Raw genomic sequence first — 72,089 nt, forward strand, 5'->3', positions numbered from 1 at the left:
AAAAAATATAGCGGTCAATCAGAAATTCATTTTATTGTGAAAAACACCCGGGGTGCTTGATATCAACTATTGTAAATTTTTTAGTTAATTGCTAGATATTAGTACTAGTAATTACAAAAATATTTTAAAAAGCATCTCACGCTTTTTTTACAATGAAATGAATTTTGTGAGAAAAAAAACTTTGAACAAAAAATGATAAACTTTAGTGTAAATTAAAAAAATTAGAAATTTAGTTAAAAAATTGCGCAAGTTGAATTTGCGAACCAACTGAAAACTTCAAAAAGTAAATATACCTATATATGTTCAGACAACTTTTATATACACAAAATTTTTAACTTTTAACCTCCGCTGTGGATATTTTATTCAAAGTTTGTATAAATGAAAATATGAATTTAATAGATATAAAAAAATGAGGAAAATTTAGGAGCAATAAAGGAGATGTAAATAATTAAAAATACAATATATATGTATATTATGAATTAAAAATGAGAAAATAATGTATATAATCGTGAAAAAAGGGGGATACGTAAAGGTAGTTTGGTCAGTGAGCATTTTTTCAATAAAAAGTTGTTACAAGTGCGCTATGAATAATTTAACAAAATGTATATGCACGAAGAAAAGTATATGGTCATGTTAAAAACTCCAACCCACCTTCCATAGACAGGGAAGATACTAAACTCTATTGCATTGCATCAAAAGTGAGCCTTGGCACGCCAAATTGCAAGGTTATAGGAATTATGCGTATATACCGCAAAAAATTATCGTATAACAAACAAGAAATAGCAAGAAAGAAATAAACTTTCTCGTCGTAGTTCACCGGCGCCATGTCAACTTTGGGCTATCATTTTTTGCTTTCCCAGCACGAGCACATGCTGCAGTAAAAACGGGCGTGTATAAAAAAATTATAGACTTTTTTAAATATAATGCCGGAGGTTTTTGCAAAAAAAAAATACGTTCTCATGAAAAATAATTCTACGCTTGAAATATATCTGGCTTAAAAATAGAGAGAACGAGTCTCGAAAATTGTCTGTAGTTTATTATAATGCAGAGATAAAAATAAAACCAACTTCATGAAAGAAAAATAGTTGTGAGAATAAAAAATAATTATTATGGAGAAACCTAATACTATTTGCTTCAAGAATTCTTGGTTTAATTTCGAGGTTTGTTTAAGTTTGGTTGAAAAATATATGTTTTTCGATCAAAATAATTTATACTGCAATTATACGAATGTATAGGGGAGAAAGGGGTCAATTTGAACCACTGGACTTAAAAAAATCGAAAAAATGCTTCATCCTCTTAGAGTTAGATTCTAATATGTTAAACTCTGATATGATCAAAATTTGAAATCATTGCAATTAATAAATTTTTAAAAATTTAGATTTTTGTATTTTTAGGTATGTAATAGTATATAATTAGAATTTGATCAGCCTAGGGTCACAAATGACTAGTGAATCTAATTCAAGCCAACAGATGGACGGTCCATCTTCCCTCCTGTTTGAGAGTTTTATTCCCTCTTCCCGTTAGTTCGATGGAAATCCATCAAACTTGAATTCTAGTAAAGCTGGAAGCTTGTGGTATTGAATGAGAGCAAAGACAGACTTTGAAAAAATAAATGGGGTTGGTTGCCAAGCCAGGAATCGAACCTGGTAGAGCTCCTGACATGTTATCAGGGACATCCAGGTTCGATTCCTGGCTTGGCAACCAACCCCATTTATTTTTTCAAAGTCTGTCTTTGCACGGAAAAAAGAAAACTCGAAAAATTACAGTATAAAATGTAAAATAAGTCCCGTCGTAATCAAAACTAGAAAAATTACAGTTTGAAATAACATTTTTCTAAATTCGATTTTTTAATTTAATATTCAAAGCTTTCAATGTAAATATTACATTTTACAATGTAATTCTTATAAAATTTGTAATAATTACATTAGAAACTGTAATTTTTCCAGTTTTCATCACGAAGCGCCACGTTGCATTATATACTGTAATTTTTCGAGTTTTCTTTTTTCCGTGTGCTCTCATTCAATACCACAAGCTTCCAGCTTTACTAGAATTCAAGTTTGATGGATTTCCATCGAACTAACGGGAAGAGGGAATAAAACTCTCAAACAGGAGGGAAGATGGACCGTCCATCTGTTGGCTTGAATTAGATTCACTAGTCATTTGTGACCCTAGGCTGATCAAATTCTAATTATACATACAATCGGTCACTGAAAACAACTCTGTAATAGTATATTGCACATCTAGGGCAGTAAAGTAAGAAATGTCTCAGATCACATGTAATTGTTGTCCGAGGCGAAACCGAGGTCAATAAACATGTGATCTGAGACATTTCTTACTTTACTGCCCTAGATGTGTAATATGCTATTTCTCCTCGACGGAGGCGGAAAGTTCGGCAACTTCGTTTAGCGCAGCGGGACTTAGCCTCAGCCAACACATTGATAGAAGGATTTGTTTATAGTTAAAAATATTTGTTAATATTTAACAAATCATTTATTAGAGACCACTTTTTAGTATTAAACAAATATTTCTTTTAGTATTTAAAATCATTTGTTTGTATTTAATAAATCTGATATTCATTTATTAAATATTAATAAACCTTTTTAAATGCTAAGAAATATTTGTTAGGGACTAAAAAGTGGTTTCTAATAAATGATTTGTTAAATATTAACAAATATTTTTAATTACAAACAAATCCTTCTATCAGTGCAATTACATATGATCTGAGGCTTTTCTTATTTTCCTTCCTAAGAGGTGTAATGTACTATTTTCATTTGACAATTGAACCATTACCAGTTATAAATTTTGAAAATTACGAAAGTAACGAAATGCAAGTTGAAGGAATGTCATTTAGATAGTAATATGGATGATTGTGTAGCTGATAAAAGCGAGAGGAGAATACTGCTGTGCGGATATTACGATTTGAGCGACAGCAACTAGCTAAAGGGGTGGAAAAGTATCGTTCTGTGTATGTGTGTATGTAGAAATGATAAATAAATGTGTATATACATACACGCTATACACATATAAATATATGCAACCAAGTACACAGACAAGTTGCCGACACGATACTCGAGCGATGGAAGAGGTGAATTATACATGAAACAGCACACAATCACCCCCTATGGCCTACCCGACCCTCCCGAAAACCACTTTTCCTCTCTAACTTCTATCCCCTTTTATCAGCCTGTTCTCGCGCTTTTCTCTGTCTCGCTTTCGACATTATCCTCAACAACCAAATTCTATATACAGTACGCCGTATTCTCTTTCTACTGATAATCTTTCTCTCTTGTTCGTCTAATCTTCCAACCGCTTCCAACTTCTATTCGTCCGAGCAGAGCGACTACGAGTAGAGATAATCCAAAGTATCGTCGGAGGTAGCTGAGGGTGACATCATCCCCTTGTGGATAATTTTGCGGTTACAGACCGAAAGAAACAATGGATATTGCTGATAATTAGACAGGGTGTCGTAATAGGTTAGAATAAATATAGTCGGGGAGAAGGGGGTCAATTGAACCACTCGACTTAAAAAATCGAAAAAATTGAAAAAACGCTTCATGCTCTTAGAATTAGATTCTAATATGTTAAACTCGGATATGATCAAAATTTGAAATCATTGCGATTAATAAATTTTGAAAAATTGAGATTTTTTTATTTTTAGGCATGTAAACTTTGTTTTCGGATGGTGACAAATTGTTTAATTATATTTCAATTTTTGAATTAATTGATAAAGTTTGAATTGTAGTAGTTGTATATACTAATACTTTATAATCCTAAACTTTGTTCATAGTGATATAATAGTTTATTTATTTATTATTTAAAAATGATATGGGGTCAATTGAACCAGCAGTCCCGGGGACGATTGAACCACACGGAGAAGCATGGGACATGCGCGCGCATCTTGACTCTACGTGAAAAATACTCAGGGAAATAACCTAACAATTTGATGAACTGAATTTATAATGAAAATTATTTTTAAATTGATTTTTAATTTATTTAATATAATATCTGTGCATTAAAAATGTGCAACAGTAATATTAGCAAGTAACAATTAATATATTATTTATTAAAAGTTTGGGTTTGAGTTTTAAATATCATTGGTTCAATTGCCCCCCGAGCGGGGGTCATTTGAACCATTTGACGCGTTCGGATAAATTAATAATTTTAAAAAATTCACGTTTTTTATTGACTAATTTATGTATTGATAATGATAGCAGACTTAATAAACTACGATTCCAAGAAAAAAAAAATTATTATTTAGTTTTAATTCGAATAGTAAAAAATTACTAAACTTTTTTTGGTTCAATTGACCCCCTTCTCCCCTACTTATGTTATTTTTAGAATTAATAAAAAATTTTTGTCTCATGTGAATGTATTTCTACATTTTTTTATGATCTCTTTGGTTCACTGATAAAAAAATTTAGTAACAGTTTATGATAATATTTATTTGGAAACAATTTATTCATTAATGAGGAAGAGAGAAGCAAAACGGAGTATAGTTAAAGTTAATAAAACTTATTAAATATTAAAAAATCCTTCTATCAGTGTCATTTCAGCAAAAGCAATTTTTTACACGTAGTTCTGAAGAAACAACGTCTTCCAATTGTATCTTTTGTTAAGTGAATCATAAAAACAATAAAAACAGATTAAGTCGGAATGATGAATTTAATTATTAAAAGTCGTATGCAATAAAAAAATTTTAATGCTAGAGTTGTAACTGGGGTGATGGCTGATTAACTTTTTTTAAAGTTTTAACGCAGACATTACGGCGTAAATTTATATTTACTTCATAAACAACGATAGCAAGTAGCTTATTTTCTCTTTCTATAAAGCAGGTTCTTTTTCTTGCGGGATGTTTTACGGTCACATTAATGGCACTAGAAACACCCTCGGCACTCAAGAATTTTCTCTGCCCTCACGACTCAGTCTTAATTGAAAAAATATTAACTTTCTTTTCTCTTGTCGACCCAAGCTATACTCGCATTCTTGCTGCCACCGGAGAGTACTTTGCCTTGTGTCGACAATGGTGCCCGACTTATTTCTCTCCTTCATATTATACAGTACCAAATCGCCCAGATGCTATAAATCTTGTAATAAAAGCTATGAAAAAAAATTAGAAAAACGGTTGACCCTGAAGGCCATCCCTGCAATTTCCCGCTAATTCCATACTTAGGTTCTTAAAATTGCACTTATGACGTTTTTGAGCTCTTCGAGCTCAAAAATACAAGTTATGTGTTATTTTGAGCTCTCCGAGCTCAAAGAGATAGCTTTGCTATGCTTCTCGGCCTATCTTACCTTACCCCTCCCTAGTGCTCAGTAGCACGTCTGGGGATGTTGTAGGAGTATTTAGTAACATAACATTAAAAATTTTATTTTTGCTATTAATTTGTTGTATTTATCACAAATTTGAGTTATATATACATTAGAAATAAACTTTCTTTGTTTCTGTAAGATGGACAGCGGTGCTTCTCAGCCTATCTTACCTTACCCCTCCCTAGTGCTCAGTAGCACGACTGGGGATGTTGTAGGAGTATTTAGTAGCATAACATTAAAAATTTTATATTTGCTATTAATTTGTTGTATTTATCACAAATTTGAGTTATAATATACATTAGAATTTGAGTTATAATATACATTTGAGCTCAAAAGTCTTATCAAAATTCGATGAAACACGATTTTTCTAATTTTCAAACTGCTGTAACTTTTTAATAAATCAACCGATTTTCACGCGGTAGGCGGCGATCGATGTGGTTTTTTGAGCTATATAAATAATTCTTAACAAAAAAATTGATCTGATGAAAAATTTCGGAGTTATTACAAAAAAACACTTTTTTCGATTTTTTTCGACAACGATATCTCACGGACGCATCAACCGATTCTGACGCTCTATGTGGCGATCGATGCGGGTTTTCAAGGTTAAGAGCTGAATAGTTTTTGAAGTTGATCGGTTCAGCCAATTCGGAGATATTTAAAAAAAATGAAAAAAAAAAACAACTTTTTTTATCACTTTTTTTGCAATTTCTCGAAATCTACTGGTCCGAATCGGTTACAACTTACAGGAAATCTAAGTTTGGTGAAGCCCTTTCGAATGACACCAACCGCGATGAAATTGGTTCCACCGTTCAAAAGTTATAAGAGGTTTACATACACACACACACACACACACACACACACACACACACACACACACACACACACACACACACACACACACACACACACACACAGACGTACGGACATCATCGTGAAAATAGTCAGGAAAGCTTCCTAGGACCTCGAAACGTCGAGATCCGATGAAAACTCGATTTTCGAAAAACGGGGTAAAACCAATAACTTCCCGATTTTTGAAAATTTTCAATTTTCTTAGCGGGAAGTTAAAAATTATAAATCTACGACTTCAAAACGTAATTAGCAATATTTTTAATCTCAACCACTCTTCATACATTTTTCATTAATTTCAACTCAATTTTTCGATTAAAAATAATTGTTTTCAATTTTTTAATTCTCATCTTTGATAGTTTCATGGTAATAATTCTTGGACCACAGTTTGAGACATTTAAAACAGAAATTTTTACACAGTCGGCAACATAGGAGGATAATAAATACTTTAATTTAATAATTAAAAACTGCATATTCATAAGCACCTAATTACATTAGTTTCTAATAATTGCAAATTTTTAGTTAATATGTAGACTAAGAATTGGATATTATATTCAATAGATAGAGATTTTTTATCCAAACTTCACTGATAATAACAGAAAAAATGACAATTTAGGGTATTTCCCACTTTAACTCCAAAAAACTTTTGAAAAAGTACACGGAAAAATTGAAACTTAACTGGTTCGTGTTCTGCACCAGACTCAGTCGTATGCAAGAAAAAATGGAAGAAAAATTAGTTTACACCAGACTGAGTCGTGTGCGCACCTGAATGACTCTATATGTTGAAGTCGTTTACGAGATTCGACTGTCACTAAGAATTATTAAAAAATAATTCGACTCATCTATAGTGTATTTTAGTAATCGTGTAAGAATGTAGAGACAGATAGAGAAAGAGAGATAAGTTATTTTTCGATACAAGTGCGAGATCAGTTAACTAAACTATAGATTGCCAGAAATCGTATAGTTTGAACCCTCTGCATGTTGCTCGAAAATCCAACTTTCTAGGTTGATATGACAAAAATATTTTTTCTTACGTTATTCAAATGTAAAATGGAAAATTTTGATTTGTGATTTCTAAATATCAATATTAATAATTCTCATTTTGAGAAGGTATTTTAATAACCTGTCACGAAATTTAATGATTATTTGAAAAAATGAAATTTGTCGATTTTTTTTTGTCTTTTAATGGGCATAATGACATGCCGTCAAGCAATATTTGGATTTATCAGAAAAATTTTTCCCAGGTAGACGTTCTTAACTTCAGAGTAAATGGATCAGTATGAGTGCATAGCAACAAACTAATCATACTATTCCAAAAACTGAAAATAGAACATATATGGCACCAGTACACATAAAAAGAGCTCGAACAATTGCAGAACGACCACATTGTCGGAATTGTCGTTGCATTTCAACCACCTTATTCATATTCAACGAAGTACATGAGAAAAATAGATAAAGGCAACCATCAGCTATGCTACATTATGTGATACGCGCAACTTGAAATACTTCTCTACGAGCATTCCATTATCATTGTCCAGGATAGTAATGATTTTACCGAATTATTCTACCTCCAATTTATATAAAAATATTACTTCATATAAAATAAAGCTGAATAGTGTTAAGATTCTTATTGTCATAATTTTTATTACTTATACTTAATATTTAGTAAAATTACATGAATAAATTAGGTTGAGCAAAGTCCAAGGTAAAAAGATAAGTAAACAGTAGTTTGGTGACTCGAAAAACAAAAGCCTGTCTCCATTAATCAAGATGTTCTCTCCTTTAATCCCGGCTTAGCGGAGACTCAAATATTCCTTGTAAACTTCTAACCATCGTCAGAGGATTACTAAATGGGCGTGGAAATTTTCCGTCGTTTTCATTTCTCCTTTTCTCTCCATTTACATTTGTATTATTTGTTCGATCATTATTTTTATGAACTGTAAATATGTTTTCTTAATTATCATTTAAAAATTTTTTTTATGATTAAAATGAATAAAGTTTTTTTACCAACGATTTTCTTTACTTACAGATTTTATTTTTGTGGACTAGATGGATTATTCATGAAACTTTTCCACTATATTTTGATAATATTAAATTCATAATTCTTTCTATGAATTTGTATGTTGTGTTTTATTTATATACAACTAACAACTCGTTTCATTGTTGCATAAAATACGAAAGCAAAACTTATTCCCTTGTACTACAAGACTATAAATATGAGCTGTATAATGTACGCCTATTGTGAATAATAGAATAAGATAAAAATATCATATAGAAAACATGAAAACTATAATGAACCTACATTGCAAAAAGCTACTCTAGAAACTTTCAATAATATTTTACTGAAACTCACTCTAAACTACAACTTATAAGCAAAATAAATAAACAAATCTAACCCTGAAAGCCATACCTAAAACTTCCACCTACATTCGAGCTCATACACTGAAAAAAAAATTAGTTTGATTCGAGAGAAAAATTTATGAACCAATAAAATAATTTTGAAGAGGGAATTATCTTGAATCAAGACGAAAAATTCTTGAATCAAGAAAAATTTTCTTAAATCAAGAAAAATTTATTTAGTTCAAGAATTTTTCTACTCAAGTCAAGAAGATTAAGTTCTTCAAAATTATGTACTTGATTTAAGAGCATTTTTTTTCTGTGTATGCTCGAAATTTTAACAATTAGTTGATTTGACACTGAGCTCAAAAATCTGAGAATTATTTTAGAACATTTGTGTGAAATTTTTAAACACTCTGTTCGATTTTGTTTTTTTGATCTGATAACAAAAAACTCCATTTTCAAAAATGGGGACGAATCATTAACTTCCTATTTTCGAAATATACACGGAAAAAAAATATAGGAACTATTCCCATAATTTTATGGGAACTTCCCATAATTTTATGGGAACAGTTCCCAGGCAATTATAGGAACTATTCCCATAAATTATGGGAACTGTTCCCATAATTATAGGAAATTTTCCCAGAATTATGGGAACATTTCCCATAACGATGGGAATGGTTTCCATAATGGTATAGGAATGGTTTCAATAATTATAGGAACCATTCCCATAATATTATAAGAGATATTGCCATAATGATATAGTTATGGTTTCTATATCATTATGGGAACTATTCCCATAATGGTATAGGAAGGATTGCTAGAATATTATAGGAATCATTCCTATACCATTATAGGAATCATTCTCAAAATAAAATAAAGATAAAATCTTCATGCGGACTGAGTTCAAAATGATTCCTATAATATATAGGATTTAAACCTATATATTGTGGGAATCATTCCCATAAATTATAGGAATAGCTTCCAGTGAACATACTCGCGCGCATGCGCATGGATATTCTGTTCCCTGGTTCAATCAGTGATTTTCACCGATTCAACCAGTGAAGTTTTTGTTCACTGGTTGAATCAGTAAAATTCCACTGATTCATTTTAAGAGAGTACTTTTCAGGTCTTTCTATTTTACTACACTAATAAGAAAACTTTTTAGTTAAAAGTTAGATGAAAAAACATTTCTTTTTAATTTCTCTGATTATCTTATGCACACAAATTATTATTATTATTATCATTATTATTATTATTATTATTATTATTATTATTATTATTATTATTATTATTATCGTAGCTTTAAAAAAAATTTTGAATTTAAAATTCCTTCGCGGTCTATTGCGCATGATTGTAAGTACTGCAACCAATCAAAATATCAAGTTATCTATTGGGTCATTCCATGTCAAATCGACCAATAGTTGGAATCGACCCCTTTCGATTTGGATGAATTTTGGTCAGAAGTTTTCTTTTATCATAAAACGAAGTTCTGCCAAAGGAAAAAAAATAAAAAATTTTTTTTCGATAGATATGCAAATTCAAAATTTCGCGATTTTGCCAGTTTTTCAATTTTGTTTTTGCAATATCTCGAATGCTATTATAGATACAGGGATGGTTTTTCGTTTGTTTAAAAGGGGATACTTGGGGCTATTGAAAAAAAAAATTTTGGAAAACAAAATTTTGGAAAATGCCAAATTTGTCAAATTTTGAATTTTTGAAAATCGTCAAAAATGAAGACCGCCATTAAAATTTTGGCTCAATTTTTTTTGTATGATACCTTGTAATGATCTTAAAAAATCCTGAAATTTTTTAATAGGGGTTTTTTTTTTCAAAAATATGAATTTTTGAATTTCAGAAAAAAATTTTTTTTTGTTTTTTGCAACTTCTATACAAGTTAAAGTTATGTAGATACATAATATTGTAATTTTGAGTAGTTAGAAATCAAATGAACGACGGGAAAATATTAAATAATAAATTAATTTCAACTTTTTTTTATTTTTTGGACATAATCTTGCATCCTTAAAATAAGTCACCCTTAACGCATGATAAAATTTGTTAATTGTCCTTTTTTTACTTCATTTAAAGTTGTTGATGTATACTAGTTTTCTTGCTATACTGCACATGGCGCGCAGTGCAGGAATCTCAACTTTCTGCCCTTGTAGTGTAATATACTATTAATGGGTAATGAAAATATTTATAATTAGAAAATTAAAATTAATGATTAATGAAAATATTTTTCATTAAAAATAGTATATTTCCTGCCCGTGGTAAGAATACTATTTTTCTCCTCGACGGAGGCGGAAAGCGGCATTTTCGTATAGCGCAGCGGGAGGAAAATTGACGCTTTCCGCCCGGAGGGTAGAAAATTAAATTAAATGGTCAACGAAAATTATTTCCATTTAAAAACTAGATTTAATCCATAAGGAAATTTTTTTTTTTAATATATTAAATTTAATGACCAATGAAAATGCTAATGCATTAAGAAATTTAATGCATTATTTGCAACTCTGTGCGCAACATAGAGTGCTCCCTACTATACCGTTTAGCTCTGAGAACAATCCCGTAGAGCTCTGAGAGCTCAACAACATTGAGTTATCAGAACTAAATAACATTTTGTTACTGTAACTCTACAACGAACAGTAACCTGTGTATAGTTGTGTTAACTCTACAGTTAGGTTACCAGAACGAAATTTTTTTTTCCGTGTAGGCTAAAAATTTTATGTGATAAACGAGTGTAAGCTAGTCGGACTAAATTTTTCTAGCAAAAATATTTCAAAGTTTAATAACTCGATGAATATTGAATTTAACCAAATTTTGTAAAGAATACTTTCGCTTTAAAAATTCTGAAAATATATGAAAATAAAAAATCAATTTAAAAAAATGAAATTTTTCAAAGAAATTATTTAAATAATTAGCTATAAACAATTAAATGTTCAAATTATCATCAAAAAATGTGATATTCGGATTCAACAGATAAAATTACGCAAAATTTAACCTTTTCCATTCAATCTATAACTTTTTCAATCCAACTTTCACAATTGATATGACAAAAAATTATGTTCGATACTTTATGCTCAAAGGTAGGGATTCTGACAAACTTGAAGTGAAGGCACGTGTTTGAGACTATGATACCTTCATGTCAAGACCGAGTTATTTTTCCGGACGAGCGTAGCGAGTCCGGATATAGTACGAGGTCTTGATAAGAATGCGCCATAGCCTCAAACTCGTGACGTCACTTCAAGCCGTAAAAATCCCTGCCTTTGCGCATACGTATCGAAAATAACTATTTTTTTAAATTCGAAGTTTTTTTTTTAAATTCAAAAATTCATATTTTTGAAAGAAAAAAAAACCCCTTTCCAAAAATTTCAGGATCTTTTAAGATCTTTACAAGGTATCATACAAAAAAAATTGAGCCAAAATTTTAATGGTGGTCTTCATTTTTGACAATTTTCAAAATTTGACAAATTTGGCATTTTTCAAAATTTTTTTCCAAAATATTTTTTTTTCAATAGCCCCATGTGTGTACTCTTTCAAACAAACAAAAGACCATTCCTGTATCTATAATAGCATTCGAGATATTGCAAAAATAAAATTGAAAAACTGGAAAAATCACGAAATTTTGAATTTGCATATCTTTCGAAAAAATTTTTTTTATTTTTTTTTCCTTTGGCATAACTTCGTTTTATGATAAAAGAAAACTTCTGACCAAAATTCATCCAAATCGAAAGGGGTCGATTCCATCTATTGGTCGATTTGACATGGAATGACCCTATTGCAAAAAAAAAATTGACATATTTGTGTAAACAATACAAATTTTTATGTCTAGTTAAAATCCATTATTTTTTTGATAAGAAAATTGATTATTTTTTTATTTTTATGCATGAAAATAATCCTTGTTTTGTTTCATTACTTTGAAATGAATATTTTTGTTATGTAATAGGAGTGATTCCTATTTTATTATAGGAAAATTTCCTATAATATTGGAGTAACTATTCCTAGATTATTATGATACTATTCCTATCATGGTATGGAAATTATTCCAATCATTTATGGAAACCATTCCTATAATTGTATAGGAACCATTCCCATAATATTATAGGAATATTTAGTTTTTTATGGGTTTTTTATTACCCTGATGACTGATTAATAATTTATTTATGGTTGTGGGAATATTGGCAATCCAGTCTAACACACTCTTATTTAATATTTCTATGCGATATTTCGCCTGTTCCCTAGTAGAAATAATCGAGTTTTCACTAGATATAAACCAGTAACTGGCCAGTGATATCGAGTAAAAACTTGAAATCACGCCACCTACAACTAAGTCATAAACATTAGTTACACCGACAGTGTATCTTTAATAGTCTGTGTATGTTTGTTTATTTTTTTTGTTAACCTGTACGCATCATTATTGTAATTATTATTAAAAAAACAGTATAAATCAATCAAAATTAGTGTTTATTAACGTGTAAATAATTTCCAGTATATATTTCAAAATTGATGCAGTGAAAAAAAATGACACAATATATAAACTGCGACTGTGGGCATTAAAAACAAATCTCCAATTCAAAATAATTATTTTCTTATTCTATTGTTAGATTTATTATTAGTCTATCAGACTAATGATGTTATCTATTTTATAATGTACACATAAATGAAACTTTTTTATATCATATCGTTTATTAAACATTATTTTGAATTTATTTGACAATTTTAATAACGCCTTATAACCTCAGAATTCGAAACTGACAGTTTCACTAAAGCCGCCATAATGTTTTGTTAGATCTCTAGTAAAACTGGCCAGTTACTAGACAGAAACTGGATATTACACTGGCCAGTTACTGGTTTAAGTCTAGTAAAACTGGCCAGTTACTGGCTAAAAACTTGATTTAATTTCTACTAGGGTTGTCCTTACAGGCATCATCAGACATTTATTCAATTAATATATAATACAAATTATTTAACATATATCCAACGTCAGCTGCAAATTTTACAATTGTTTACGGTTAATATCATAAATTTTTTTTTTTTTTTTTTTGTATCTTTTTTAATTATAGGAATAGTTCCAAAAATGATATAGGAATAGTTCCTATAGTGGTATAGGAATAGTTCCCATATTATGGGATTAGTTCCCATAATGATATAGGAATAGTTTCTATAATAGTATAGGAATTATTCCTATAGCATTATGGAAACCATTCCCATAATGCTATAGGAATAGTTCCTGTAATTTTCTTCCCATGTATAAATTTTCAAAGCGATAAGTTGAAAAACTTAATATATCGTAACGAAAAAAAGTAAATACATTTTTTTGTTTTCCAAAAAATTAACAATATACTTTGTCGTTAAGGATAAAAAGTTATTTGAGAACATTGTTTTAATAACGCAACCCCTCGAAGACGAAAGAAAAAAACTTGAAACTGCAACAATTAACGAAGACTCATGAATTCTGGCTAGTCTTGCATAGCCGTAAACTATTGTCGGCTTATAAGAGAGAGAAAGAGAGAGATTGGGGGTCAGGGTAGCTGGTAAGTGTGTATGTTTTTCGAGCGGTATTATATCGAGCATAAAGAACCCACCCGTCCCAGGGGTACATAGGGAAGAAGTATGTAACGTGCGTATGGTTGTCTGGCTCACTCCTATCCCATGAATTCCCGACTTGGGACACTTTCTAACCCATCCAAATCACTCTCCATACATTCACATGTGCACACAAAAAAATCCAACATACTTATATGCATGTTTCATACATACAACACCATATTCTCTCCCTTTGCTTTTATATTAACAACAACACAAACGCGACCCTACTGGCGCTTGACGAGCCCTTCGACCTCTCATGTTAGGATCAGAACCCGAGCAGGTTCATAATCTCCGTATTATACAGAAACTCGTGACGACCTCCAGCCCCCTGTCTACTTTTTCAGTGTCGTTCTGTCCTGGCCTCATCAATGCGATAACCATTTTCAAGGGACAATTGAGAAAATAAAATAATAGTATCTATCTATAAACCACATTCTCTATTTACTATTTGATTATTAACTTATATCGATTGGATATGTACAACAGGAAGTCTAAAATAAAGTGTATAATATAGCGAGGAGAATTTGCGGTAATATGTGTAAATGGCATAACTGTGAATTCACAGACTAGAAAATCCAATCGTTGAGACGACGATTGATGAATAATTAAAGTGACCTCTTTATATCGACGTGACATTAAAAACACTCGAATTGTACTAGAACTGTGAGTAAGTCTCGACGAAATAACGGATAAAAAGAAACCAAAAATATTCAATGCAATGCAATTCAACTTTTCTCCTTTATTTATTTATTTTTTTTTTTTTACATAAAAGGATACGGAAAAAAACGATTCGACGTTTCGAGATTTAATCCAATAAATTAATTAACGAAACTTGAATACTTAATTTGATAGTAAAAATATGAACAAGATGTCGATCTCTCAATTGGAAAAAAAATTTTTTCAAATGGGAGTACTTAAATTACCCATCATAAATTTTCTAACATGTCCTGATATGGCTTCATACGCTCATATGTAGTTTTTCGATCAAAAACAGTGTTGAAAATATCCAACGAAGGCCGAATAATCACTAGATCGTCTCCTTGTATCATTTTTTTTCTCTCTTAAAAAGCTTATCTGATAACGGTTTTTAGTTTAATCAACTACTTAATCGACTATTGTTTAAATTATAGTACAACATGATAATTGGCACACATATTTATAAAAAAACAAAAAGTTTAAAAATGACAACAAACCATACTTTATTTTCATATATAGTCTTATAAGATCATATATGACCAGATCGCGCCATATTGAGTCATATCAGGTAATCTATAGCCATATCAAGCATGTTTGAAATTGGCCACATATGGTATATCAGGAAATTTTTTCACCGGTAGATTCTCACTCAAAACCCTTTTACACGTAAAAAAAATGAGTTGTGATTTAAGTATTATTAAAAAAAAAAGTCATTTTTCTTCACTTTATATTTAGTTTTACTCATTTAAAGTAAAGTATTTTACGAATTCAGGATTTATCTCTCTGATTACCTCGAAAAGTCTGGCTGTCTCCCCAGTTTCTCTTTTTCTTTTCCCTTTACTTTGGTTCTGTTCTGTTCAGTCTCGTCACCCATGATCAACTGAAACTAAACTAAACCGTGTGTCTCTTTCATTCCTTGAACTGAGTTCGGGTTCCTTTCGCGTCTTCTTTGGATAAGTGGCCTGGCCAGAGGCTCTGAAGATGAGGGTCGTTCTTTGATTTTCATCCGCAAACATGAAAAATTTTTATTGACGGTCTTTCTACGCTGACTAAGCTCAGTCGAGTTGTGTCCTCTTTTTACCAGAGACGAAAAGTTCAACGCTTTTTATATGTATGTACGAATGTACATGCATGTGTATTTTCCTGATAACAGTTGAGGTTATTTACGTTTTAACTTGATATTTATATATTATTGACCGGCAAAGTCTATCATAGTTTACCAAAATGCTAAATAAAATATACATATAAAGAATTTAGTTTGTTGTATGCTGTTTGACCCGATATAATTGTTGTTATTTAAAAGACTTTTGTATACATCAGTTTATCAGCTACTTTTTAAAGTGAAAATTTTGTCGGTGAGTTATTTAAATACAGAAAAATAAAATAATTAAATTTCTCTCTGGCGTCGAAGAAACGAAGAAACATCGAATGTGATGAGAGATAACGAGGCGAAGGTTGATCTAATTCTGTATTTTCGATTTCACCGCGACGGGTTAAACGAAAATAAATAATCGATTCACGGCGAGTAACGTCAGCCAACTTTATCACAATAACACAATATCAGTGTTCTGCTTTGTAACTTTACTTTCATGATTGTGGAAAAACTTATACGTGTATATACATCACTGATGAAAATATATATAAGAATAGTACCGAAGAAAAGACTTGAGTTCAAACAACCACGCAAACAATTCACGGGTTGGTTTTAACAACAGTCTTTTGTTGAAAACCTCTACTTCCTATTGTCAGATTAAAAATTAAAACTTTGTCAACAACCGAAATACTTGAAAAATTTTAAAGAATCACGAAGAAGTTATTAGATTCTTGATGTTTATTTTTTTAATAACAAAATTAATAAAAAAGATGTTTAATTATTGCTCAGGTAAAAAAATGGAAGATTCATGAAAAATCTCGTCTCCGATCACAAAAATTTTATTTTGATAATGTTAAATATTTTGAATCACAAAGAAGAAAAAAATTCTCCATAAGAGAACTGATTTTCTTAACTTAAGAAAATATTTAGAAAAAGGAAAATTTTATTGGCTGAAATAAAGTTTTATGGAACAAAAAAATTTTTTGTCTCAAAAAAATTTCTTCTTGCTCCAAAACAACTTAAATCTTCTGAAAAATTTTCTTGGTGTGAGTTAAGCTTTTTTTCTGTGGTACTTTGGAAAATTTTACACAATCATGATTAAAATATTGTCAGAAAAATGAAGCATGTTAAAATTTGTAACGAATAAAATTCGCTTTGAATAAAGTGTACCCAATATTTTCCTCGGAAAATAGAATCCAAGTTTAAAAAAAATTGTCATCCTCAATTTTTTTTTTGTCGACTGATCATTTCTAACAGCGTCGTTCACAGACAACCACCTCTACTCCTAGATTTAATTTCACCGTCAGTCGCGATTATTTTTACATTGCGAAATACTCGGTATATTACACTCGAAAACACGGAAATTTAATTACATTTCTACATCGGTGAGTAAGTTAAATAAAGCTTTTACTTATCTAAAGACCAGATTAAATTTCTGACTATTACTATTTCACTGACAGCGTTTATTAATAAACTTTTTTTTGGTGTATATAAAAATGTTTTGTTGCTAGACGATTTTTTATATTTTATACATTGCCGTCTAGCGGAGTTTAATTATTTTAGAGTGAATCCCTATAAATAAAATCTTGGATTGGATCACCCGATTTATTGGGATAGAATAGAATGAATCGGTGGCTAAACAACTTTCAAGTTGATTAATTTTTAATTATTATTTTTAGGATATTTTATGACTAGTTCCTACCATAACTATAACCGTTGAAGTATCAATAGATGGAGCAACTGATTTAAACGATTATTTTTCGTGGCATAGCTTTTCTATTTACTTTACTTTAAAAAGTCACCTGAATATTTTAAATTAAACGGAATTTAAAATTATCAGACGGAGAGAATTTGAAAGTGGATACCAATCATCGATATCGAAAATTTTTGGTCCTAAAATAGATATTCTAAAGAAAACTCTCTTACTTACACCAAAACAATTATTTTCCTTTCTGATAATTTTCTTGGCTCAGACAAATCTTTTTTAATCTTTGACGAATCCAAATCTAAAAAATGAGAAAATTTAATGATAATAATTCTTTGAAATTTTTTTTATGTACTCAGCTTTTTTTTTCTTTTTCAATTGGGTAAGACTGGTTGAATTGATTTTAATAATTACAGAGAATTCCGAAATTTCTTTTCCTCGTAAATATCTAGAAGCCGCTCTAAAGTTTTTATGACTTTCGAGACCTCCTGACAGAATCGGCAATCGAAATTTCTATTTTTTGATCAAAATTTTGACACCTCAAAATTGTTTTTTCTTTTAATTGAGTGGAACTGAGTAAATCGATCCAAAAACTTACTAAAAGAATTGGAATTTTTTTCCCCTAGAGGTCTAGACATTCTTTTGAGCTTTCTAAACCTCTTATCAGGATCGGCGACCAACGTTTCTATTTTTCAAAAATGTTTCTATTTTTTGAAAATCAATGATTTTCACAAACTAAGAAATTATTGATTTTATCTGCCCGTAGTTCGATTTCTATGAAATTAAAAGAAAAAAAATAAAAAAAGAAATTTATTAAAATGATTAAAACAACAAAACCGTGAAGTGAATGGTTTAGTCGGACTGTGCATGTGTGCTAGCATACATAATATTCCACAGAAATATGAAGAGAGGAATATGTTAAAACAGTGCGGTGGCTGGTGGCTGGGGAGATCTCATTCCATGCGTGGAATAGATTGCATGTAGTTATATCTAGCAGCATTTCGCAGAGAGTGGACATCCATTAGCAGGCTTTGTGCCGGTCTGGCAAGCACAAGCTGACGGCAACTCCCTTTCCTCCATCTCTCCAGCACCATGCCACCATTTCCTCTTCCTCATTTCCAGCATCTATGGCTCTGCTCGGTACTAACTCATCCTCCTATCCAACCAGCCCTTTCTCTTCATCACCCACTCACACACCCGCACTCATCTCTTCATTCTGCCCTTTACCGCTCAATCTCCATCCCTAATCTTCTATCTCTGTTTCCTCATCTCGAAACGACCGGATAGAAGATAGTAGTTATAGCGACTATGCTGAGAGAAAGATAGAGATGATACCAAAAGCGACACAAGTACGGTAAGCAGAGGATGAGAGCTCACAGCCATCAACGTGCACTCTCCTGTTCCCCTTGTAACCTTCAAAATCCACTCCAGTTTACTCGTCATTTGCTTTTGCTCAGTACACTCACAAGATAGATCTACATACGCCTATACTACTTTACAGACAAATGAAAACTTTTATCTTCATGTACGGCATACACAAACCAATATATTCATCCCTCTAGGTCCATCCTTCTTTGCATTATAAACAAACCGTACTACCTACTAATATTACAAACATAGGTCTTTGCCTTTGTTTTATATGTGTGTGCTGGATAAATGACATGCAGTTCAATAAGATAAGAACAAAAACCTAAGTAGAAGAAAAAAAAATCCACGTTCGTCTTTTATTATATCTTAGTGTTTCTCTTATGCTTTTATCTGCCCGGTCCGAAGTCACAACAAGCCGATCATCTTAAATTACAAAGGGTTTTGAAAACGGATTTATTTCCACACTCTCAAGAAAAAGGATAACCATTTTATTCCATTATACGATTATACTAGCCATATCTTCGGAAGATGTCCTTCGGAACAATCTTCTTAGAGATACTTTTATTTTGGTTTTAGTTATAAGTTGTAACTTAAAAGTAAATAAACTTAAGACAGGTTAGCAAATTTCTTAAGGGACGTCACTAGTGTAACATTTCAAAACAAGAAATAAATTATTGAGATTAATTTATTAACCCTTCGTAGGTAGCGTGTCTTTTCCGAACTAAGTCGGTCGCATGGTGAGCGCTCCGCCGCCGTGTTAAAATGTACGCGCTGTTGCCAAATGTAAACTAATACTATTTTCTTGTGAGATAAAGTATTTTTTCAATGTTTTATGATTAAATATAATTTTACTTTTATATTTTATCATAAATTTAATTGAATAACAAAATTTTTTATTTTTATCACATGTGATTAAATTTAACATCTAAGACCAGATTATAAAATTATAATATGACATTAAATCTAGCTGTCACTTAAAAATTTTTTAATTTTTTAACAAACAAATTTTTTCAAAAAATTATTTTTAACAAATTGCATCTTTAATTTTTAAAACGTCTGAATGTCAATTTTTTATAATTATTTTTTGTCATAATTTATTTGCTACAAAAATTCTTAAAATTATCAAATATCCGCTAAATTAATTATCATTAAGACTAGCCGACACAATCTTTGTAGAGGGGTGTGCTATTCCTTATAGTAGCATTGTAAAATACCTTGGGGTGACTATAGATAGTACTCTCTCATGGGAGAATCAAGTAACAAATGTGTGCAATCGCGCTATGAGTATTCTAGCACAACTAAAAATAAACAATGAAATATTTAGTGAAAGTTTACGTATTAAGCTAGTATCTACTTTAATAATTCCTCTCTTTGATTATTGTTGTGCGGCGTATACGAATATGTCAAACAAATTATTATTAAAGATGCAGCGTAAATTGAATTCATGTGTTAGATTTATCTATAAAGTACCAAAATATGAACATGTTACTCCATATTTCAAAAAGTTAGGTTGGCTAAAGCTTGCAGCGAGAAGAGATTATTTCATTGCTTGTCTGTTTTATAAGGAAATTCGACTAAATTATCGGCAGCTATTCGGCTCAAAACTAGACTTTTTGCCTGTAGCACTGCGTAGAGGTGATGTCCGACAAGACTATCTTCGTATACCGCAGGCTAATTGTGTCATGTATGATAATTCATTCTTAATTCATGGCATACGTATCTGGAATGCAGTGCCAGCTGAGACTGTGGCTGTAGATAATTTGGTTGAATTTAAAATGCTTGCTTCAATCACTTTTTTGAACATGACAATTAACAATTGCAATCTTTATTTTGGATCTTATTTAAATATTTTTCTTGTAGAATTATTATGACTTTAAATTAAGTTATTTGTTTGTATTAAATAATCTATTTGGATTTTATAATATTTGAAATTAAATCTAATTGCAAACCTTTAATTAGTTAAGTAATCTTGTAACCTATGTAAACCACCCAGTAAACACGTTTACGTCAATGTGACGTCAAAATGACATTGGGCTATGTCAGGATTTACGTAAGATACAAGTCACGAATGAGTCATATGTGACTCATTATTTCACACTTCTTGACGTAAGATTCTGACGTAAAAATATGACGTAGTCATGACGTCAGTATTATGTCTCAATGACATTTATGACGTCAATATGACATACCTGTGATGTCTATATCATGATAATGATGTCATTATGACGTAAAAGTGATGTAAGTGATGTAAGAATTGTACCTCAGAAAAAATATTTAAAAAAAAATTTCTCAAAAATAAAAAGATGGCAATTTTGAAATTAATTATAGTGTTGTGGACTTATTACAGTTTGAAACACTAGTTATATGTTGATACTTGATGAAAAAATCCTGAAATATGCTGGGCTCGAACTTGGGTCCTCACGTGTCGGAGTCTGGAACGCTGCTCACTTGTCCAAGTAACGGTTCATGTCACGAAGTAAATAACTTACGTGATAAGCCTTACATGACGAAAAATGCTTATTTCATAATTTTTTCTGAGATTAAATGGATTTTAAGAGCTGGAATTGTATAAAATTCAAGTCTAATAATATTCATTAAACTCATGAAATTTTATAAAGTTCTATAAAACTTTGTAAAAACTCTTATAAAAGGCTCTCTAGTGAAACTTGTGGTAATTAATAGACAATTTATAAATTTTCATAAGAATTGATTGAATCTTACACTTTCAAAAATTTTCGTCTAAAAGCGGACCCAGAGAACTTTCACAAAGTGAAATTTTTTCAGAGTAAACGATGTATCCGTGTCATTTGAATATTTTTAATACTTATTGATTTCTCAAGACTCGAATTTTTTATTTAATTTTTCCGAAGATTTAGTATTTTTCATTTGGATTTTTCTTCTTCAAAATTTCAATTTACAAAATTTAGATTTTTTTTTTAATTTCAACTCTTTTAAGTATACCATTTTTTTAATCTATATTTCTTTTTAATTTCAATTTTTTTCGAAATTTGAATTTCTTTAATTTAACATACTAACAACATTATGAAACTTGATGTACACAGTAAAAAAATTTTGCGTCATTGTGTCAAAAAATTTTGTGTTAAAAATTTTTATGTTAAATATTTAACATTTTTTTATGTTGATTTAACACAATAAATGTTAAATTTACACTTGAAAAAGTTAAATATTTAACACAAAAATTTTTAACACTAAAGTTTTGACGCAATGACGCAAAATTTTTACTGCGTAAAAATACTATTAGTCTCGTCAATAACAATCATGGAACTGTTTGAATTATTTCAAATACAATGTTTCATAAGTAGCAGCACTAATGTCAGAAAATTATTTTTCAAGTAATAGTGCAATATTTAAATGACTGACATTTAATTTCTTGACGTGAAATCATAAGAAATTATATGTTTACTCGCTTGACGGTTTAAAAATTTAGAGTTCATGCCACATAAATTGAACTCGGTATTTTGTTATCAGTTTCAACCAAATCATTTATACCGAATGAAGTCGAAAATATTTTTACAATGGATAAAAGTACCTAAATTCATGGAAAAAATATAAGTGAGAAAACATATGCAACGAAAAAAGTATTTCTTGCACCAAGAAAATTTTGACGGAGGCCGAAGTTATATTGGAGCAAGAAGTGTTTTAGTGTCAAGAAATTTTGACTTCATTCACGAAATTTTCAGTCATCTTTAATATATTCTTGGTCCAAAAGAAATTTACCTTTGAGTCAAGATTTTTTCTGCAGTGTATGGAAACATACAAGCAAAGATACAAAAATTTTATATCCCACATGTATTTAATTTGTATGTTTTTTTCTTAAAAACGTAAATGAAAAATATTTTGTATGTTATTTGCTAATATGTTAGATATATTCATTAATATTATAAATTATAAATTTTTGTTATTAAAAGCGGACTTAAATTTACAAGGTACCAGCTTAAATCAGCTGTTTACCTCTTCCTGATTCTTACTAAATTTTAAACCAATTTTCACTAATATTTAGCGATTAATTGTAAATTAGACATCTTGTTAAAAAAGTTTTATATTTGATAAATTTTGATCAATCGATAATATTAAAAAAATACATCCCCCAAATTTTATCAATATTATGGAAAATAATCGTTTGTCACTGATTTAGAAAATGACTTTCAAATTATGTCAGTATTATGTACAATTGTGACAAATTATTGATGTTAAATAATGACTCTCAGATGGTATCGGTATTACGTAAGACCATGACTTGTCACTGATGTAAACACATGATATTAATCTTACGTCAAGATTACGTACAACCGTGACTTGTCACTGATGTAAACGCATGATGTTAAACTTACGTCAAGATTACGTACAGCCGTGACTTGTCACTGATGTAAACGCATGATGTTAAACTTACGTCAAGATTACGTACAACCGTAACTTGTCACTGATGTAAATGCATAATGTTAAACTTACGTCGTTATGACATACAATGATGGCATTAATGTTACGTAATATTGTATTTTATATATTATGTCAGTTGTACGTAATATCTAAGTCATTTCCGTTACATCATAGAGAAGTAATAAACTTACATCAGTATGATGTCAAAAATATATCATATATTTTTACATCATAATTGGATCACAAGACAGGTCAATTTTACGTCATATTTACGTAAAATATTGTGACATTCCTATGACTTATAAATGACGTCATATTGAAGTCATGTGTTCACTGGGCAATTCAATTTAAATATTGATGGCTTTGAGGGAGCTTAGGTTCCAGAGCCAAATAAATTTTTTATCTATCTATCTATCTATCATAATTAGAATTAAATTCAATCAAAAAAAATAATTTGAAAAATTGGCATCCATTGTTATTTTTTTTTTTTTTTAATTCGTTCACCTGAAATTTTTTTGTTTTTTCATTATTTAAATAATTAGTAATATATAAAGCCAGACATCTGTTAATTTTAGTATGATGTATTATAAAATAATTTATTTAACAATTGTATTATTATTACTATTTTTATATAAATAATATTTAATATGAGTGTAATTATTACAGTATTTTGAACAAATCACAAGTTATAATGTAAACAGTAAAATTAACCTCAAACATTACTTTATTTTTGTACCTCACATGCGGTAAAACAGATTGAAATAGTGGCGGTAACGACATTTGGCAACAGCGCAGTTAGAAAATCTCCCGGAGGCTCACTCGCACCGGGCGGCATAGCGCCGCCCGGTTCCGAAAATTGATTTTTTAAGTTACTTCGTAAATATTTTTATGCTTTTTGATAACGTCACAATTTTTAGAAAGGTTAAAAGAATGCACTTAATTTTTTTCAAAATTATCAATGAACTCAATTTCGAGAAAAAAAAAAAAATGCCGAAAAGGCGGCGCCGCGCTCATTATGCGACCTACGAAGGGTTAACAGCGGGAAGTTAAGAAATTGTTTTTTGAACAAATGACGGAATTTTGAAAAAAAGTTATGTTTGGCTGAAAAATGTGATGATTTTTGGCATTCCAAAATTACAATTTTTATGCAGTTAAAAAACTGGAGAGTCATTGGTTATTGTATAGGAAATTAAGTACAGAAAAATGTAAAAAAAATCCGGAGAACAGTTGACCCTGCAAGCTAGCCCTAGAACTTCCCGCTTTGTATAAAACCCTCGAGAAATCATCTACTGCGATTTTGAGCTCTTCGAGCTCAAAAACAAAACTTTTATGCTTTTTCGAGCTTAAAATTCTAGTGGTTGTTGAGAACTTTTTTGAAAATTTTTAATTGCAATATCTTCCGATCGAATCAATCGTTTTTGATGAGATTTGCACTATTTGACGAAGTTTTTCGAGCACAGAAATATTGTTAAAAATTAATGTACTATTATTTTTCACCTGTCTTTATGATTATTATTAAACAAAAAAAAAGTGTAAAAATATGTTTATATAAAGCATAACTGTTAAATTAATAAATAATAAAATTTAAGTATTGATATTAATTGAACGTGATTATGAAATGAATTCTTTATATTACTAAATATTAAATATTATGTTAAACGACTCATTATTCGTTATGATACAGTGAGAGTAGAGTTTGAAATGATGGCGATTGGTAGTTGCTATGAAAAGCAGTATCACTATATACATATACATGTACACAGCAGTGTTGTATGTATGTATCAGAGTTTCGCGATGCCGCTGCTTTTGTGATATAAATTATAATTAGCTCAGTCCCGTAATGCGCTATTGAATAAATAATAAAGAAGCAACAACGACGACGACATTCTCTCCATATACATGTGTCCATCTGACTAAAACTCTCAGTGATACGTCCCATGTCTGTCGCTATATATACAAAACTATAATATTTATAACTTTCATATCCAAATTTAAGTGTCTATTTGTGACATTTTTAAAACCACGAAAATACATTCATTATTCCATTGGGGTGTATAAACAAAATTAATTTAACGTGGGAACTTAAATAAATTACCAAAGAGAATCAGAGAATAGATACAATGTATATAAATTATCTAGCTTCGTAATCAGCTACATTAAGAGGGTAATAATCAAATATTTTGGTACTTAATATTCTCGTCGCGTCCCCTATATAATTTCCGCGGAAAATATACTCGACAGAGGAGTAAGCAGTGAGTTTATTCTCTTGCATTTCGCTGTGGTTTTCCCTTACTATTTCAATTTTTAGAGTAAAATTATTGTTATTCAAAGAAAACTCTTTGAGTTAAAAACTTTTCAATTCTGATTGGATTATACATTATAGACATACTATCCGAGAAATTGTTCATATAGTGCCTCCTTAGGGAACTCTGATTGGATTGGAAACCAAAAATACTGTAAAATTGAACCAATTGAAAATAATTTGGCTTAAATAAGAAAAAAAAATTGGTAATTCACAAACTTCACAAGATTATTCTGAAAAAAAAAATTAGGAAAACGGTTGACCCTAAAGGCCATCCCTGCAACTTCCCGCTACCTTCATACCTAAGTGCTCAACAATTCACTTATTTTTTAAGCTCTTCGAGCTCAAAAATATAACTTTCGTATAAGTTTGAGCTCTCCGAGCTCAAATAAATCGCTGTTCTGTGCTTTTGAGCTCTTCGAGCTCAAAAGGCTAATGGAAGTTTTATAGAACACTATTTTTTGAATTTTCAAACCGCAATAACTTTTGAATGAATTAACCGATTTTCTCGCGGTTTACGGCATTCAACGCAGTTTTTTGAGTTCTTTAAAAAATTTTTAAGCATAAACTGGTCAGACTGAAAATTTCATAGAAATTCTGAAAAAAACATTTTTTTTCAATTTTTTTCGACAACGATATCTCACGAACCAATCAACCGATTTTGACCGGGCTGGTAGCAATCGATGTGATTTTCTAAGGTTAAGAGCTGATTAGTTTTTGGAATTGATCGGTTCAGCCGTTTAAAAGATATTTCAAAAAAACGAATTTTTGGAAATTTTATTTTTGAGATTTCTCAAAATCGATCGACTCAAATTCTAAAACTTAGTATCAGAATTCTAGGGGCAAAGAAACTCTTCAGAACGCCGTTTATTTCGATCGAATCGGATGATCCGTTCAAAAGTTATGCGAGATTTACACACACACACACACACACACACACACACACACACACACATACACGGTGACGTCACTGCGGAAATAGTCAGGAAGGCTTCCTAGGACCTCAAAACGTCGAGATCTGATGAAAACTCGATTTTCGAAAAACGGGGTGAAAACAATAACTTCCCGATTTTTGAAAATTTACAATTTTCTTAGCGGGAAGTTAAAAAGTGTTTTTAATTATGTGGATGAAAAACAGGGCCCGAATCAAACATAAAATTCAGTTTTGACTTGATTTGTCTTAATTTCTTTTGAAGTCGTTGATTTGCTGACGTTTTTACTTCAGATTTTGACTTAAATTACTGTCATTTTAAATTTGATTTGTTTCATCTTAAATAAACAACTATAGTTATTGAGTCGAAATCTATGGTCATCTATTTGTCTTACTTTTTTTTTTTTTAGTTAAATTTGACAGAAGACTAATAACGAGAATAAGTAAATGTTTATAAGATAAAATAATTTTAAATTAATAATTTGAAATTTTTTTGTCAGCATAGAATTTGTGTATCTCTTTTCGCTGTCCCAGACTATAAGATGATCAATTGATACTACATTTTAACAAATGATTCTTAATGATCACCAAAGCGTTTACCATTAGAATACCCGTCTAAAAAATTGTCGATTATAACATTTATATTTTTATTTTATTCTCTCTTAAGGGATCATTCTGGTTCCGGTACTCGAAAAAAAGCAAATATTTATTATTTTTTTACATAGAAACTATTATAGATATTGATATAAATTTTATTCAGCTCAACACATAAACTCTTGAATGACTCAAGAAATATTTAACTTCTTTTTTTTATTTTTATATGAATAATCAACGGGTGAACGGAGTTCCTCCAGAAGTTGGTATGTCGCTGACGTAAATGATAACTTAATAACGGCTCATCTGAAACACTTACACCAAAATTATATACCTTCAATATATAAGTAATTATGGCAGGAACTACCAAGATTAAAATTTATTGATAAAAAACAAAATGGCTAAAATTATAACAAAAAAACTTAAAAATGAGGCTTTTTTCCCAGTTTTTAGTCCTAAAAAATAGTAAAAATCAAAATATTGATTTAGTTGTAGTTCGTGCCATATCTACTTTTATGCAGAATATGTGGTTTGAATTTCATTAATATTGGGTCAATGGTTTTGGAGATATCATTTACGTCAACTAGAAAAGTATAGTTCTGAGATAAACGCGTTTAAAATTCTTTTAATAAAAAAAAAATAAATAAATAAATAAATCTTACCTAAAGTCAATCAGAGATCCCAGCACCATGCAAAATTTATTCAGTCTGTTTAAAAATTTGATTTTCTTTCACTCAAAAATCCACATAAACCTCGTAAAATAATATAGTTACAGTGGTCCCATCACTTAGAAATTTGAACACAATACTTAAAGATATAGGGTAAATGTTCCAGTAGTTGACCGGACACCAGTAGTTGACCGCTTTCATAAAAAAGTCCAAAAACTATTATTAGCTGCATTTTTTATGACCCTGAAATTTATTTTTAACTATTGTTGAACTTATAATCATTACAATGAATAGGTATTCCAAATATTATTAAATTTTTAGAACATCGAAAATAATTCATGAAAATTTTTCAACGCATAATCTGACTAAAATCGGTCAATTACTATAGTAGAGTATCCGAGAGGCGACTACATGTTTTAGTTAATAAAAAAATTTCTATTAGGTTAATCTTGCCAAATTAAATTATGAAGTATTCTTTAATAGTTTCTTAACAAATCTTTTAATAAGATTTGACAAAAACAATCAAATAAATACCAATTCAACGACCAGTCAGATACTGGCACAATAAAACACCGTTGTACCATCAATAAATGACTTCGGTCATCTATTAGAACCTGCTATTTTTCAAAATACCAGTAGTTGACCGCATGCACAGTTGTAAGTTTTTAACCTATATAAAATAAAAATATAAATATGTTTACGTGATAATTTCATGTTTACATAAGTGTTGTTATTTAAAATAATTTATAATGATTAAATTATTAGTAATAAAGAAGTATTTATGCTTATTGTTTAATGTGTTTAAAATAAGATGATTGTTGAGTCAAGTTTAAATTTGTACACTGATAGAAGGATTTATTAGCTATTAATAATTTAATTTATTTAGGAGAAAAGAGTACATTTATTAATAGTTAATAAGTATTTATTTATATTTAATCAATATTTATTAACAGTTAATAGATATTTTGTTGAGTGAATTTGTGTTTCGCTTGCAATGTCATATGTTATGAAAATTGCTTATAAACAAAAATCATCTTCACAAATTATTTACATTAATTATATTATTTTATAATAACGTTTACTGTAACATACCAAATTTTATCACAGCTCATAATTATCTTTTATATTTTAAAATATTAAAAACATTAATTTATTTAGTGAATTGAATTATTATCATGTATTCCAGCTGTAGGGTTGTTAAAAGTGTTAAAAGAAAATTGCTATTTTTGCTTTTGATTTTAAATAAATATTTGTTAAAAGTTAACAAATATTCATTAAACATTAATGAATATTTATTAACAGTTAATAAATCGTATTTAATAAATAATTTATAAACTGTTAATAAATATTTATTAAACCCTATGATATTAACAAACATCATTAAATATAAACAAATCCTTCTATCAGTGTAACAAGTTTAAATATGAATTTTTTTGTTGATATTAGAAATATATAGACATAAATTTATAGTAATTAATAGTTTATTTTAAATAATAGTTATTATTTTTAATAATTGCATATGTGTGCCTCAAAAAAATGTTTTGCTTTTGTCATTATTGAATCGAAGTTTAATTTACTAATCTGTTACTTTTTTATTATTATTAGTTTTGTTCTAAACTAAACGAATTTTGTTTACTAATAATACAAATCTAATTTAAATAAATATGCATAAAAACATTATACATTAAACATAAAAAACTAATTAAAATTTACAAAATAACCAATGTTTGATAATCGGTCAACTACTGGAACACTCCGGTCAATTTACTGGTTCAAGCCGGTCAACTACTGGTGTTTTTATCTTACCTGCATTTAAATGTGAATTTATATGTAATTTTATGAATAATTCGAATAAATAACATCACTTATCAAAAACTTGAATATTTAAAGTTTAAATAAACTTAAATTTTTTTTTTTTTTTAGCGTATAATAATTAAATTACGATCAATTGAAATGCCAAAAATTCTTAATCGGTCAACTACTGGTAAATTTACCCTATGTACTTTCGAAAAATGTGAAAAAAAAATAATTTTTTTAAAAGTTACAAACCAGAATGAACCCTTATTATACGCAGGCATACGACTGCTTCTGTACGATGTTTTTCATTTTAGTTTTAACTTTTTATGCATTGTAATTAACAAAATTATGTTAAAATTAATTTTATTTTAACTTAATTGTAACTTTTTATTTTAACTTAAATCGATTTTAACTAAGCCAAAAAAAGTCAAATTTTATGAAAATTATTTTATGCTTATTATAGAAATAAACAAGCGGGTTGATTGACCGAATATTGACTTAAATTTTAAGTTATAATGAAGTTCTATTCACAACCTAGGGAAAAAATTAGACTAAAAAATTTGGAGTTTTGAGAGCTCCAATCTTTTAAATTATAACAAATTATTTTTTTATTCTCATGCATAGCTTGATATAACCATAACACAAAATTTTCTCACGGGATGAGAAAAAAGTCAGCTTTTCTAGTTTTTGTACTCAATCAAAAACATACATTTTTTTTGTGTGAGTGAAGTATAATGGAATGAATTGAAAGGGTAAGAGAAGAGCAATATAAGAGAAGTTTGAGAATAAGAAGAGGAGATAGAAGTTGTATATAGTTTGAGTTTAAGGTTGTAGATAAGGACTTGAAGAACTGGTATTCCGGACTCCCGTATGTACACTGTAACTCTTTAGACTCCCAGTCTCCCCGATCTCATCGCAGGTTGATATGCTGCTGGTAGTGATGCCGGAGTCGGAGCCGGTCTACAGTAGGCCTTCGTGGGGTAGAAGCCGCGAGGAACAAGGGGTTAACCCGTTGCATTATTTACCCGTTCATTATATATGAATAAATTTTCAAGTAATGCCGAGATAAAGCTGCCAAGTTTTCGGGTGCTTCTCTTCATCTCACTCGCAATCTTTCATGTGCCCTTGCACTTTCTCACCACGATTAATATTCATCAGCTCCTGTCACGCAATACCGTTATCCTCATCTTCTTCCAACAGAGTTTTCTTGAAGCACAAGATGGATATCATCCTTCGATTTATTATTCATCCTGTTACGTCTAAGAGTCAGCAAGGATTCAACGTTTGGTAAGTGCGTCATGAGATTCCTTTATCGTTTTTGTAGTATCTAAAGCAAATCCATTCTTAAGATGTACATTCAGATACAAATATGAATTCACCGGAGATAATGTTATTTTACATAATATTTAAGTTCGTTCAGAGTTCAATCAGTTACATAAAAAATTTCAAATAAAGTTTGTTTTTTTAACTTCCCGCTAAGAAAATTGAAAATTTTCAAAAATCGGGAAGTTATTGGTTTTACCCCGTTTTTCGAAAATCGAGTTTTCATCAGATCTCGACGTTTTGAGGTCCTAGGAAGCTTTCCTGACTATTCCCGCGAGGGTGTCACTATGTCTGTATGTATGTACGTGTGTGTGTGTGTGTGTGTGTGTGTGTGTGTGTGTGTGTGTGTGTGTGTGTGTGTGTGTGTGTTTAAGTATGTAAACCTCTTATAACTTTTGAACGGTTGAACCGATTTCATTGCGGTTGGTGCCATTCGAAAGGGCTTCGCCAAACTTAGATTTTCTGTTAATTTGAACCGATTTGGACCGATAGATTTTGAGAAATTTAGAGAAATCTAAAAAAAAGTAGGAAAAAAAATTTTTTCTTCTGAAGTGACATTGACGGGAGTTACTGCAAAATCCGCTCTTAGGTCATTTCTGCATCACATATAGAAGACTAGCTAAATTTGGAGTCTATAGGAGCTATGGTTTAGAAATTAAAAATTTTCATCGTTAATACCCACCCCCGCAACGCCCTGTGAGGTAAGCTATCGTAAAATTCGTTCATAGACTATTTCTACATCTCTTACAGAAGATTTCTACTAAATTTGAAGTCTATAGAAGCTATAGTTTGAAAACGGGAATTTTTTATTTTTAATGCCCCCGCAAACCCCTTTGGGGGAAGAATTTCTTTAAATACGTTCTTAGCTTACCTCTACATAGCAAAAGTAATATTTCTACCAAGTTTCACTTTTTTAGGTCCTATGGTTCCCGAAATTTCGTGATGAGTGACTATATAGTTAGGAATCCTTCGATGATTCTTCTAGTTGGTGGGTGGGTGGGTGGGAGTCAGCATGTGGGTGCGTGGGATTGTGTGAGTAGATTCATAGCTGAATGTAAAGGAACATAATCTGTCTAATATACCCCGTTGAAATCCATGAAAACAAAAGAATCAAGGAAAAATGCTTGTCTTTTGTTTTTATTAGCGGGACATATGTTCATAAAAGTAAAATAGCAATAAAAAAATGAAGGAACGATGGAATTCGAAAAATAGTTAAATAGTTAAATAGTTATTTAATATTTACCTTCGTGGCTAAAAAAATATAATCAAGAGCTTCATTAATAAATTTTTTCAATTGACTCCATGATAGTATTTGGGATTTTTTGGAAACACGACCTTTAAAGAAATTTTTGATTGAAGTTTTTAATTTGGCGTATTTATTACTATCAATGTCGTGATTAATGCTGATCATTGTTTTCAACATAGACCAGCGACTCCAGAGTGTACTAGGTGCCAATGTTTACATCAAATCCTCAAAGTATACTAACAAAACATTTTCATTGAGCGCATCTCCTGCGTTAGAATTTTTCCAATTAATAAAATAATTGTAGTAAGTACGGTATCTTTCAACTAATTTTAACGGTGCTAGATTTTTTGTAATTTCTTGAGCTTCTGCTTCAATATCACGTCGCACATTCAGCGCTTCAGCATTATCTGAATGATATTTCGAAAAAATCATTTTTGAAAAATTTTAATTTTAAGATTTCCCAAAATCTAGCTAATGGAATTAATTCAAATTTTCACAAAATTTAAGGGCAATGATATGCTGTGGATCGTCACTAATCTCGATCCGATCGGTTAAGCCGTTCAAAAATTATTAAAGATTTACACACACACACACACACGCGCGCGCACACACACCCACACACACACGCACACACACACACACACACACGCGCGCGCACACACACCCACACACACACGCACACACACACACATAGCCGCACGGACATAATCACGGGAATAATCAGGACAGTTTCCTAGGGCCTCAAAACGTGGAGATCCGTTAAAAACTCGATTTCGAAAATTTTTAATTTTCTTAGCCGGAAGTTAAAAAAAGTATTGAGACAAAGAAAAAAGTATTGGTTTCCTAGTCAATCCAATATTTTTCAATACTTTTTTCTTTGTCTCAATACTTTTTTTTATTCAGGGTTTATTACAATTACATGTGATCTGAGACATTTCTTACTTTACTGCCCTATAGATGTTCAATATACTTGAATATACAATATACTATTCTTGAATCAAGACATTCTTCGTATTTTTAAATATATAGTTTAAATATATTAATCTCATCTGAAAGTTCACTTAATTATCTTTAATTTAAGCTTTATTTATTTTTTATTTTGGTAAAATGGACGCTGCTTACAATTAATTATTTATTTATTCAGTGTGATCTAGTAAAAATTTTAAAAAAATAAAAAATTTCAGCAAGTTTTACTCAAAAGATCAACTAATTTTCTATTTATAAATCGATCAACAACTTTAAAACCGTGAAAATGAAAACGTATAACGTCCACGTGGTAATGAATAAACCAGCAGGTCGTCATTGAATGTGAAATGAAACCTTTTAAGTCATTTTTATTCTTTAAACCAATCAGAAATTTAGCTCGGTCAACGTCGAGTTAGATAAAACATAGACACGCTAGACGGCATCAGGAATGTGAACCACGAGCATGTACGGCCAATCAGCGGTTTTTCCTAGACCAACCTGTCATTCAGTCACCCAAGTAGAAAGACAGGAATAGCTTGTGGTTCCAGCTTCGGCATTATTCATTATGCAGTACCCAACACGCCGTCATCTGCCTGCCTACCACACGTCCCAATCCAAATTTACTCCTGTTCTTTGACTTCGACCCCCTTTCCACGTTCTACGTTTCCGAATATTTTTTTTTAAATCATTATCATTTTACATGATTCATTTATAAATAATCTGTTTAATATTTCTGCAAAAAATCACTGAACTCCTCTAAATAATAAAGAACAATTTTATAAAAGCTTGAAAATTAAAAAAAAAAAAATCACAAAATTTATTTATTAGAACAATGCCTAGTTTAAACCGCAATAAGATTGAAAATAATAAAATTAAAATACTCTAAATCTCTGGGATCTTCCACTCGATGTTTAAACATACGGTGAAGCTCCCATGCAGTTGGAACAGTCGCGACAAAAGTTGGGGAATTGAAAACTACTTTAAAGTAATTAGAGGATTGTCAAGCTCGGAGCCAGCCCTCTTTCACTTTAGACAGACTAAGAACGGGGGACATTGTCCATTACCATTAGGGTTCTCGAGTGGTTTCAATTGTATAAGGATCAAGAATTTTAAATGTATAAATATTCTTCAAAAAAATACATATATTTACACCTGAAAATTTTTTTTATTTACGAGTTATATTTATGTTACATACATAAGGGTGCATATCAAATCAAAGGCAAGTATGTTGTGCATGAAGAACCTTAAAGTGTTACAGATATCTATAGTTATTTATGAAGTATGTATAGCGTGTGAAAAACAAATAAACATATATCGTGTGTTTGTCTTTTGAATAATAGAATAAAAAGTATCTTCGAATTTTCCTTATGACCTTTACTCACGACTCTACGCCTTTTTGCACGCAAATTAGGTTTAATTAAGCATAAATGTTTAATGCGCCGTCGCGGTAACTGGAACTATGGTCGTACGGTTGAGTTGACAGTAAACGACTTATGCGGTCACTTTTCTATTGAGACTGATAATTTATTATAGTTTATAACTTGTCAGGAACTCAATGTCTGCTCAATTACGATCGGACTTACATTAATTATCGTTGTCATTATGTTTTTTTTCCCCGTTACGATTTAGATTATGCAAATGATAATGGTCATTAAAATCTATTGCGTTCAGATAGATTAATGCGATTAATGATTCAATGTACAGGAAATTAGAATTAGCGAATCTTACATTTCAATTATTATGAAATTCAAATCATTTAAATCCTGGGCTTAAAAAAAAGATAACGAATATTAAATGAATAATTTTATTTTAAAAATGTTTTTCCAAACTGAAATTTATTGCTTTTACTATTATTTATGTTTAATAATACTGTGTATTAATTTCAATTGTTTTAAAAATTATATCATAAAATTATTTTTTGGATTTTTTCTCATATTTTATTCTCAACGAATTTTTAATAATAATTTTTGAGATTTACTTCGTTACTTGACAATCACCAAAGTGAATCTTTATTTTTTACTCAAAATAAAAAAATTGGGGAATAGTTTTAAAAATATTATATAAAATAATAAATAATTGATTTTAACTATTTTCAACACTTTTTTTCTATGTAATAACATAAAATACCTAAATAAAAAAAAACTGTTAAAATATTAATTATTTGTTTTATCGACTTTGACAATATTATATTAATTTTTCATAACATTATATATGTTAAGAATTTAATTTTCAATCCCTAATAACTTTCTGAGATGATCGATAAAGGGTTTGATGTTTTTAAGAGCAGATAGCTGCATGATTAAACTTTAAAAACGCAAACTAAAAAGTTCTACTTTTGAAGATCAAAAAATTTTGCAATTACAAAAATTAAATTTTCAACTAATCAATATCGCGAACCAATTTTAACTAAATTTTATGCTAACTTTTAGTGTATCCTCTTACTTATAATACTATTTAAATAAAATATTAAACAATTTAATGTAACATAATTATAATCATAAAAGTACTTTCTTATTAACAAATTCAACAGATTCGAACCCTTTCCAAAATCTATCCATCATCAAAATCTCATGTGAAATAGATTAAATAATGCGATATATTATCCACGGTAGTAGTAGATAGACAAGCAGAAGCAGATTCAATATTATAAGCTTTGAAATTTTTAGAATTTTCAATTCGTCAGATTGAACGTGTACCTTTACCACTGATGGACGCAATAAAGCTGGAACTCTATTTTCACTGTACCATACAATGTAGTATATAGTAGTACCATACTAATACTATACCATTGTATATGGTACTATACGATACTATATCCTGTACTCATCCATAATCTCTCAGTGCATTTGAATGGTGAATTAGAGCGAGGCTTGATCGAGTGCGGAATCCGATTATCTTTCGGTAAAGACTAATGCATGCGTCGACATAAATCTTTTCATTTCCCTCAACTTGCAATTAATTAATTTTTCTAGTTTCATTTATTCTTATAACCAACAAAATACTTATCAATATTAATCCAATTTCATTTCTAATTTTTAGTTTTTAGTTGAGATAATAATAATAATAGTAAAACTGTATAATAAGTCGGATAACGATGAGGAGCTTTGTAGGTTTAATATAAGGTCATCTAGCGGTCGTATGAGCGCAGTCGCATTAGTTTGAAGTAACAGCGATGTACAGGACAATCAAAACCTGATGGGCCATGATTCGCTATGATAATGAACCATGAATTTATTATGAGGTGAGAGCGAGACTGGGGACTCCAACTCCTCGCTTCGCTCATGGCTCTCTGACGACCCGCAAATCATTCGCCACGCCCGTTATATCCGTTATTATCTAAAGCTATCTTTATCCTTTTTTGGCATTAAAATTAAAAATAAACTATGCGGTAAGGTTGCTAATTAATCATCATAATTATGATAATAATTGTTAATAAATGTATAGTTGAAGATGTAATAGTGGTTTTAATTTCCTATCATAGTAGTATAATGAAATATTTGAACAATTATTTTCAATCTTCATGAGTAATATACTACTGCGGTTGTTATTATGAAAATTAATTCTTTGAATGTAATACTTTTTTACGGAAATCAGCGCTAAGAATGCAAACTAGGAATATTGTTATGAATACACGGCGCAAAAAGAAAAAAAACTACTTGATTCAAGACGAATATTCTTGATCCAAAAAATTATTTTCATTCAAGAATTTTTTATCTTAAAACTCGTTTTCTTAGCTTAAGAAACTCTAAAAGTTCGATCAAAAGTATATTATCTTCGTGAGATAGATAAAATTCTGTTATGTCCAGATTGGACAAAAACGAATTTAATTTATTTTGGTCCTGGTGAGTTATCACCACTAGACCGGGAACCCATAAGACTAGAGGGACAGGATTTATTAATAAAAATTATTATTTATTTTATTTAATATATATTGAACATAAACTAGATTGATACAAATTTTACTTAATTGTAAATTAACATTCAAATTTTACATTGGAGAATTACAAAAGATAGACATTACCTGAAGTTGTTTCATCGACAATTAATTATTTTAATCACTATTTATTCTTTGATTTTTAATTTACTTTATTTGGTTCAAAATTTAATTTGCTCAATGAATTTACTTTTGTTTACGCAATTTATTACTATTACACTGTATTCTTTTTTTATAAATAATCAACATATTAAAGAAAGGATTTCTCGACGGGAGTCTCTGGTGAGACTCCTGCACGAGAGTACCTCCTAGCCGAGGACTTAGAATTCGACTACCCTACTACTCTCTAGACTGATTAGAACTGGACTGCTGGACAAGGACGAGTTCATGCGAGGATCTCTGGGCCTCGAAAAACTTGGGCATTCCCAAAATTACTATTTAGGGGGAAAACAGTACCCAGTTAGTTGCCTAGGCTTCTTTTCCTTAGCTTCTACCCTCTCTTCCGGGTTTTTCCGAAGATGTTCGCTTGAACTCCCCTCTTCGGGCCCAGAGGGCACGCTATCCCTCTCTTTCTAACTTATAGACTATATATGCATCTATGAATCGGTGTACACGTAAACACATTTACATGCACACATCAATACACATATACACACTTTCCTTATCTTAAACTAAATCATTTATCTTTATATTTGTAATTTTTAACTAATTTATATATTTATTTAATTAATAATAGTTAACTTAATTATTCAAGTAAATTATTTTAATTTAACAATTATTTCAACTTAATAATTATTTTAAGTAAGTTATTTCATTATTTAATCATTTGCGTAATTTGTTCATTATTATTTAAAATATTATTTTATCTTAATAGTTATTTTACATGAATGATTCATTGTTATTTGAATAAAATTATTTATTATCTAATCTTTATTTTATTTTTTGAGTTTTTATTTTCTTTATATTCTTCTAAATTTATCTTATTCAAAAATTATTTTAAAACTTTCCCAAGCCTGGTCTGTGACGCTATTCAACTGAGGGCAATAAAACTACCTTTATATTTGTGTACTTAGGATTTTTTTTTATCTCTAGACACACTGAGAACAGGCCATGTTCGGGAAAATTTTTGAAAGACCGGACGAGACACTTAATGTTTTTCTCATTTAATGTTTCTTGAATTTTATGCTTTAAATTAAATTCGAAGAAACCATAAAATAAAGTTATTTTTTTTATGTATTTAAAAAAAACCTTCGTTAAAAGCTACGAAGTAACGATTCTTTATAAAAAAAAATACAATATCTTTCAATTATAATTGAATTTTTATAAAAATAATACCGTCTTCATTTAAGAATTTTCGTATATTCTCGTTATATAAAAAATTTTCATCATTCAAAATATCAAAAGAATACTTAAAAATGAAAAAAAAATTTTTTTTTTTTTTTCAATCTATATTCTTAAAATAAATCGGTGATATCTTAAATTAATGTTACCGCCTATCTTAATTCAAGGTAAAGATATTCTTGAGTGGAAAATATAAATTATTTTGTTTGAAAATAGTAAAATCGGACATCTGCGGTTTTTATGAGATTTAATTGAAATTTATCCATCAATTTATCCATCAATACAATAAATAGTTTCATCGAGATTGAATCGATACTCATAAATTTATTGAATGATATAATAATTTCTGTAAAAAAATCTTTACAATGTACTCAAAAAATAAAACAATATTTGAAAAATTTCGTAACTATGGTATAAAGCATACATTTATTTAAACTAAGAGGACAAAGCTTTCGCGGGATTTTACCAAGCTCTGAGTAACTTTGTAAAGTTTTACAGCATAGAGTATGGAAAGAATCCAAGTGACGCGTTGATAAGTCAAGGCAAAGCAAAAAAAGTATAAAACAAGAGAGAGAGAGAAAGAAGAAGTACGGAGTGTGTGTAACAAGTGGAGAGTAAAGAGTAGAGATAACGGTTTACTACCACTGCTACTGCTTTGAGGGTAAAAGTAACTATAGAATACAAAAGACAAAGAGAAGCGACGGAAGAAAAAGTTTAGTACAAGAGAGACTGAGAGTGATGGAAAGTGTGTACGCTAGTAAGAGTGAGAGAATGATTTTAGACATTGTGAAGGATAAGGTGTATAGAAGGTGGTAGGTATAGTAAGGGTTGAGTTGTATGTGGTCTATAGACTTAGAGTATGTAGACATATATCGAGATGGAGGGTTGATACGTTGGCTGTGCTGTATAGGGAGATGTGCGTGCGTGGGTGCGTGATCGTCGGTCTTTGCGTTTGAAAGCGAGGGAGTTCAGTACACCAGAGTAAGAGTGAGCAGAGTTGAGTTCTAGTCTCTACTCGAATAAGCGCGTTGAGAGAATGCGGGGGTGGCAGTTGGTACTGCCGCGTGGCCCGCATTGGCTGCTGAATTATAAATGAGTGGAGCGTAAGGGCTGTTGCTTGGCAACGCGTGCGCAGCGCTAAGACAAAATGGAGGATTTCTCGCGCAGTTTATAGATACAGATGAGTTGGGCTTGCTGTAGGCTCTACGAGCTCAAGGAAAGTGCTTACTATCGTTTCATTCTCTTCTGTTTGGTATTCAATTCAATTCATTTTTCTTTTATTTTATTTAATAGTCTTAGTACAGGAGATTAGAAAAAGTATATTCGTGAATACAGGTGCTCATTATCAATTGATAATGAGTTATTTTTATTGGTTTATAAGTATTGTTTACTTTTAGAATAATACTTTTTAGTGTAAGGATACACAATGCTGAACTAGCAAAATTTTTACATACTTTGTAATTATTGCAAACTAAAATGCTTCGCTCAACAATAAAATTCTTGACTGCAGTCTTTTAGTTCTTTGACGAAAATTTCAATTTAGAGGTTTAAAGTCCATATTTGACCTGATATGGTCATACATGCCAAGATATAATTTTTTGATTGAAAATAGTGTTGAAAATCTCCGACAGAGGGTGCATGATCGCTGAATCGTTTCCTTACAAGAGATTTAAATTTGAAGTGCACTTAACATGTTAAAGGGGTTAAGTTTTAAATTAAAACGTAATTTTTTTGACTAATTATAACAATATATAATTAGATTTTTTATAAAAGTTTTAATTCAATAAATAGAAATAAATCAAATACATTTAAATATCAAATTATAAACAAAACAAGATCTAAAGTAGTTAAGCCAAAGCGGAGAACTATCAAAATCGCTACGTTTAATCTCATTTAATTAAATTGTAAAATTTTTAAATAATGTGCAAACGAAAAAACTATTGATGAAGAGATTTAAAATACTGAATAATTTTTTGACTCTATTGAGAAGTTTATTTGATATTAATTTTTAATTTAATTAACTATTAAGCAAATCATTTTTCAATATATCTTAATTGGCGTACATATATTTAGAAAAATAAAAAATTGAAGAATTTTAATAAATTATTATTTCATTTATGTATTTATAACCAAATTTGGTACTATCAAAAATTTTTTCACAGGAGAGAAAGTGAATTCTTTCGACCAAGAGAACAAAATTTTTTACTTTATAGAAAAAATTCATTAAATTATTTATTGGATTTCATATCTTTGAAACTATAAAAAAAAAAACCGATAAAAAAATAATATAAAATAACAGATAAGAAAACTCAATTAATTTTTAAATTTACAATTAAAAGTTTTTAAGACTAACGCAATTTATCTGACACAATAATCTAATTCATGTGAAAATTACTATATTATATAGGAACACAATTACAAAATTACAATTAAGTTTTACTGAATTTCATTGGCTCCAAACTAAATAATTTTGTAAAAATTTTCACCCATACAGAAATGTATGCTTCGAAAATATTTTTTTTTCCGGAGAAATGAAGAGCCATTAAACGATTAATCTATATTTGACTACACTGATAAAAAAATTGACTTGACTCAAGAGCCAAAGTCTTGAACCAAGAATACCATTTTGAAGAAAATGATTTTCTTGAGTCAAGAGAATAAATTCTTGAGCTAAGAAATTATTCTTGGTCTAAGAAACTTTTCTTGAGTCAAGAATTTATTCTCATGATTCAAGAAAATCATTTTCTTCGAAATGGAATTCTTGGTTCAAGAGTTTGGCTCTTGAGTCAAGTCAATTTTTTTATCAGTGTACTTCAATAAAAAGTTATACCGTCAAAAATAAAATTTAATTGCGATAACATATTATGACTGATTATTTTAGAATGAAGTTTATTCGAAAGTTGACAAATAAGAAAAGATCACCAATTTTTGAGTATGTAATTGTGCTTTGCCGATTCTGGGTAAATCCCGACTAGAAATTTCAGTGAGGCAGTGATTTGGCGCAAGTAAGGCATGCCGAATTCCAAACTTGCAGTAAGTGAGGCATCCAAACCAGGCCGAAGTTTGGGATGTAACGCAGTTGCGAGGCTCAGCCTAACTTGGCTTCCTGATTAGGTTGCAGTTTGGAAACCAAATTCGCAACGAAGAATCCAAATCTAATTCTTTCTTGATTTTTAGCTTTTTTATTATCAAGCGAAAATTAATAATAACAAATGCTTATTTTTTTATCTTCTTTTACTACTTTAAGTATAAATATTAAATTTAGGACTGAATTTTTTAAATATTTCATGAATTAAAAAAAAAAAACAAATTCTTTGTTGCTTTTATTTAATATTATTTTTATTATTTAATTTTATTTTTTCTGTAATTTTTTTTTTTGTTTTTTGGAGCGTTTTTTAATGTGAAGAGGTTTTTTTTGATTGGTAGATTTGATAAGTCAAGGGGGAAGGAGATGATGGAGGAGTTAGATACACTAATCACACATAACACTTAACTTTACTTCACACTCGCCTTAATAGTAATTATAATTAGTAATTATTAATTATTAAAAATCGTACATGTCGAACGCGAGACTCAAACACGGTACCCGACGCACGAGGGCCCTATACCATACAGCGACGCTACGCCGATGATGAGCGACCTCTTACTTCAAGATACTTATAAGCACAACCAATGTTCGGCTTGCCTAATTTAAAACAAATAAGATTCGAATTGGGCTAGCCTAAGTTCGGAAAGCCAAGTTCGCTCCAAACTAGCAAAACTCAGGTTATCGTTACTTGAAACCAGTTCGGCGTTCCCATGATATATCAGACTTAAGGAATCCATGAAACTTTCCTAGTTACGTTAAAATATGGCAAGCCAAACATTTCGTTCTGCCTACCTTGGTTTTTATGAGGTATAATCTAGGCAAGCCTAAGTTAGGCAAGCCAAACTAGCCCCGAATTGGTTCTTCGGCATATGCCTCACTGAAATTTCTAGTCGGGTACATGAGACACCATGTTTATATGTACAATACACAAATACTCTCATAAATACACACTTTTATATGTATAGAACTAAAAGGCTTAACCTTGGAAAGACTTAAAGCCAAATATCTTCTCCCACTCCGTTTTAGAGTACTTTGGCAAGAAACGCCGAAGTTCGTCAAACGTTTGGAATGCCTAACTAGCAGGAAATTATAAAATCCAAAGGTCTACGGAAGTTCGGTTTGCCAAACTTGAAAGTAATTGGGGCCATCTATGGTAAGACGAAGTTTGGCGAATGTTTGGAATACCTAACTTGCAGGAAATTATAAAATCCAAAGGCTTACGAAAGTTCGGTTTACCAAACTTAAAGGTAATTAGGGACATTTATGGCAAGCCAAACTTCGGCAAATCTTTGGTTATCGTTACTTCCAGCTAGTCAGGCATTCCAAAGGTTCGCCGAAGTTCGGCTTGCCATAGATGTCCCAAATTACATGCAAATTTGGCATGCCAATCTTCGTTTTACCTAACGTGGATTTAAGAAGGCGCAAATTAGGCTTACCTAAGTTAGGTAAGCCAAACTTGCCCCTCACTAATTCTTCGGCATTCCTCACTACAATTTCTAGTCGGGATGCCTTACTTGCGCCAAATCACTGCCTTACTGAAATTTCTAGTCGGGAATCGGGACGCACTCATCATTCTCGTACAGAACGATCTCAAAAAAATCAAAAACTCAAGATCTTAACATCGAACAGCAATTGCAATACGGGATAAGAGTTTTAGACATTGGTGTGAAGCCAAAATGTAATTTGTTTGAACTTTATGTGAGTAACTTTTCAGTCGATATATATTTTCATGATGTATTAATCCCAATACAAGTTTCTCAATGATAATCCTAGTGAATTTATAATCATACATATCAATCAAGTTCCTGATTCAATTATAATTAATAGTAATCCAGTTTACACTAATTGTAAAATAATTGATTTTTACGTAAAAATATTTATGGTGGATGGTATTTAACCAGAAACTGGACACTTAAAGATCATATTGAAAATCATCAAGGTAAAATTCTACTCACAACTTCTGATGAATCATTTTCAAACTGTGCTTTTAACATTAAAAAACATTGCCATGTTCAAAACGACCAAGTTATTCGTAGGTATAAAAAGTCACCAAATTTTTTCCAAAAATGGGATTTTATTGCTAGTTCGCTTGAGTACAGTAAGCTGAATAGTGATCACCGATGTTATTTAAACGATATCAGTTTTAATAACCACCGACAGAGTCCTCGATTTTTTGCAATAGATGGTGGCTATAAATTAGAATCTAAATGTGCTCAACCGAATTGTGATGAAGTATAAGGATGCAATGAAAAATCTTTTAATAAAACACTCCAAGCATTCATCTCGGATAGTAAACATAATAACTAGTCAATACAAAACAAATACCATCAAATTCTTCAGAGCTAAATTTTCTAATTTATTTCACTTATTTATTTCACTTATTTCATCATTTAACCAATTAGTTCTTTATCCCACGACATAATTTCTTTACTTCGAAAGCGTATTTCTTTATTGAAGTGAAGAGCCATTCAACAATTTTTTTATACTTGGGTATCCTTTGATAAAAAGTTATATCGTCAAAAATAAAATTTAAAAGCGATAACATACTATAAAAAGTTATTTTAAAATATAGTTTATTTCAACATTGACGAATAAGGAGATATAAGCAATATCTAAGTACAAATTTGTGTTATGTTAGAAGTTTTTAAACTTACAATTGTTCGATATCTATAAGTAGTTGATAGTATTTCTTGAGTTGCAGCTGATATTGTATCTAACTTTTTAATAGAAGCTTTTTTAAGTTGTTCGAAGTATACATACAGACGACATTCGAAGCTTCTTAAAAAATTAGCTAGAATACCAGATTTGAGGAAATTGAATAATCTTATTTTAATCGGGACGCACTCACCTTTCACAAATATCAAAAACTTAAGACCTTAACATCAAACAGCAATTAAAATACGAGATAAAAGTTTCAGGCATTGGTATAAAGAAAAAATTTAATTCATTTGAACTCTATGTGAGTAACATAGTAATATGTCTTCATGATATATCAATGTCAATATCTAAATGTCTCGATAATAATCGAAGTGAACTCATAATTTTACATATTAACCAAATTTTTAGTCGGATAATATTTGATAATAATCCAGTTTACACAAATTCTAAGACAATTGATTGTTACATAAAAAGTCTCTATGATGAATCGAATTAAAAAAAAAACTGGACACTTGAAGATTAATTGAAAGTCATCGAGATAAAATACTGCTCACAACTTCTAATGAATCATATTCAGGGTGCGCTTTCCATATTAACAGACATTGTCATTAGACACAATTAGCGAGAGAAATTTTCTACAATCACCATGGCTAGAATAAAATGAAAACTTTGGTACACAGAAAAAAAAATTAACTTGATTCAAGAGAAAAATTCTTGAACCAAGAATATAATTTTGAAAAAGGTAATTTTCTTGAATCAAGACGAAAAATTCTTGAATTAAGTAAAATTTCCTTAAATCAAGAAAAATTTTCTTAAATCAAGAATTTTTCTACTCAAACCAAGAATATTGAGCTCTTCAAAAATATATACTTGATTCAAGAACATTTTTAACTTCCCGCTAGGAAAATCTCAGATTTTCAGAAGTCGGGAAGTTATTGGTTTTACCCCGTTTTACAAAAATCGAGTTTTCATCAGATCTCGACGTTTGAGGGTCACAGGAAGCTTCCCTGACTATCCCCGCGAGAGTGTCACTATGTCTGTATGTGTGTGTGTGTGTGTGTGTTATTTTTTTTTTTTTTTTTATAGAGGACTTAAAATACGTTTACGTGTGCCAGGACTTGGTGTTGTTGCCAGGACTAGGTGTTGGTGCCTGGGTATGTCGGACTCAGAAGACAATATTATTTTGCAACAATACCGACTAAACATCCTCCTCTCTCGTTTCCCTATAGATGTTACAGGGAAGACTGGATCAGGACCGCGTTAGCATTACTTCAATCCAGTCCATGTTGTGCCTCACGACACCTACTTCTTGTTATTACTGGTTTCTAATCCCTTTCTGCGATTTTTTCTTTCAAGAGACGCTGCGCGTAGGCTACTACAGCTGTCCAGTTTTCTTCTTTTTTGATCATGCAGGTTACCAAGCTCTCAGGGGAGAGCGCGGTGCCCATTGTTTCTTCGGTGCAGATTCTATCGTCCTTCCATCGATCACACTCGAAAAACGTGTGCTCGGCGTTGTCAATTTTGTCTGGACAGTATTTGCACGTTGGTGTGCTGTGCAAACCCATCTTGAATAGATAGGCATTGAACTGCCCATGTCCCGTCAGTAGCTGGGTCAGAAAGAAGTCCGTGTCCCCGTGCTTCCGAGAAAGCCAGACGTTGATGTTTGGGATCAGTCGCGCTGTCCATCTGCCTGTCTCTCCCGACGTCCATCGGTCCTGCCACTCTTGCTGCGTTTCCGTTTTATCCTCGTTCTTGCCTCCTTCATGTTTTCGCCACCGATTTTAGCGTCGTAGAGTCTTGCTCTCTCGAACGCTAATAGGTCGATGGGCGCAGCTCCCGCAATGACCAATACAGCCACTTCGGAAACCGTGCGGTAGGCGCAGGCAACTCTGAGAGCGCCTCGCCGCTGCACTGCTGCCATTTTCCGCCGATAGGTTTTCTGCTTTAATATATCTACCCATATTTCCGCTCCATAAAGCAGTACCGAATGGACTGCTTCCAGAAGGACTCTCCTCTTTTTGGTTCTTGGTCCCATGGTATTCGTCATAATTCTTGCTAGGCTAGACACCGTCTTGCTGGCTTTCTGGCATGCACTATCGAGGTGTTCGCGGAAAGATAGTTTCTCGTCTATCATTACCCCCAGATAGCGCAGGGCCCTTGTTGACGTTAGCGTTATTCCTCCCATGTCCACAGCAAATGGTTTTGGGAACCATTTTTGGCGAGTCAGAACGACCATCTCGGTTTTGTGTTTTGCGAGTTTCAGGTGGTGTTTATCGAGCCAAGTCTCGACAGCATCAATGGTTTCCCTAGTAGAAATGAAATCAAGTTTTTAGCCAGTAACTGGCCAGTTTTACTAGACTTAAACCAGTAACTGGCCAGTGTAATATCAAGTTTCTGTCTAGTAACTGGCCAGTTTTACTAGAGATCTAACAAAACATTATGGCGGCTTTAGTGAAACTGTCAGTTTCGAATTCTGAGGTTATTAGGCGTTATTAAAATTGTCAAATAATTTCAAAATAATGTTTAATAAACGATATGATATAAAAAAGTTTCATTTATGTGTACATTATAAAATAGATAACATCATTAGACTGATAGACTAATAATAAATCTAACAATAGAATAAGAAAATAATTATTTTGAATTGGAGATTTGTTTTTAATGCCCACAGTCGCAATTTATATATTGTGTCATTTTTTTTCACTGCATCCATTTTGAAATATATACTGGAAATTATTTACACGTTAATAAACACTAATGTTGATTGATTTATACTGTTTTTTAATAATAATAATTACAATAATGATGCGTACAGGTTAACAAAAAAAATAAACAAACACACACACACACACACTAGTAAAGATACACTGTCGGTGTAACTAATGTTTATGACTTAGTTGTAGGTGGCGCGATTTCAAGTTTTTACTCGATATCACTGGCCAGTTACTGGTTTATATCCAGTGAAAACTCGATTATTTCTACTAGGGTTCCCGAACGAGTAGTTCGGCCTTACTTGCTTTGGCAACGGGATTTCCAGAAGCTCGTCGAAGTCCGCGTTCCATAGATCGGGCCCCATTATTGAGCCTTGCGGCACGCCAGCCGTTATGGCGTATTCTTGTGGACCTTCCGTGGTCTCTGCTATCAGCTTTCTCTTGTCAAGGTAGTTGTCGACTAGTGCCAGATTCTCCGGCTCCACGTCAAATCTGTGCTCCAGGGCATCCAAAATATCTCTCCAATTTGCGCTGTTAAAAGCATTTCTAATGTCTAGCGTGAGGACAAGAAACACCTGGCGGGCTTTGAGGCTACCAGTCCATGCTTCTCTCGCTGTCGCTACGACTTTCTGGATCGCGCCGACTGTTGAACGTCCTTTCCGGAAGCCGTGTTGGTTTGCGGCAAAACCTCCAGCACGGTCTATGTCGTTGCGAAGTCTCCCTTGTATGAGCTTCTCGAGCAGTTTTCCAGCAATGTCCAGCATACAGAGTGGTCTAAACGACGAAGGTGTTATGGGGGTTCCCTTACCTTTGTCTAAGAGAACCAATCTCTGCCGTTTTCAGACCACGGGAAACGTGCCAGTTGCCAAGCATGCGTTGTAGGTGTTCAGGAGTATGTCTGGGTATTCCAGGGCTACAGTTTTGATCACCGATGCCGGGATGCCATCAGGTCCAGGTGCTTTTCCTGTTTTGAGTGACTTGGCCGCGTCTTGTAATTCCTTAGTTGTGAAGGGTGTTACTTCGCTGTTCTTAGTGTAGTGTTTCTTCTCCCGCGGTGGGTGTTTGGGGAAAAGCTCCGTTACAATGCTCTCCATCAAGGCAGGAGACTTCGGCGCCTCTGGTGAAGCCTTTCCAAGTCGTTTGGCGACAATTTGGTAGGCTTTACCCCAGAGGTCATTGTCGAGATCGTTGCAGATCTCTTTCCACAGTTTCGCTTTACTTGCTTTAATGGCTCGGTTTAGCGTCTTTTTGGCCTGCTTGTACTCTTTTGAATACAAGTCCTGGCTTGGGGAGCGTTTCGTAGCTCTCGTTGCTCGGCGACGTAGCTGATGGCATATTTTGCGAAGTTCTGCTATGTCTGCTGACCACCAGTACGCCGGCCTGTGGAAGCTCTGGTTTTTCAGCCGCGGCATAGAGGTGTCACATGCGGCAGTAATTTCCTTCATCGTGTTTAGCACTGCCTTTTCCGTCTCGCTGCAGGTATCCGGTGTCGGGTTGTTCTGGAGGATAGACCAGCTTCGTGCGAGTGAAGCTTGCAGTGCCTCTGGATCAAGCCTTTTGGCATTCCACTTCCGCTTAGAAACGTCTCGTTGTGAAACCGGAGCAAATGCCAATACAACGCTGAATGTCACAAACTGGTGATCACTGCCACTGTATTCTTCGGATACTGTCCAGTCTTCAATCATGTTGGCAGTCCTTGGAGTCGCCAATGAGATGTCGAGGATGGATTCTTGGTACCCTGGTCTTCTAAAGGTCGTGGTGCTCCCGGTGTTCAGCACTATGAGGTCGAGTCTAGCCACGACGTCAGCGACCTCGTTTCCTCTGGTGTCGGAGAAAGCAGCGCCCCACTCAGCCGATTTAGCGTTGAAGTCTCCGGCTACGATAACTTCGCCGTTGAACTTAGTGACCGCATCTTCTATATTTGCGAGTTTCTGTCGGAACACACTAATCCCTTCGTTAGGTGAGAGATAGACGCTCATGAAGTAGGTTGTGGAGGTTTGAATCCAGACAAAACCTGCTCCACCTCCGCTGTTGTTGACGGTAACGTTCTTTGTGTTCACAATCCAAATTGCTGCCGTGCCCGTTTCGTCTGCGAACCATGTTTTACCTTCGATGTTTAGATATTGCTCGCAGATAAAGCAGACGTCAATTTTATCTTCGAAAACACGCTGGCGCAGCAGGTTTTGCGCCAAGGCGCACCTATTCAGGTTGCCTTGTAGTATGCGTGTCATTTCTGACCGTTCGTGGCTTCTGCAAGTGCTTTGCGGAATGCCTTACACGCTCCAGTGCCAGAAATATGGCATAGACTATCCTGGGCATCTTTGTCCGAAGCACAAAGGATGCATTTTAACTTCTCCGCGCAGTTTACGGCCTTGTGGTTCTCTCCGCCACATTTGTAGCAGCACCTGCTTCTGTCTGGTCCCGCACACTGACGTGTTTGGTGTCCATAACCAAGACATTTAAAACAACGTCTTACTTTTACTACTGGGCGTATACGACAGTTCACCAAACCGATCCGTATACGGGCCTTGTCAAGGGCCTTAATCGCACTGGGCTCGTCTAGTTCGCAGAAGGCTGCCCGATTACCTCGTGGTGTGGGTTTTGTCAAATTTACCCATTTGACCTCCAGGTTGTCAGTGAATTCACGTTTGAGTGCTTCACGGACTTCGCTCTCGGTAGAGATTTCATCTAAGTTGAGGATCTCGATCGTTGTTGTTGGTGTTAGCGTCTTGACTGTGCCGATGTTTGCAGTGGCTGCCCTTACTGCATCGGTGAATGCCTTGCTGTCTTCGGTCTTTCGAGCCATTTCAAGGAGAACGCCTCCGTGTTTCGTCTTTTTAATAGACCTTATGTCTACGCCCGTCTCGACAGGGCTTACCTTGGCGTGTGTGTGTGTGTGTGTGTGTGTGTGTGTGTGTGTGTGTGTGTGTAAGTATGTAAACCTCTCATACCTTTTGAGTAGCTCGACCGATTCGATCGCAAATGGCACCATTCGAAAGGGCTTGTCCAAACTTAGATTTTGGATACAATTTGGATCGATTCGGACCGATAGATTTCGAAAAATCTAAAAAAAAACTGTAAAAAAAATTTTTTTCAAAAGTGATTTTTTGGAATACATTTCGAACGGCTTTATTGATCAACTCCAAAAATTAATCAGCTCTTAACCTTGAAAAACCACGTCGATCGCCCCTAATCCGGTCAAAATCGGTTGATTCGTTCGAGAGATATCGTGCAGAAAAGAAAACCCAAAAAAGTGTTATTTCGGAATTACTCCAAAATTTCTAGTTTGATCAATTCAAACTTAAATATTTTTCATAAGGTTTTAAAAACTGCGTCGAATGCCACCGACCGCGTGAAAATCGGTTCATTCATTCAAAAGTTATTGCGGTTTGAAAACTCTAAATATAATGTTTTATCAACCTTCTATCAAACTTTTGAGCTTGAAGAGCTCAAAAGCATAGAAAAGTTATCTTTTTGAGCTCAGACAGCTCAAAATAACATATACATTGTATTTTTGAGCTCGAAGCGCTCAAAAACGCCGTGAATCCAATTTTAAGCGCCGAGGTATGAAATTAGCGGGAAGTTCCAGGGATGTCCAGGGTCAATCTTTTTCCTAACTTTTTTTTCTGTGTACAACATTTTTCTGGAAAAATTTATTTACAATCATTTTTTTATCACGACTTCATGGGCTATTACAATTACCAATGGTTTGATTAATAGAACCTCGAATGGTGAAAAAATACAACAATTCAGAGTAAAAACATTAAAGAGGATATCTCAATTATTGATTCCGAATAGTACATATAATAACTGCAATTCTAAATTGGAAAAAAAAAAAAAAAAAAAACTAATACAATAAATTTCTTCACAGTTGAATTTTATAATTGGTTTCATGTCGCGGATATAATGACTTCGGATATAGTGACGTAGAACCATTGGTTTGATTATCATTTAATTGATGTGCGCCTAACTCCACGATATGATTTTTCGTTTCACAGTATCATTTTTTTAATCGAAATGAAGAGCCATTAAAAGATTAATTAATATTTCTCTTGTAATAAAAATTTGTTCCGTCAAAAATAAAATTTAATTGCGACAAAATTAATGACCCATATTTTAAAATAAAGTTTAGTCGGGAGTTAACAAACAAGTAGCCATTACCAATTTTTGAGTGCGTAATTGTGCTGTGCCGACACTTTGTCAATGTAAAACTGTTCAATATGTATAAGTGGTTAATTGTATTTTTCAGTTTATCAACTATAATTGTGTCTAATTATTTAACGGAAGCATGTTTTGGTTGTTCAAAGCATATATACAAACCACATTCAAAGCGTATTAGAAACTTAGCTAGATTGTCAGATTCAAGAAAATTAAATGATCTTGCTTTGATCGGGACGCACTTATCATTCTCATACAGGACGACTCTGGAAGAACTAAAAAGTCAAGAACTTAATATCGACCAGCAATTGACATCCGGGATAAGAGTTTTCGACATTGCTGTAAGGCCAAACGTTAATTCATTTGAACTCTGTATGAGTTACATTTCTTTGAATATAAATCTTTATCATGCATTAATTCCAATGTATAAGTTTCTCTATCATCACCCTCATGAATTCATAATAATACATATCTATCAAGATCCTGATTCAATTATGTCTGATATTGAGCAATTTTACACCAATTGCGAAATAATTGATTATCACATAAAACATACTTATGGTGGATGGTTTCTAACTACAAATTGGACACTTGAAGATCATATTAAAGATCATCGAGGTAAAATACTGGTCGCAACTTCTGATGAATCATTTTCAGGATGTGGTTTCAACATTAACAAACATTGTCTAGTTCAAAAAGACGAGATGGTTTACAAGCATAAAAAACCGCCACATATTTTTAACAAGTGGGAATCTATTTCGAATTTGATAACAGACAGCCAACGTCATTTTTTTAAATGTTATGTTAACTATATCAGCTTTTTTAACGGCATACAAACCCGCCGAGCTATTGCAAAAGATGGTGGCTATGACTTCCGATCACAATGTCCTCGACCAATGAATGAAATAATGGCGGAAAAATTCATAAACCCACATCATGGTTTGGTAATCGTTTTTGCTGATTTTGTAACTCAAGAATTGATTGACACTATTCATAATAGTAATCGTATCCATCACTATCATGGCTAGAATAAAAAAAGATAAGATTTTGTCATACTAATAGAAAAAATCTTTTTAATTAAAAATAAATATAAAAAGCTGTTTCATATATTCTCAATTTTACTTTTAGTTTTAATTCATATCTCAGATTATTGTACTATAAAATAAAACTTGTAAGGTAAAAGCCCAGAAAAGCCCCAATATATAATCATGTACCAGTATATGATCACTCCATGTATTTGTATACCTATATTTGTGAATATAGATATACAAATACATGGAGTGATCATATACTGGTACGTGATCATCTATTGGGGCTTTTACCTTACTTGTCGTTTTTTAAATAAATAAACAATAAACGTCTATATATATATCAATTTTTTTTAATAGCTGAGTCAGTCATCAAACATTAACTAGAAGAGTAGAAATAATTTAAAAAATCCAGTCAGAAATTCCCTTGCTTCTGTGCTTTTAGTATAAAAATACAAAAATAGTAGGGGAACCTGGGGCACAACGGCCCCTATCAAAAATTAAGTAAATAGTATATTACACTACAAGGGCAGAAAGTTGAAATTCCTGCACTGCTATCCGGTCGAAAGTACGCAAAAATTGCGTTGAAAAAAATTGATGCCTGCCCCTGAAATTTGCGGCACGAGCGAAGCGAGTGCTGCTGGTCGGGGCATCAAATAAACCTGTCAATAAAGATATTAATTTATAATCTATCATATTACTACTTTCTTTTGAGAAAAGATCTTAATTTAATTTAATAAATTTAAAGTTATAAATATATTATAAATTAACTCTGATTTTAAGAATCAAAAAAAACAAAAAAATGAAATAATAAACGTAAAATGCATAAAAAAGAAAATTAAGAAAAAATCTGTTTGTGTATTTTTTAAATAATTATTTGTTCAATAATGAATTTATTTATTTGAGAATATCTATCAGAATAAAAAATATTTCTCGTTTTTTTTTGTAATTTAAATATTTAATAAGTCTCATTTCATTAAAATAAATATTTATTTTCTGTAATTAACTTAGTTTCAACCTAAAATCATTGACACATAACAAACAGATACATTCATAACAATCACAAGTAAGGTTAGGCTTATAAACATAAGTAATAGAGTGAGCGCAACTACCGACTTTCGGACTTTCTGCCGCCTCGTGTCTCGTTGTTAGTGCATGAATACATTATTTCGGCTCCCCGTCGCAGGGCGCATGCGCGACTTGATCACGGCATAAAACTGAGGCTTTCTGCTGTGAAATCGCAGCGGGAACCCTGTATTTTCGACCGGCGTAGTAAGTAAAATTTTTTTTTCATTTTCCGTCAAGTTATGACCTCTATAATGTTTTTATGATATTTTGAGCCAATATGTGGTATGTAGGGCATAATGGACCACTCGAAAAAAAAAGTTGTAACGAAAAAATTATTTATTTTTTTTTCGACCTGTGATAAATTTAATTAAAGAATTCATTCTTTTAGGTTTTTTCAGGTCAATGGTATTAATTTTGGGTAAAATGAGTAAGAAAAAAATTTAATTGAAAAAGAAATAAAAAATTAAAAAATAAAAAATTCGAAGTTCTATTTAAGTTCTTCCAAGAATGCCTACAAGGATGTCTCACTCTATGCAATTCACATTTATAATTTTAACTTGATAAAAACATATAGGGGAGGGTGGGGCAGAGCGGCCCCCTTAAACCGGTTTTTTCCTTTTGTGGCTTTTAACCATCAAATTTAGAGATTCTCCTCCCAGAAAACGTCGTTGAGAGAAAACCACGATTCTTACGAGTCTTGAGTATCGCCGAGAACTCAAAGAAAAATAAAATCAAAATGAAGGGAAAAAAAGTCCTCAGTTAAACAAAAAAAAATTAAATTGAAACCAAAAAAATTGAAAAAAAAAAAAACCATTAAAAATATAAAAAAGATGATTGCCATTGACTTTATTGCAATGGACTTTACTCAGAATCCACAGAGTCATGGATTCAGTGTAAAACTGGCAATAAATGGTCTTATAATTCTTGCGCAGGTATTGGCGAAGATTATTATGACGAATATGTCTGTGATCATTGCGAATAATCGTATATTCATTAAATTATCGCGATGTGATTCCTCATTATCGAACATTTATGTTTCATGTTTTATTCCAAAAGTTTAAATTTTGTCAACGTTTAATAAAAAAATTATTATAAATTTTATTGTTAAGCTGTTAATTAGTTTTAAATAGATAATAATTAATAATATAATTAATTCCTTTTATTGCACTTAAAAATTTTAAACCTACGTACAAAAAAAAAAACAGAGATGTGTTTTAGCAATGAATTGGTTACATTAGTTTACATTGATTGAAATCACATGTTGAGTTTTCAGATTGAGCTTTTAAAATACGTAATATCTTGAACCAGACCTTTTTTAACTTCCCGCTAAGAAAATTGAAAATTTTCAAAAATCGGGAAGTTATTGGTTTTACCCCGTTTTTCGAAAATCGAGTTTTCATCAGATCTCAACGTTTTGAGGTCCTCAGAAGCTTCCGTGACTATTCCCGCGAGGGTGTCACTATGTCTGTATGTATGTATGTGTATGTGTGTGTGTGTGTGTGTGTGTGTGTGTGTGTGTGTGTGTGTGTGTGTGTGTGTGTGTGTGTGTGTAAACCTCTTATAACTTTTGAACAGTTGAACCGATTTCATTGCGGTTGGTGCCATTTGAAAGGGCTTCGCAAAACTTAGATTTCCTGATAACTTGAACCGATTCAGACCAATAGATTTTGAGAAATTTTGAGAAACCTAAAAAAAAATAGGAAAAAAAATTTTTTCGGGAGTGGTTTTTTTTCAACCTTGAAAAACCACGTTGATCGCCGTCAATCCGGTCAAAATTGGTTGATTCGTTCGAGAGATATTGCGGTTTGAAAATTCAAAAAATAGTGTTCTATAAAACTTCTATCAGACTTGTGAGCTCAAAGAGCTCGAAGCCATAGATAAGGTATCTTTTTGAGCTCGGAGAGCTCAAAACAACACAGACTGTATTTTTGAGAAGAGCTCAAAAAAAGCGACCAGGTATTAACGGAATCAGCGGGAAGTTGCAGGGATGGCCTTTAGGGTCAACCGTTTCCCTAACTTTTTTTTTTTCTATATTTTTATCAATTTAAAATTAAAAATATGAATCGCGTAGAGTAAGACGTCCTTAGAAAAAGTCCTCGGCTTCGCCTCGGTTGACTATAACATGTGATCTGAGCCATTTCTTACTTTCCTTCCCTAAGGGTGAAATCTACTATTTTCGATAATGGAAAAAAAAAGTTTTACCGTAATTATGAGAAGGACTGTTATGCCCCAGCGGGCCGTCATGTACTACTCTCCCCTGTATAGTTCAATTTTTTGTTAAATTTTTCGGGTCAATTAAATTTTTTCTAATTCATTTTCGTTTTACCCCAAATTTATCTCAATTCGAAAAAATAAAATTTTTTTTTCGTTGCAATTTGTTTTTCAAGTGGTCCATTATGCCCCACATATCACATATTGGCCCAAAATTTCATAAAAACATTATAGAGGTCATAACTTGACGGAAAGTGAAAAAAAAATTTTACCTAATTTTTGAGGGGGGCCGTTGTGCCCCAGGGTCCCCTATATTAGCTCCAAAATATACAAATATATCAAATTTATGATAATTTAGTAAAAAAAAAAATTACTTTTCGACCAAATTTTGAAGGGGGCCGTTATGCCCCAGAGGGCCATCTTACCCCACCCTCCCCTAAACAAAAAAAAATGATCCGGTTCAAGATATTACGTATTTTAAAAGCTCAATCTGAAAACTCAACATGCAACGTCAACAAAAATTAAACGTTGAATAAAACATAAATTTTCGATTATTAGGAAATCAAATCGAGATAATTTAGTAATCGACGGTCTAATTAGCAATTGGTCTAACTCCTTATTTTTTAGAGGGTGATTTTTTAACATTTTGATATAGTAATAATTCAATTATGAATTATTTAAATGATTCAAACCTAAATACTATACCTCTATTAAATATTAAATGGTTTTTAAAGTGATAATAAATTTTGAACTAATTGCTTTTTCGTACAAATTGAAGATTCTCTAAAATAAATATTGACAATTTGCTCGGATCTATAGTCGCGGATCAATTGTTTTCGGATCTCCGGTCGCGTAACCCAATTTGCTAATTAGAACGTCTATATACGATTATTAGCAATGATCACAGACATATTCGTCGGAATAATCTTCGTCAATACCTGCGCAAAAGTCATGAGACTATTTGTTATTGAAATTTTTACACTGAATCCTTGACTGTGGATTCTTTGCAAAGTCCATTGCAATAAAGACAGTGGCCATCATTATTTTTATGTTTTGAACATTTTTTTTTTTCAAATTTTTTGGCTTTGATTATATTATTTTTTTTTTTTTTGTTTAACTGAGGTCCTTTTTTAACTTCCCCCTAAGAAAATTGAAAATTTTCAAAAGTTAGGAAGTTATGGGTTTCACACCGTTTTTCGAAAATCGAGTTTTCAACGGATGTTGACGTTTTGGAATCATAGGAAGCTTCCCTGAATGTTTCCGCGATAATGTCCGTATGTCTGTATGTATGTTTGTAAGCGTGTGTGTGTGTGTGTGTGTGTGTGTGTGTGTGTGTGTGTGTGTGTGTGTGTGTGTGTGTGGCCGTATGTAAACCTCTCATAACTTTTGAACGGCTCGACCGATTTCATCGCGATTGGTGCCATTCGAAAAGGCTTGACCAAATTTAGATTTTGAATACAATTCGAGACCGATTCGAACCGGTAGATTTTGAGAAATCTCAAAAAAACTACAAAAAAAAATTTGTTTAAATGTGGTTTTTTTGGAATAAATTTTAAACGGCTTTAACGATCAATTCCAAAAACTAATCAGCTTTTAACATAAAAAAACTACGTCGATCGCCGCCAGCCCGGTCAAAATCGGCTGATTCGTTCGTGAGTTATCGTTGTCGAAAAAAAAACCGAAAAAATGTTTTTTTGGAATTACATCGAAATTCTTACTTTGATCGATTAAAACTTGATAATTCTTTATGAGGCCTGAAAAACTGCGTCGAATGACACCAACCGCATGAAAATCGGTTTATTCATTCACAAGTTATTGCGGTTTTAAAATTTAAGAAATAGTGTTTTATTAAACTTTCACCAGATTTTTCACCAGAATTTTCACCAGCTCGGAAAGCTCAAAATGACACGAAAATTATATTTTTGAGCTCGAAGAGCTCAAAAACGTAGTAAGTGCAATTTTGAGCACTTAAGTATGAAATTAGCGGGAAGTTGCGGGGATGGCCTTTAGGGTCAACCGTTTTTCTAATTTTTTTGCTTCATTTTGATCTTTTTTTTTTTTTTTAGTTCTTGGCAATACTCAAGAACTCGTATTAAGAATCGTGGTTTTCCCTCGACGACGTTTTTAAGGAAGAAAATCGCTAGATTTTGGTGGTAATGAGTTCAATAAAAAAAAAAATTTTTTTTCGATTTTCTGCAAAATTTCGACTGATTCATTCGAAATAGACGGAAAATAAACAAATTTGATGGTTAAAAGTCACAAAAAAGAAAAACCGGCTTAAGGGGGACGTCGTGCCCCAGGCACACCTAGAGCTCGAAGCTTGAGCTCTAACAAATAATAAATAATAATTTCTCTCGATCAAATAAATCAATTAAATCGGTTAGCTAGCGTAACAAATAATTCTGAAATGGTTATCAGTTTATTTTTTAGGTATTTAATGAATCCTCAGACAAACGCATAACTGAACCAGTGCTATATTTATAAATAGTCACGATTATTTTTTGTTCGAAAATTCTATCTAAAATACTTGAACCTATTTCATAGAAAAGAAAAAAAAAACTAATTGGTTTTTTATTGTTCTATCAGTTCGTGAAGCTATTTATAAATATATATAATTAAAAAAAAAAAAAATGAAATCAGTTTTATGTACACTGATGGAAGAATTTTTTTTCTTGTTTACGAATTAATTTCTGAGAAAACAATTTATTTATTTATTAAGTACTACTAATCGTTTTTATAAATTTAATGTTTACTGTTCCGATGGAAAAGCACATTTATTAGCAGTTAATAAATATTCATAATTAACAATTAACAAATTTTTAACTTCCCGCTAAAAAAATTGAAAATTTTCAAAAATTGGGAAGTTATTGTTTTTACCCCGTTTTTCTAAAATCGAGTTTTCATTAGATCTCGACGTTTTGAGGTCATAGGAAGCTTCCTGACTATTCCCGCGATGGTGTCTGTATGTCTGTATGTATGTATGTATGTATATATATATATATATGTGTGTGTGTGTGTGTGTTTTTTTTCTTAAATTTTCTCAAATCAAGAATTTTTCTACTCAAACCAAGAATATTGAGCTCTTCACAAATATATACTTGATTCAAGAACATTTTTAACTTCCCGCTAGGAAAATCTCAGATTTTCAGAAGTCGGGAAGTTATTGGTTTTACCCCGTTTTACAAAAATCGAGTTTTCATCAGATCTCGACGTTTGAGGGTCACAGGAAGCTTCCCTGACTATCCCCGCGAGAGTGTCACTATGTCTGTATGTGTGTGTGTGTGTGTGTGTGTGTGTGTGTGTTATTTTTTTTTTTTTTTTATAGAGGAGGTAAAATACGTTTACGTGTGCCAGGACTAGGTGTTGGTGCCTGGGTATGTCGGACTCAGAAGACAATATTATTTTGCAACAATACCGACTAAACATCCTCCTCTCTCGTTTCCCTATAGATGTTACAGGGAAGACTGGATCAGGACCGCGTTAGCATTACTTCAATCCAGTCCATGTTGTGCCTCACGACACCTACTTCTTGTTATTACTGGTTTCTAATCCCTTTCTGCGATTTTTTCTTTCAAGAGACGCTGCGCGTAGGCTACTACAGCTGTCCAGTTTTCTTCTTTTTTGATCATGCAGGTTACCAAGCTCTCAGGGGAGAGCGCGGTGCCCATTGTTTCTTCGGTGCAGATTATATCGTCCTTCCATCGATCACACTCGAAAAACGTGTGCTCGGCGTTGTCAATTTTGTCTGGACAGTATTTGCACGTTGGTGTGCTGTGCAAACCCATCTTGAATAGATAGGCATTGAACTGCCCATGTCCCGTCAGTAGCTGGGTCAGAAAGAAGTCCGTGTCCCCGTGCTTCCGAGAAAGCCAGACGTTGATGTTTGGGATCAGTCGCGCTGTCCATCTGCCTGTCTCTCCCGACGTCCATCGGTCCTGCCACTCTTGCTGCGTTTCCGTTTTTATCCTCGTTCTTGCCTCCTTCATGTTTTCGCCACCGATTTTAGCGTCGTAGAGTCTTGCTCTCTCGAACGCTAATAGGTCGATGGGCGCAGCTCCCGCAATGACCAATACAGCCACTTCGGAAACCGTGCGGTAGGCGCAGGCAACTCTGAGAGCGCCTCGCCGCTGCACTGCTGCCATTTTCCGCCGATAGGTTTTCTGCTTTAATATATCTACCCATATTTCCGCTCCATAAAGCAGTACCGAATGGACTGCTTCCAGAAGGACTCTCCTCTTTTTGGTTCTTGGTCCCATAGTATTCGTCATAATTCTTGCTAGGCTAGACACCGTCTTGCTGGCTTTCTGGCATGCACTATCGAGGTGTTCGCGGAAAGATAGTTTCTCGTCTATCATTACCCCCAGATAGCGCAGGGCCCTTGTTGACGTTAGCGTTATTCCTCCCATGTCCACAGCAAATGGTTTTGGGAACCATTTTTGGCGAGTCAGAACGACCATCTCGGTTTTGTGTTTTGCGAGTTTCAGGTGGTGTTTATCGAGCCAAGTCTCGACAGCATCAATGGTTTCCCGAACGAGTAGTTCGGCTTCCTCTACGCTGTCTACTATTATCGTGGCCGCGACGTCGTCTGCAAAGCCCGTTAGCTCTACTTGCTTTGGCAACGGGATTTCCAGAAGCTCGTCGTAGTCCGCGTTCCATATAGATCGGGCCCCATTATTGAGCCTTGCGGCACGCCAGCCGTTATGGCGTATTCTTGTGGACCTTCCGTGGTTTCTGCTATCAGCTTTCTCTCGTCAAGGTAATTGTCGACTAGTGCCAGATTCTCCGGCTCCACGTCAAATCTGTGCTCCAGGGCGTCCAAAATATCTCTCCAATTTGCGCTGTTAAAGGCATTTCTAATGTCTAGTGTGAGGACAAGACACACCTTGCGGGCTTTGAGGCTACCAGTCCATACTTCTCTCGCTGTCGCTACGACTTTCTGGATCGCGCCGACTGTTGAACGTCCTTTCCGGAAGCCGTGTTGGTTTGCGGCAAAACCTCCAGCACGGTCTATGTCGTTGCGAAGTCTCCCTTGTATGAGCTTCTCGAGCAGTTTTCCAGCAATGTCCAGCATACAGAGTGGTCTAAACGACGAAGGTGTTATGGGGGTTCCCTTACCTTTGTCTAAGAGAACCAATCTCTGCCGTTTTCAGACCACGGGAAACGTGCCAGTTGCCAAGCATGCGTTGTAGGTGTTCAGGAGTATGTCTGGGTATTCCAGGGCTACAGTTTTGATCACCGATGCCGGGATGCCATCAGGTCCAGGTGCTTTTCCTGTTTTGAGTGACTTGGCCGCGTCTTGTAATTCCTTAGTTGTGAAGGGTGTTACTTCGCTGTTCTTAGTGTAGTGTTTCTTCTCCCGCGGTGGGTGTTTGGGGAAAAGCTCCGTTACAATGCTCTCCATCAAGGCAGGAGACTTCGGCGCCTCTGGTGGAGCCTTTCCAAGTCGTTTGGCGACAATTTAGTAGGCTTTACCAGAGGTCATTGTCGAGATCGTTGCAGATCTCTTTCCACAGTTTCGCTTTACTTGCTTTAATGGCTCAGTTTAGCGTCTTTTTGGCCTGCTTGTACTCTTTTGAATACAAGTCCTGGCTTGGGGAGCGTTTCGTAGCTCTCGTTGCTCGGCGACGTAGCTGATGGCATATTTTGCGAAGTTCTGCTATGTCTGCTGACCACCAGTACGCCGGCCTGTGGAAGCTCTGGTTTTTCAGCCGCGGCATAGAGGCGTCACATGCGGCAGTAATTTCCTTCATCGTGTTTAGCACTGCCTTTTCCGTCTCGCTGCAGGTATCCGGTGTCGGGTTGTTCTGGAGGATAGACCAGCTTCGTGCGAGTGAAGCTTGCAGTGCCTCTGGATCAAGCCTTTTGGCATTCCACTTCCACTTAGAAACGTCTCGTTGTGAAACCGGAGCAAATGCCAATCCAACGCTGAATGTCACAAACTGGTGATCACTGCCACTGTATTCTTCGGATACTGTCCAGTCTTCAATCATGTTGGCAGTCCTTGGAGTCGCCAATGAGATGTCGAGGATGGATTCTTGGTACCCTGGTCTTCTAAAGGTCGTGGTGCTCCCGGTGTTCAGCACTATGAGGTCGAGTCTAGCCACGACGTCAGCGACCTCGTTTCCTCTGGTGTCGGAGAAAGCAGCGCCCCACTCAGCCGATTTAGCGTTGAAGTCTCCGGCTACGATAACTTCGCCGTCGAACTTAGTGACCGCATCTTCTATATTTGCGAGTTTCTGTCGGAACACACTAATCCCTTCGTTAGGTGAGAGATAGACGCTCATGAAGTAGGTTGTGGGGGTTTGAATCCAGACAAAACCTGCTCCACCTCCGCTGTTGTTGACGGTAACGTTCTTTGTGTTCACAATCCAAATTGCTGCCGTGCCCGTTTCGTCTGCGAACCATGTTTTACCTTCGATGTTTAGATATTGCTCGCAGATAAAGCAGACGTCAATTTTATCTTCGAAAACACGCTGGCGCAGCAGGTTTTGCGCCAAGGCGCACCTATTCAGGTTGCCTTGTAGTATGCGTGTCATTTCTGACCTTTCGTGGCTTCTGCAAGTGCTTTGCGGAATGCCTTACACGCTCCAGTGTCAGAAATATGGCATAGACTATCCTGGGCATCTTTGTCCGAAGCACAAAGGAAGCATTTTAACTTCTCCGTGCAGTTTACGGCCTTGTGGTTCTCTCCGCCACATTTGTAGCAGCACCTGCTTCTGTCTGGTCCCGCACACTGACGTGTTTGGTGTCCATAACCAAGACATTTAAAACAACGTCTTACTTTTACTACTGGGCGTATACGACAGTTCACCAAACCGATCCGTATACGGGCCTTGTTAAGGGCCTTAATCGCACTGGGCTCGTCTAGTTCGCAGAAGGCTGCCCGATTACCTCGTGGTGTGGGTTTTGTCAAATTTACCCGTTTGACCTCCAGGTTGTCAGTGAATTCACGTTTGAGTGCTTCACGGACTTCGCTCTCGGTAGAGATTTCATCTAAGTCGAGGATCTCGATCGTTGTTGTTGGTGTTAGCGTCTTGACTGTGCCGATGTTTGCAGTGGCTGCCCTTACTGCATCGGTGAATGCCTTGCTGTCTTCGGTCTTTCGAGCCATTTCAAGGAGAACGCCTCAGTGTTTCGTCTTTTTAAGAGACCTTACGTCTACGCCCGTCTCAACAGGGCTTACCTTGGCCTTGATTTCCTTCAGGAGATCGGCGTATTTTCGCCCTTCAGCTGGTTGGACTAGGACAGCTTTAGTTCTTGTCTTCTTCCTCCTTGGTTTCTTGGAGCCACCGCTGTTTGGCTGGTCTTGGGCTGTAGCAGCTTGAGTCACTGGCTCCTGTTCTTTCTTTTTCTTGTTTTGCCGAGTCACTTTGGTCCAGGTATCATCCCGGGCTGTCTTTTTCTGTGCTGGCTTGTCAATATCTGAGGAAGGGCTGGGCGTGGACAGCGGCCTCTTCTTGTTGCCATCTCCTTGCTGTGGTAATTTCTTAGGAGTGGTCAGAGGTGGCTGTGATTTTTTGTTCAGACTCGGAGATGTTTGAGTCGTTGACGCCGACTTCGTTGGTGATTTGTTGGCCAGCCTATATGCCATACTAATAGACGAAACCAATTTTCTGATCTCATGGTGGAGATTCTTTTTGTCTTTTATGAAGTCGGCTAACTCATCAATCTTGTTGCCGAGCCTCTCCATCGGTGACTGTTGGCCGGTGACGGTCGGTAGAGAGTTCATTCTTCCTCGGTGGGTTTGATTAGTGGCAGGAGCAAAAGGTCCTCCACTTTTTGAAGGAATGTTGCTCAGCTGTCCGTTCTCTGCCATCTGGGCTGATTTCGTACTCCCTGTAACCTTGTTAGCATTGCTAGACAGCAGAGCCATGGGGTCTACTCCACTGTCCAAACGGTCGCTTGATAACGACGAGTTTAGGCCCGTTTGCACGCCTTCCCTCGCCGGCACTGAGGTATCCATCCTCTGTACTGTAAACGATGTTTGAAAATCTTCTGACATTTCCATATCATTGTTTGGTGTTGTTCATTTGGCACTACCCAGAGAGCACGTGTAGGGTGTAAAAGCAGAACCTACGGACGTGAACAACGCTACCCTCCGTGTGTGTGTGTGTGTGTGTGTGTGTGTGTGTGTGTGTGTGTGTGTGTGTGTGTGTGTGTGTGTGTGTGTGTGTGTGTGTGTGTGTGTGTGTGTGTGTGTGTGTAAGCCTCTCATTACTTTTGAACGGGTTTTGACCGATTTGATTGCGGTTAGTGCCATTCGAAAAGGTTCGACTAAACTTAGATTATGAATACAAGTTGGACCGATTCGGACCGATAGATTTAAAGAAATCTTAAAAAAACTACGAAAAACATTTTTTTCAAATGTGGTTTTTTTTAATAACTTTCAAACGGCTTGACCGATCAATTCTAAAAACTAATCAGCTCTTAACACCGAAAAACGACGTTGATCGCCACCAAGCCGGTCAAAATCGGTTGATTCGTTCGTGAGTTATCGTTGACGAAAGAAATCGAAAAAAAGTGTTCTTTTTTTTCGAATTACATCGAAATTTCCGGTCTGATCAATTTGTGTTTGAAAATATATCATAGAATTTAAAAAACTGCGTCGAATGCCGCCAACCGCGTGAAAATCGATACATTCATTCAAAAGTTATTGCGGTTTGAAAATTCGAAAAATAATGTTTTATTAAACTTCTATCAGACTTTTGAGCTCAAAGAGCTCAAAACAACACGAAAATTATATTTTTGAGCTCAAAGAGTTCAAAAACGTAATAAGTGCAATTTTGAGCGCTTAATTACGAAAGTAGCGGGAAGTTGCAGGGATGGCCTTCAGGGTCAACCATTTTCCTAATTTTTTTTTTTCATTTTTGAGTGAATGTGTCTTGCTTAAGATGCGATATGAATAACATTCATTTACAAATAGAACCATAACCATTTATAATAAAGATACGATACACTAATCATTTTCACCGCAAAAAAAATTTTTAAGGGGGTCTTCTAGTCTAGAGGCCCGAATTTCGAGCGTTTTTTAGCAGTCGATAAAAAAAAAGCATTTGATATTTTTAGTGTCTATTTTCTTATCATTTGTTTCTTATATTCAGAGAGTACACAAAATTAATTTAAAAAAAAAAAAAACATTTTTTTTATCGAGTTATGCGTCCTTGAAGTAGAGGGGAGAAAAAAAAAGGTCGTGTCCTCGTAGCCATGATTTTTACCCTTGTGGTCATCTGAAAAATAAAACAATGATGGATTTTTGATAAGTGTGAATGTCGCTTTCGCATGAACCAACAAAAAATGAAAATTTGAAATTTTTAACAATTTTAAAAAATTCGACAAAGTTAAAAAATTATTGAAAAAAATTGACCTTTCTTTTTGAGTAGCCGCCATTTTAGGAAAAAAAATTTTTTTTTCAGTTTCAAAATATACAAATATTAATATATATTTGCTAATTAACTCAAAACTTAAAATATTATCAATTTTCTTGAATTAAAGAGTCCTCGTTTTAACTTGATGTTTTTCATAAAATACAATAGTATTATGAATTGGAACAAAAAAAAATTGACCTGAGTAAAAACATAAGTAAAAAATAAATTCCCCTAAAGCTACCAGACTAAGATTGAACAAAAATGACTGACAGGGTCGAATCCCACGCCACCATCTATCTCAACAATATGTTTATATTAGCCGTATAATGAATTCACGCTGTGAATGTACATACACTCGATCAACAGACACCAGCAGAGAAGTATGGATATAGCCAACTCCCCTGTTAAGCTACTCTACTCTCCTGAACTATGATATGATAAACTAAGCATAGATGTTGTATGTTATATGTTATACGTAGTACTCCCACTTTTGAGTTGGTGCGAACAGGTTGCGGCAATAAGGGGTGAATCAATCGGTGGTAGATCGGATCACATGGAAGTAATCCAAAGAGCGTCATAGAGCACAGTAAGTAAATCTATCTATCCATCTCTCCAGGATATTATATTTAATTCTGTCTTGTCTATAGTCTATAGTCTGTAGTTTAGCAGTATATGGACAGATATCGAGACTCGCAGATGCTCTTTTGTCAGCAGATGAGCTTCTGAGTGCCCCAAGGGGGACCACAAGCTCACGATGAGCGGCGACGAAAATCTAAGGGGAAAAATCGTTCCGCTCTTCAATGACTACATGGCTCTCAAAGTAAGGGAGTGATCCCACAGGTCTTGATCCCTTCACTCTATCTAACTTGCATATATCTATATATACGTATGCATGTGTATTGTATGTATTATGTATATATTTATATTTATACTCTCGGGTCCATCATACAGTTCTTAATACTAATACATGCTTTTTCTGCAGGTCTTGACATCGGGGACGCCCTTATATTTTACCCGACAATACCAAACTATTTTATATCACTCAAACGCTCGTTTGCACTTGTTTGTATAGATTATTATCGCTCGCACTTATGTCCACGGGGTATATTGTATGCGTATATTTACCAACAGTACCTCGGGCTAATGAGATCGGGGGATAAACAAATGTTACGACATAAAATCATTTTTATATTATGTTTCCTTTGTATCAAAAGATTTCCTTTCTTTCTATTAATAACTTGTTTTTATTACTAGTTCAGTATAACCCTCAGTAAAACCTCTTAATTTCGGTTTTTGTATGGATTTTTTATCCTTTCATATAGTAAATGCCTAAAACAAAGTTTTTTGGCTTGAATGATGTTCTGTTATATTTGAGATAATCCCAGAACTTCAGAAAAACATCAAAAAAGATTATTTGGAGTAAAATTTTGAAATCGGATAGATTCACCAAAAAATTAAAAAATTTCTTATAAGTTGAACTGTATCCTAGGATAACGTTTTAAGAAATAAATTTTTTCGTTAATTTTTATAGAAAATAGAAATCTGCGATAAGTGACCTCTAAATATTAATATTAAAAGCTTCGCTTTTTACAAGCATCTTTTTTCACGTTTTCGAAAGTATTTAAAAAAAAAAAAAAATAGTCACTTCTTTGAACCAGTCTAAGTTATATGTTTTGAGAAGACATAGGGTCGAAATTAAAAACTTAAGTCGTACGTATATGAGATATCAAGTTGAAAATATTAGTGGATGGAAGCTTAGTTAACCCAAATCACTCAAACATAAATAATTTTTACCAACGATGCCAAAAAGCAAGATTGAAGCTACAAGATGGATTACTACCAAAAATTGATGAACTAATAATATTAAGATATTGTTCATCAACTCAAATTGTATTAATCAAAGAATAGTCTAGAGAACGTAAGCAATTTAATAATTTTCGTTGAAAATTTGACTTTAAAGTTTATTGAGTTTGAAAGTCTGATGAACTTTAACGGTGAGTTCGATTGAGACTATCTGATGGGTCACCATAGAAAATGTAAACAAGTTTCGAAATTCTTAAAGAATTCTGATCATTTCAATGGTATTTACTAAATAATTTTACGAACGTAAAAATTTTAATATTTTCAGTATGAAAGTTAAATGAGCTGTTCTCGATTTTCAACGAGTCTTATGCGTCAAAAAAATATACTACACAGAAAAAAAGGTTCACTTGAGCCAAGAAAATATTTTTCTTCTAGTCTAATTTAAATTTATTATTATAATCTAGTATAAAAACGCTAATGCTGTTAATGTAACAATTTTATTTAAAATAAATGTTCCTGATATTACTTAAATTGATGGTTTCATTTGTGATTATGATTATAAATTATGAATAATATAATAACTCTGATAACATGGTGACATATAAAAAGTTACTTGGGCTTTACATATATACCAGCGAAAGTTACTTCAGAAAGTCAAAGGTGATTAGATATGAATAATAAATCTAACTGATGTCAAAGATTTTCTGATAAATTCACTCGAAAAATCTAATATGTATAGGCAAAACGTACAACGTAGCATATTTCACATAACAGTTACAATAGCAACAACAACACATCAGATCACGGATAAATAACAAAAAATAAAAAAATTTTAAAAAAAGCAATAGGCACAGAACATACGAAAGGGGGGATACCTCTTCTCGTTTTTTATTCCCGTGGGTTTTGAAATCCCAGGCGGTTATATCGACCCTCATAATATTTACGAGCCGGAGCACCGACACGAGTCGAAAGCACATACTTGTTTCTATCTTTTTTTTCTTCACTCAATATATGTTCTCTCTATTACTCTTATCGTGTATCGTCTTGTCTTGTCTATCTAGTAATATACAATAAGTTCTGGCGCTATAACGGGAAAAGAGCGCGCAAAACGCATATAAAATCACACTTGAAAACGAAATATTTGAATTTATATGCATTTTATAACTCGATCTTTTGCTCGCAGTACTCCCTTAGGTAGTATTTTTTCTCAATAATATTATAAACATCCGCGTAAAAATCATGATCAGTATGTATAAATATATTAGAAAAAAAAAAAAAAAAAAAAAAATAGCATATTTGGAAGGCTAAGGCTAGAAATATGAGCACTAAAAATTGTCAAGGCTTTTAACATTTTACCTCAACTTATTTTGTTTAATCCATAGTTTAGATATTTATTACGATATTGACGAGTAAAGTTTATAAATATAAAATAATGTTAAGGTAGAAAGTACTTGATGATTGTAATGATCAGTTATAGTTTTTTAAAAGTACATAAATGGGAAAAAGTTTTCTCTGATAAATAAAGTTATGTTACGCGCAAAGTACGAATAATATTTTACGATAAAAGTGATCTTATTTATAAATTATATTCATTTAGTTGTCTATTTATAAAAAATAAACGGAGTAAGTCTGAGTAATATGATACGACAATAAAATTTTTTTAACGACCTTATATATTTTTTTCTGACCCCCAGTACGAATTTACAGGACAGAGTCTAAAATCTTAAAAGCTTGCAAAGCGCATTGAATTGGGATTATGAATAAGGGATACGCAAACCCCAGGGGTGTCGATGGATGAGATGAAGGTACAAGTGATGGAGGATAAGGTAAAAAAAAGAAAACGCATAGATCCTAAGAGTGGTAAGGAGATGAGGGGGTAAAACATGACAGGGTGGAAAATATCCGGGGAATAAACATGCTTGTTGCTCAAAGATACAGCCAACATATGGGATATGCATTGTTATGTTTTAACTTTACATTTATTTGAAAAAGTGAAATGTTCACTCCGTTACATGGACAACATACATAACTAGAACACTCTACTGTCTTGTATGAATATAAGCTACTGACTAAATTTATTTCAGTATTCAACTCTAAAAAGTGTTACAAAAGTAAACCTACGGTCGCATGATTCCTACCGACTTTTGAGAAACAAAAAACAAGAAAAATGTCGAATTTATGCACCTAAGAGACTGAAAAGTGTCTACTATATTTGACTCACAATTATTAAAGTTTTTAAATTCCTATCTACCTAACTATTCAGTTAAACTTAAAGAGCTATATATCCTAAGATGTCATCTAAAACAAACTCTCTCTCAAAAAAAAAAAAAATTCAATTAATAATTTTGTATAACAATCTACAATACATAAAGTGAATGAAATTATGACTTAAAGCAAATTAAAATATCGTCGTTATACGATCATAAGATATTAGCATAATTATCCAAATATATCTGTGGTATCTAATAAGAAATATTATTTATAATGAATAAAAAAATTACACTCTCAACTACAAAAATTTGTTTAACCCAATTAATCACATGACACTGAAGTTGACAGACATTAGATTTTTTTTTTTTAATTTTATAGCAATGAAATAATTATGAAAAAAATTTCACGTGTGAAAACTCAAAAAAATTATTAGTGGAAATTTTTTAAAGCATTTTTCTTTGTTGTAATTAATTTATTAGAAAAATTTTTAAAAAATTGACAATTGGCAGCTAACTTCAGTAACATATTAATTACTTATTTTAATTTACATATACTTTCGGCATTTAGCATTTCATTATAAGACCTATACTTATACTTTAGATTTTTATGCATTCAATTTTTTCATTATTGAAAATCATTTAATTTTAAATGCAGAAAAATGATATTTAAAAACTCATATTTTGTTGATTTTATCAGCAGGATGTGGCATGAAGAATTTTGGCGGGCGAATCACTGACGTAGCTTGAGATTCGCTTGACGAGTGTGTACATAGTAGTTTGAGAACATTTAATCTGGAAACTGATTTTTCACCTAATTAATAAAAAATTGAGTAATTAGTTTTAATTTTTCGAAAGTGTAAACCATGGAGAATAGAGTATTCTATCGTGTAAGCAATTATTTTTGTTTCGAAAAGTCGAGCTAGTCGTGACCAAATACAAATATTTTCATCAAAAATTCTTAATTAAAAATAAAAATTTTTATTGCTTGAAAATTTTAATTTAATAATTGGAAAACATGAAACTTTTTAAGCGACCAATAATCTAGTCAACAAGTGCCTTTTTGGTCAACTTTTTCCAGCAGTCTCCGAAAATAATGATTCAGTGTCATTCAATTCGGAATGGCATCTAGATGATTTTTGAAAAGAGTGAAGTTCCGCTTGCAAAAATTGCAAAAGTAATAAAGATTTTAAAAATTTTTAAAAAGATTCAAAATAGAAGGAATTTTCCTAAAAAAATTCTTGACTCCTGGAACTGTATAAGACCAATATTTATAATTTTCCCAGAGGGATGAAAATACGGTCAAAAACGGGTGCTCTGGCTTGCGTAAGCCATGTCTACTTTGGACACTTTATTAATAAAAATTATTTTATGATATTAAATATAAAATTTAAGTAATGAAAAAATTCAGGGGCTTACTGGATAGATCAATGAACAATAATCAGCCTGAAAAAAATTTTTATCACAATTTCTCAATTAGTTATGCAATAGCTAATTAAAAATTTTTTTCTGCTTGAACATGAATATTACAAGTGTGATAATCGTTAAACTATAAATTTGAGATTTTTTTCCTCTTTTGAAGTAATTCTTGGAAGGCTTCAAAATAGATCCTCGTTGAAAAAGTTAAAAAATTTTTATTTTTCAGTTTTTTATTAATAATTTTCGTTGTTACAAAATTAAAAACTTAGATTAATAATCGGAAAAAGTTTTTTTTTTCAAAATATTATAAAGATCCGTTTCTATATTACCAGAAGCTGTATAAAAATATTTTTTTTTTATTTTTATCTCTTAATGTTTAATAAATTGTTATAAACAACTGCGTTGTTTATAAAACAATTTAAAAATTTTTTATGCAATTTCAATCTTTGATATAAAAATAATGTTAAAAAAAAAATTAGAAAAACGGTAGACCCTGAAGGCCATCCGTGCAACTTCCCGCTAATTCTATACCTAGGTGCATAAAACTGCAATAATGACGTTTCTGAGCTCTTCGAGATCAAAAATACAATTTATGTGTTATTTTGAGCTCTTCGAGCTTAAAAGTCTGATAGAAGTATCATAGAACAATATTTTTAAAATTTTAAAACCGCACTAACTTTTAAATGAATCAACCGATTTTCACGCGGTTGACAGTATTTGACGCAATTTTTTTAGTTTCATGACGAATCTTCAAGTTTGAATTGATAAAACTAGGAAATTTGGAGTAATTCCAAAAAAACACGTTTTTTGGTTTTCTTTCGTTCATGATATTTCTTGAACGAATTGACCAATTTTGACCGGCTTGACGGCGATCGACGTAATTTTTTCATGCTAATAGCTGATTAGTTTTTTAAATCGATCAGTGCAGCCGTTTAAAAGTTATTCTAAAAAAGGTCGGAGGTATGTTAAAAAAACACTTGTTTCCAAATATTTTATCGAGGATATCTCTCGAACCAATCAACCGATTTCCACGTTTTTGGCAGCGATCGACGCGGTTTTTTAAGCTCTAAAAATATTCTACATCATCAAAAACGATCCGAGAAAAAATGACGAAGTTATGTCAAAAAAACACTTTTTTCGTTTTTCTTTCGTTCACGATATCTCTCGAACGAATCAACTGATTTTGACCGGATTAGCGACGATCGGCGTGGTTTTTTAAGCTTAAGGGCGGATTAGTATTTGAAGTTGATCGATAGAGCTGTTTAAAAAATATTCCAAAAAAACCACTTTCAAAAATGATTTTCTTATTTTTTTTTTAGATTTTTCAAAATTTCTCAAAATCTATCGATCCGAATCGGTTCAAATTCTCAGGAAATCTAAGTTTGAGGGAACTCTTTAGAACGCCGTTTAGGACGTTCCGATCGGTTCAGTCGTTCAAAAGTTATAAGCGAGTCACATAGTCAAACACACACACACACACACACACACACACACACACACACACACACACACACACACACACATGTATATATATATATTAGGGTGATTCAAAAAAAAAGAATATTTTTTTTTTCGTTTGGTACTCTGAAAAATAGGTTCCTAGACACCTCTAAGAAAGCCTCTCCAAGCATGAGTTCTTAATTGTAACGGGAAAGTCCTCCTTCTTACAGTTTTCTATTTTTTCTTATTATCAGATAGAAAAATTTATATCTCGCTTCCAACTACTTGAAAAAATATCTTGTTCCTTAGATTTTGTAGGAAATTGAATGCTCTACAAAAAAGGTCTCTTACGATTTTTTCGTAAACCCAACCGTTTAAGAGATATTAACGGTTAAAGTTTGATTATTTTTGGGAAAATTTTTTATTTCTTATGAATTTTATAACTCAATGAAAAAAAATCATTATGAATGATGAAACTCATAGTTTTGTAGG

General features: G+C 32.8%; 1 long non-coding RNA gene across 1 annotated transcript; it reads left to right on the forward strand.

Moving 5' to 3' along the window:
- Nucleotides 1–26,530: 26,530 nt before the first annotated feature.
- On the forward strand, nucleotides 26,531–37,776 carry LOC123263754. The gene is made up of 3 exons (XR_006509216.1): nucleotides 26,531–26,541; nucleotides 33,493–33,495; nucleotides 37,460–37,776. It is a non-coding gene; the product is annotated as an uncharacterized LOC123263754 (long non-coding RNA).
- The last annotated feature ends 34,313 nt before the right edge of the window (nucleotides 37,777–72,089 follow it).

The sequence above is a fragment of the Cotesia glomerata genome, linkage group LG4, assembly GCF_020080835.1.
Source record: "Cotesia glomerata isolate CgM1 linkage group LG4, MPM_Cglom_v2.3, whole genome shotgun sequence".
NCBI lineage: Eukaryota > Metazoa > Arthropoda > Insecta > Hymenoptera > Braconidae > Cotesia > Cotesia glomerata.